The sequence below is a fragment of the Peromyscus leucopus genome, unplaced genomic scaffold (genome assembly GCF_004664715.2).
Source record: "Peromyscus leucopus breed LL Stock unplaced genomic scaffold, UCI_PerLeu_2.1 scaffold_1190, whole genome shotgun sequence".
Taxonomy (NCBI): Eukaryota; Metazoa; Chordata; class Mammalia; order Rodentia; family Cricetidae; genus Peromyscus; species Peromyscus leucopus.
In genome coordinates this window covers 1-55,673 of record NW_023504326.1, presented here as the reverse complement: position 1 = coordinate 55,673, position 55,673 = coordinate 1, and the positions used below count along the sequence as shown (strand labels likewise).

General features: G+C 39.7%; 1 protein-coding gene and 1 non-coding gene across 2 annotated transcripts; both read right to left on the bottom strand.

The window, feature by feature from the left end:
- Window positions 1–20,828: 20,828 nt before the first annotated feature.
- LOC114686884 (zinc finger protein 431-like) lies at window positions 20,829–38,038 on the bottom strand. The gene is made up of 3 exons (XM_028861553.2): window positions 37,953–38,038; window positions 21,092–21,218; window positions 20,829–20,890 (listed from the first exon to the last, which is right to left on the bottom strand). The coding sequence occupies exons 1-3, from the start codon at window positions 37,953–37,955 to the stop codon at window positions 20,829–20,831; spliced, it is 192 nt and encodes a 63-aa protein (XP_028717386.2). The 5' UTR covers window positions 37,956–38,038.
- Window positions 28,151–28,254, bottom strand: LOC114686889. The gene has a single exon (XR_003733630.1). It is a non-coding gene; the product is annotated as a U6 spliceosomal RNA (small nuclear RNA).
- Window positions 38,039–55,673: the final 17,635 nt, after the last annotated feature.

Here is a 55,673-nt window from a genome sequence, read left to right as displayed (position 1 = left end):
TAGTCCTGATAATAAACTAACTCATTTCACCTGTAATAAAAACAAAAACAAAGACAGCACTATATCATTTTTACATGCATATAAGAAATATTATTCAATTTCTCCTATATTCTATTATATTTCAATGAAAACATATTTACAACATAAAAGACAATATTTTATTGATTTAATGTATCAGCTGATCTTATTTGACCATCAATGAGACTGCTCTGTTAGAAATGTCTGTGTTGTACAAAGCTTTGACCTAATCTTGATCACCATATGAAGATGGACAAAAGTAGAACCCATAAAATTGTCTTCTATTGTCCACATTTCAATGATGGCTTACATCTCACACACACACAAACACACACACAAACACACACACACACACACACACACACACACATGCGCAAGCATGAACACACACCAAAAAAATTTTAATGTAAATCTCACTGCTCTTACATTATGTGGCATCACTGGATAATTCCCTTAGAAGACAATACTCCAAGATGAAGTGCCAAATGGATAAAAGATGAGGACATGAAGAAGCATGCAACTTCAAATAATGTATATATATGAAAAGTACATCAAATTATATTGTGAAATATACAGTTGATTACTGATTAACTTAAATTATTACATTTGTTTAAGATTGATGAAAATGTTTCTTTGGATATGTACATGAAGTATTTAATGTTTTTTATATTCTCTATTAAGTATTTTAACATTGTCATTAAAATGCTTTCACAAAAACGTCATCATTGGAAGTATATCATATACCCTGGGACTTGTACTCAGGAGATTTAAATACAAGGATCATGAATTCAAATGTATCCATGATTAATTATTGACATTCAAGCAGGCTGGATAGCAAACAACATTCCAAGGGCATTTGTGAAAAAAATATATGAAAAATAAAAACAGGAACAAAAATCCACCACCCTTTCACAGACTCACTTACTTGAAAAATATAATCACATACTGCCTGAGAGTTAAATGAAAATGAATCATTTAGAAGATGGCCATTCCATTGTATACATTGCAGCAGACAAATACCTCTCATTAAGTGAAAGCACAAAAGAAGATGAACAAATGCCACAGGAGGAATATAAGGACCACAAAATAAGCATCACAAATTGGATTTGCCACACATACCCACACTTCAATATCTACCTCAAATGTTGCCAATTAAAAGCCACAATGTGCGAAAAAACCAAAAAAAAAAAAAAAAAAAAGCCACAATGTGGTATTCATATTAGTCTTTAGTGAACTAAGTTAATAATTTACTTACTTCAGGGCTACAATAAAAAAATTCTTGAATCAGGTTTTCCTTGAAACTGAAAACAACTGTGATGAATAAAGTGTTAGCCAAATTTTTATATAAATAGGGTTTTTCTTTTGTATGATCTCCTTCCTATTTCCTGATATAAATATATTTTAAAAAGCTTTAGAATATTAACAGGGATAGAAACATGGCCAAGACTATCTCACTCTATTCTTTCCAAAGCTAAAAATTTGTTTCTTTATATTTTTAAAGCCATTGAACTGCAAAATTTTAAGTAATGCAGTTTTAAAATTCTTTGAGATTTTTATACATACATGTGTATTTTGATCATATTCTTCTTCATTTCTCCCAGATGGTTCCTGATCCACTCTCTTAATTCCAACAATAGTAAATCCATGCCTTTTGTTTTGTTTTAAATCATCTCTCTAGGGCAACATTGCATGCCCATATGCTCATGTGTTAGAGCCATCACTAATTTTGCTCAAACGACCTGGCATCAGCACTCTAAAGTAAACTGGCTCTTCCTCCTCCAAAAGCCATCAACTGCCACCAGCTTCTCAGGGGTTTCGGCCAGTGAGCCCCTTTCTCTTCCATACTAGAATATTGATGGCTTGACCTCAGAATTCATGAGTGCAGTAGGCCTATCATGCCCAGAAGATACTGTTTTATTTCAAGCTTTGTACTATGCTACAAGCATTTCAGAAATATTAAACTTGACATAAAATATGATTATGTTGAGAGGAATTCTGAAGAAAATGTTAATGTTCTTAATTTGACTGATTATAGTCACACATGAGTTATAATTAAATGAATCAAGGCAGTACTGTATCACGAATTTGACTGTTGTTTGTATACTTCAAAATGTTTGAGGTAATTTCTTCTCTCTACATAATTTCTAAAATGCAGAGCAAGAAGCTGAATGTAAAAAAAGACCACTGGAAACTGAAATGAGCCTACATCCATATTCTTGACATTTTACAGAGGAACATTGGGAGACTCTCCAGGCAGCCAGCTGTCCCTGTAATTTTAGATGTTTGGAAGTTGCTTGCAATGCATTTCCTATTTACTTAGATAATATTGTATCCTTCTGAGGTCTTTAATGTAGTTGAAGACTACATAGTTATAGTTTTAATTTTTCTTGGTTATAATAAAAGATAAATTAGATATGAAACCGTAGAATCACAAATATAGGATAAATAGAATATTTTCTTTGAATTTACCAAATATAGACTAGATAGTGCAACTGTGATTCTTGCTTGATAATTGTTCTATTATATGTAATTTTACTATGTTAAAGTTAAAAACTTACTTTTATTTAAACAGAAAAGGGGGAAAGCTGTAGGATAATGCTTTTGTACTGGTTTAATAAAACACTGATTGGCCAGTAGTCAGGCAGGAACTATAGGTGAGGCAAGCAAACTAAAGGAATTCTGGGAAAGGTTAGGGGTCACCAGTCACACAGAAGGAGAAAGATGTGAAGGTAGAACTGAGAAAAGGTACCAAGACATGTGGCTGAAGATAAATAAAAATTATGGGTTGATTTAAGTGTAATAGCTAGTCAGTAATAAGCCTGACCTAATGGCCAGGCAATTTTAATTAATATAAGCCTCTCTGTGTTTACTTGGGTTTGAGCAGCTGCTGAACCTCCAGACTGTGGGAACCTGGTAGGACCAGGAGAACTTTACCTATACCTAAAGGCTTCCATTGTGACCCCAGAGGCTCCTGGAAATGTCAACTTGGTTTCAAGACACTTGTGGGTGAGGTATATAGCAAGGATGTAATTGCTATACCATGTGACTTCAGCACATGAACATTCTCCTGTATCCTGGAGAGCCCTGGCATTCTATGTGATGTCACCAGTGTTGTGGCAATGCCAACTGTCATTGGAGCATTTGTGCAGTGTCTCATGTTTCACTTACAGACATGCTGACTAGACTGAACAGGATTCTTGGGAGACAGGATGGAGAGCACAGGCAGACCAAGGGGAGGCAGAAGGAAGATGGCTTTCAGTCTCCATGTCACACATCAAGAAATAAATGGTCCTGGAGAAAGCACAGTGAGTCCTGGGAAAGGGATGGGGAGGTTCCTGAAGTAGGAAGGCTTCAGCTGGTGCTTTCAGAAGTGGGTTTCAGGAGGTAAGAGCTTCTGAGAAGCAATGGGCCTATCCAGGTCCTCCGAGTTCTTCAAGAGCAGAAGAGGGCTGAGGATATTACATGGTTTAGTTTGACAGGGAGCTAGGGATGGTCAAAGCTGCAGCTGCTCTGTTGAGGCGCCTCTGTAGCTAGAGAGTTTTCTCTCTGGGTCCCGCCAAGCCCCAGCAGTCCAACAGCACACTTATAAAATAAGCACACAGATGCTTATATTATTTAAACTGTTTGGCCTAATGGCTCAGGCTTCATGCTATATACTTCTTTTATCTTAAATTAACCTATTTCTATTAGTCTATACTTTGCCATGTGGCTCATGGCTTACCAATACCTTACATCTCACTTGTCATGGTGGTGGCTGGCAGGTCTCTCTCCTCAGCCCTCAGCTTCAACCAGTTCTCTTCCCTTTGTCCCATCTATACTTCCTGACTGGATACTGGCCAATCAGTGTTTTATTTATTACCCAATCAAGCAACACACGTAACATACAGAGAATCCCACAGCACTTCCCATTTTCTTTTTTTCTAAAAGGAAGGTTTTAACTTTTGCACAGTAAAATTATAGATATCAAAACAATTATCAAGCAAGAATTATAGCTATAATGTCTAGTCTATTTATAATAACCAGTTTATTTGGCAAAATTAAAGAAGATATCCTATCTTATATTTGTGAGTCTAAGGTTTATATCTAACTTATCTTTTATCATAACTAAGGAAAATTGTTACTATCTACCTTCAACTACATCAAAGACCTCAGATGGATATAATATTACCTGAGAAACAGAATGATGCAAGCAACTTTCTGGAGTCTTACAGGGTAGACATAGACAGCTGGCAGCCTGGACAATCACCTAATGTTCCTTTGTAAAGTTGCGCCATCTGTCTTCAGCCCACAGGAATAGAGCATCTCAGTCATTTTTTTCAGTGTCCTGTAGAATATCTGGCAGTTTCCCCTGTGAAGCAGGAACCTGAAGGACCGTTTTGCCAAGCAAAATTCAGTGATCGCCTTCCTATGGGTCCTGCATGTCCAGTCAATCAAGCAGTCCAGGCAAGAACAGTTTCTTGCCCAAATGGCTATTTTTGCCAAGGTGAAGATAAACTCCATGTGGAGTGTCGTCAATGCTCATCCTCCTCACTGAAGTATATTGGTGCTGCCAGGAGCAGACATGTCTCAATATCCAGAAAGTATAAATTTTTAAAAACATTTTAAGTGGCCTAATCTGTAGGTCTTTGAAGTGTTTGAAGATTGCCTGTCTATCTGAAATATATCTATATATACCTAGAAAACTTGACTAACATACTACAAGTTTGACTATCATAGAAGACTAATTATTAATCTGTATTTCTTAATTATCCATGACAATCTAAATAAGTTACATAAACATAATATCTCAAATGACAATAGAAATATATATACAGTATAACAAAATTAAGTTTAAACTTGTATCAATAGACTAAAATCTATACCAATGTAAAACATTTTAAGCAAGTTGTTGGTCTTTAAAAGTAGGTTCATGAATCTACCCTTTTATCCTATCATCTCTATATCCTATACATCTATATCATATCCCGTTTTCTTTTTTAGAAAGAGATTTATAATCAACCATTTATAATCAACCTGTTTTAAATAAAAATATTGGTTTTTCTTTGTCCCACACCAAAGGGCTCTTCTGATATAGGACAAAAGACTCTTTTAACCATTTATTTTAGGAATATGTCTGGATTTAGAGAAAAAATGAGCCGATTCCATCTACAAAGCCAGCTTGGTATATTTGGGAATTTGGATGCAGCTTCTCTTACTACTTCTTGTTGGAGGGGGGTACTGTATCTTACGGGGACACAAAGAAAATTTTAAAATTATGGAGTAGTCCGTGAGGCTGTATTGTCTGAGCCAGTTGCCTTGACACCATTCTGGATGTTGGAGCATCTGGGCCATGGTGTCATTGGAGACCTTTCAGGGGGTCTTGGCTGGTCAAGCCTGATGAATCTTAATCTGGAACAAATCCATAGCCTCTGGCTTTCTGTGGAAACAAAAGCAGAGCCTCCTTTCCAAAGCAACATATCCTTACATCTGAATTTTGAAGTCAAGCTACCTTTAAAATATACATTTTGGCATAACTCAACAGCCTTTACAATCAAATATTCAGTTACGAATATCAAAGAGAACATAATCCAGATTCTCTGTGTGATAGACATCTTTACATGGCTTATTTTTTATATTAATATCTTTTTAAAGACTTTATTTTTAAAAACTATGTGTTTATATAACTGTATATGTTCCTTTTTCTCTCTCTTTCAAGCCTATGTACATTTTTACATACATTGTAAACTATTTCATCTCGATCAGTCTTTTTTGTTTGTTTGTTTATTTTTTGTTTTTTTTTCATTTTTTAAATTTACTTATTAAATTTAATTTTACATATCATCCATGGATTCCCTTGTTCTCCCCCTCCCACCCCACCCTACCCCACCCCACCCTGCCTTCCCCCAGCCCACCCCCATTCCCATTTCCTCCAGGGCAAAGCCTCCCCAAGGATCGAGTTCAACCTGGTAGATTCAGTCCAGGCAGGTCCAGTCCCCTCCTTCCAGGCTGAGCCAAATGTCCCTGTATAAGCCCCAGGTTCCAAACTGCCAGTTCATGCACTGAGGACAGGACCCGGTCCCACTGTCTGGATGCCTCCCAAGCATATCAAGCTAATCAAATGTCTTATTTATTTTGAGGGTCTGATCCAGTTGGGGGCTCCTCAGCTATTGGTTCATAGTTCATGTGTTTCCTTTTGTTTGTATATTTGTCCCTGTGCTTTTTCCAACCTTGGTCTCAACAATTCTCGCTCATACAAACCCTCCTCTTTCTCACCAATTGGACTCCCGAAGCTCCACCTGGGGCCTGGCCATGGATCTCTGCATTCGGTTCCCTCAGTCATTGGATGGGGTTTCTAGCAGGACAATTAGGATGTTTGGCCAGGTGGCCTTCAAATACTTCAGAGATCTATTCAGAGGGCCTGATCCAGTAGGGGGCCCCTCAGCCTTTGGTTCATATTTTATGTGTTTCCATTCATTTGGCTATTTGTCCCTGTGCTTTATCCTACCTTGGTTTCAACAATTCTCGCTCATATAAAACCTTCTCTTTTTCACTAATTGAACTCCCGGAGCTCTACCCGGGGCCTAGCCGTGGATCTCTGCATCCAGATTCCTCAGTCCTTGGATGGGGGTTCTGACATGACTATTAGGGTGTTTGGCCATCCCATCACCAAAGTAGGTCAGTCCCGGCTGTCTCTCTACCATTGCCAGCTGTCTATTGTGGGGGTATCTTTGTGGATTTCTGTGGGCCTCTCTAGCACTTTGTTTCTTCCTTTTCTCATGTGATCTTCATTTACCATGGTCTCCTATTCCTTGTTCTCCCTCTCTGTTCTTGATCCAGCTGGTATCTCCCACTCCCACAGGCTCTCTTTCCCTCCACCCTCGCCCTTCATTATTCCCACTCATGTCCAGGTTGTTCATGTATTTACTCATTGTCATTAACCAATAATTTTTTACCAGATAACAGGGCATATTACATGAAAACAGCCCAGGTCAGTCACTAGGAGGCAACTTAGGTCACCCACAGCACTTTCCAGAAATGCAGAACTGAAATGAGACCCTGTCATTTGGTTTTCACAAGGGGGGACATTCCTCCTTCCATGCTGTTGCTGCCTCTGATCTCATATGACCCCTGCCAAGTAAATGAAATTCAGACCCTTGACCCCACTCACTCATATCTCTGTGCTACTCCCTATGTGGCTCACATCATAACACCACTCCTTTCATGCTAACATATTCTGTCTAAGCTGAACAGCCACAGATCTTTGGATCTCCTGTCTCCTCACACTAGAGCTTCCTGTCTTTTTCTGTCTCATCTCATTGATATATGATTCATTTGTTCAGAAAGAAAATTTGCATGTTGGATTCTCTTAATTTTTGTCCATTTTGATTACTTTGGAATTAATAAGTTTTGTAATAAATAAGAAAAGTCAAACAATGGAGCATTTAGAAATAAAAAGTACATTTTTTTTACTTTCACAGCATAGAGGTAACTTCCCAGGAAATGTCTGGTTTGTCTTACTGGCTTCACAACAATTTTAGGACAGATTCCACCTCATACTTGTATAGAGTTCTGCATTTTTGGAAAGTGCTGTGGGTGACCTAAGTCACCTCCTAGTGACTGACCTGGGCCATTTTCACATAATATGCCCTGTAATCTGGTAAAAAGTTATTGGGTAATGACAATGGGTGAATACCATTCTCTGGTGCTACCAGTGTCTTATGTGGAGGAGTCTGGGTAGGTTTAGTGAGGAGACTATGATGTGTCAACTTGAATCAACTTGGGCTTTAGGTCTAGCCCTCTTCCATGGGCTCTTTGTCTTGTGTGGTCAAGCTCAGGTGTGCAGAGGTTGTTACTTATCTGTATGATCAATGAGTTGGGTGGTAAAAACTTCTTTGTTTGGGGATCATATTTAAGAATGATGGACACATATATAAATGAGAAGGTACTGTGCCTAATCTGGTTAGTACCACTTTGCATCAGTCAAAGAACAGGTGGAGCTGCCCATCAATCTGCATGACCACATAGCTAACTACAATAAAAGACAAAAATTGATGCAAGCCAAACGTTTTTCAGGTATTTGTAGAGGCAGAATTATTTATCTGCAAAGAAATCCTCGGGAGAAAAACAAAGTAATGGGGTACATGAAGGTGAGAAAGAGGCTACTGAGAAGCAGGAAAGGCTGCCTGAGGGTTTGTGTCCTTCTCTGTTCTGGGTAAATGGTGGCTGACCACTGATGACTTCACTGCATCCTGTTTTGTTTTTCTCCTCATCGACTGCTGCCATTTTCCTTGCACCTTTCCCTAACCTTGGTTGAGCTATCCTTGTCTTTGGAGCTTGGCCTGGACTTTATTCCCTGAGAAATTCTGCACTGTAGAGATGCTTGTGACTGCATCTCAGCCCAGCAGAAGTCCCACAGCTATGCTGAGGTGTGAGAAGAGGCTGTCTCAGTGCACCCTTTAGGCTCATCACACTCTAAAGCACCCACTCCATGTTGTGTCTGCAAAACTCAGAAACTGCTTTTATTCCAAACTTCTTCATACTGAGTTAAAATCGGCCTGATGGAGTATTGGCAGAAATGAGAATTCTCAGACATTGCCAGTAGTGTAAAATGGTGCATCCCTGTGAGAAGCTATGTACAATAATTCAGAAAGTTGAACTGCAGACTCCGGATGGACCATTGATTCAGAATGTAAATTAGGTGTCCACAGAGAATGTTGGGGACAACAGGGTTATAGCAGGACTCATCAGAATATCCCCAGGTAGAAACTATTCAGATGCCTTTAATTGATGAGGGAAAATGTACAATGTGGTCCATGGAATATTGTGAAGTATGGAATATTATATGCATAATTTGACCATGAGTTAGTCAGCCTTCTGTCACTCAAAGTAAACGCTGACACAATTATCTTACTTGGAGGAAAGGTTAACATAGACTCCTGATTTTAGAGATTTTCTAGTTTTCTGACTATTTGCTTTAGGCCTAAATTGAAGCAACCTGTGGTTTACAGAGCTTCTTTAGGAGGAAGCTGCCTCCCTTGGAGGAACTGAGAAGAAGTGAGAGAGAGAAGAGAGCAAGGGGCTGGTCCACTACCATACAGTAATCCTGTGCTGGTGAACTAAGCCTTCAATGATCAGAATGAAGAACTTGCTTGGATTACTGGTTTGGAACCCTGAGGTTCGCCTGTCTGTGTACAGGTTTACAAGGCAAGCACTACATTGACTGATCTGCCCACTAAGTTCTTCTCCCAGGTCACCAGGCATGCATGTGTTATACAGACACATAGGCAGGCAGAACAACTGCACATATAAAGTAAAAATAAAATGAAAAATCATCAGAACAGGGTAAAATTACACAACCTTCTCCACATCCCTGTGTTTAGAGTATCCTGTGTTTTCCTGCTTCTGGGCTAGAATAAGGGTAGAGAAAGTGTGTGTTAATGATAGGTCACTTTCTTCTCCATAGTATCCCAGGTGATCTTGTCTTACAATAGTATTATCTGGGAAACTAAACATGTATTCAATGTGTGTGCTTGTATGTGTGCATCCATGTACATGTGTATGTTCAAGTGTGTGTGTGTGTGTGTGTGTGTGTGTGTGTGTGCGCGCGCACGCGCGTGCATGCAGGCCTGTGGCTATATGTACAGGAGTGCAGGAAACTCTCTCCTAAAAACACAATGTTCTAATGAACAGGAACATCAAAGACTTGAGGAAGATCTTCAGTACCTGATGAAGCAGAAGGAGCTGCTCATCCGGCAAAGGGACTTGGCAGCAAAGCTGCAGCATCACTTCACTGTGTCCCAGATGAGGTAGGAGCCCAGGCTTCAAGAAGCAGGTGGATCCAAGTGCCTGTACATGGATCCACTGTACATGGATCTCTGTCCTCTTTGAGTTTCTGTTCAATTGGCAAAGCTTCCAGCCACAGTCAGGAAGAGAACACCTCAGAGTGTCACTGCTGACTCAGTCAATAGGAACTTCTGTCCAGGAAGCAATATGCTTTCTCCTTGGTCTTATGGAGATTGTGTCCTCTTCTTCCATACTGAGTCCTCTAGTATGCTCTGAGTATCTCATCTCTTAGATTAGATCTCTCCACAAATATGCCCATAGTAGCCAGAAACCTACAGGATCATCAATCATGAAGGAATGTGTGTCCTCCTGCAACTTTATTTTCCATCATGAATGTTATGTTTAAAAATAAGTGTCTATCCTTTGGCAGATTTGCATACAGCAGCCCAGTGCTGATTGCAGGCTCTCTGCAGTGTTTATCAGTTTCTCATGAGATTTACTCTGGTCATAAACAGAGTAGGAATTGACAAGTTAAGCCCATGCAGGGGTGTGAGCTGTGTATTGCTCAGACCCCTGTGTATCGCTCCACTAGAGGGCAGGCATAGAGTTTTCCAGGAGGTTCACATTCACCTGGCATCTAATCAGGTGAATTAAACATCTAAACAGGTACATCATTCCTGACCTGTGCCTCAGACCTTCGCATACTGATATTTCTCCAAAATGGTGTCTTTGGACTGTTGAAGAAATATGCTGTTTTTTTCTAATCCAGCACAGTGTGTATTTTCCAGTGTAATGTCTAGCAGATTTTAAAAGTTAAGGAAAAATCCTGCCCAGGTGCTCTCTGACCCTTTTCCCTTGGGGAAGCAGGGAATGAACTCACCTGAAAGGTAATGCTCGATTGTCTAGCTGAGTAGATCTAGTGAGGGCTCAAAAGCTGACATGGCAGGTCCCCACCAGGCTTGTGCCCCAGCTGTCTTCCTCCCCTAGGTTTGAAACCCTCCAGCAGGAACTGGAGCAGACCACAGCCCAGGATGAGAGCCTCCTGCAAATGGAACAGCTGAAGCAGAAACACTATGTCCCAGGCAAGTCAGCCACCATTGAGCCCCATCCCCAGCAGTCAGGGATCATGGGGTGTGTTTCCTTCCTTAACTTTTGTTTATTAGGGATAAATAGGCCCTGATTTTTTTGCCATGTGCACAGCAAAACTGTTTCTAAATCATATTTTCTTTGCTGATTTTACCTGACAGCACATGTTAAGAAAACTGAGAAGGCTGGAAGAAGCCAGAGACACCTTGAAGGCATGACATTCTATACTCCAGGTTCAAGCCCTCCTCAGAAAATGCCACCTCTTTTCAGCTGTGAACTCAATACTGGTGCAAATATCAACCTACCATCAGGTGATGCAGGCACAATCTGATCCACATCTGTTGGCTCACTATCCTTGGAGAAAAGTTTGTGTCAGAAACAAGTCTAATATACAGAGAACACAACACAAATTGCTAAAAACCCTGACTCCATGTGTGATGAAAAAGCTTACAAGGAAGATGGTGTTAATGTCACACTGCCATCCAGACAGACCACACCAAAAACAAGATTCTCTCTAGTGTAGTGCAGAAGCTGATGCCATGTCATGTGCAAGTGTTGCTGAAGATTATTTACTATAGAGAATAAGCCAGTTCCTTACTGCTTTTGCTCTTCCATAATGTAATTCCAAAGGAAACTGAAATTTCCTTAATATTTTTGTTTTATATCTTGGGATATTTATTCTTTGCTTTTTGGTTTTCTTCATTTTTGTTTAAGGTTGGGTTAATTTTGTTATATTTTTTTCTTGTCATTGTTTTAATAGTTTGCTAAGGCTATACACTGTATATAATGACTGCTGTTTTGAAAACCCCCATTGAATAAAATGAATATATTTTTATGAATAAAATAAAATTCAACTTTTCACTCTAAGACTCTTCTTTAGTACACGAGGTTTCACACTGCTGTAAACCCAGAACTCACAGGCTTGGATGTATCCCAGTAAGTTCCAGGAAGCTCAGGCTGCACAAGGATTTCCCAGCCATGGGCCTCAGGGCTACACAGGGGGATGGCAACTTGGATGTTGGTGTATAGCCTACCTCATGGGTACCAACTACATAATAGAAAAATTAGACATATTGTATCCTTGAGGTTATATATTTAGCTACCAGTAAAATGTTGTACACTGTACACACATGTTCACGGAATCTTCATGTACACCAAATTAAAGCGAAACACAAGTATATTGCTCCAGGCCTCTCAGGAAATGAGAACATTCCCTAAACTTGTATAAAGGAAATCAGGAAGTAAAAAGTAATCTGCCTCTGGTTTTTTTTTTTTAAATACAACATGAGTAATAACTGAAAAGCAGGGTTGATCTCCTGCAAGAGAATTTAGGATAATTTTGTGGTGCTTTTCTTTATACTTAGGGGTGTTTTGCCACCACATACATGCAATTCCCATGGAAGCCAGGTGAGGACAGAGTCCATCTAGAATTTAAGTTAAAGAGATTTGTTAGCTGTCCTGTGGGGCTTCTGAGACAGCAATAAATGCTCTTAATGGGTGAGCCATCTCCCCAGTCCCTGCAATTGACCTTTGTCCTCCCATCCATGTGTGCTGTATTAGGTGGATTGGATCACTCCCAACCAAAGACTGTAGTTCCTTGGAACCGGTAGGGACAGGCATGCTAATTGTCTTAGGCTGCCACACATCCATTCAGGGCTCTCATAGGCTCAGGATCCTGCCCAAGTCTCACTGACTCTCAGATTGGAACAGATTTGCTAGATCTCTTCTAGGTTGACAACACCTATTAAGCCTGTCTGATGAAATGCAGAATAGAGAAGACCCTCCAGAGGGGGGGTAGAGGTAGGATTAGGAATCCCTCTTGCTGGTCCAGATAAGCAATGATGGAAGGAACTTCATGACTAGATGGAGTCGATGGAGCCTGCATCAGGGGCCACATGTCTCTGGTGCAGAGTGATTCTGTGCAAAACTGAAAAAGGAGAGGAGTGGTTGAAGCTGCTCTGTTACCACAGCAGTTCTCAGATTATATTGAGAAAGTTCTTCCAGAAACTTATTTACTCTGGTGAAGCTCCTCTGGGATAGCTCTGACTTCAGAGACTGAGAGTCAGGCAGAGATTTGATCTGTAAAGGAAGTTATCCTGTGGGTCTCTAGACTGGAGCTGTCACATCAGGTGTAAAAATAATCTACTCTCTGATCTTCATGTGGATGGTAGGGTGTGTGTGTGTGTGTGTGTGTGTGTGTGTGTGTGTGTGTGTGTGTGTGTTTGTGTATGTATGCCAGGTCTTGGACCACAGAAGCTCAGACATCTTGTTTTTCATTCCTCACTTAAGCTAGAACCTCTCCATCTCATATAATTACTCATTTAGTTAGTAATTGTTTGTTCCATTTGAGAAATTTCAGACTTGTGTTATTTTACTTTCTTGCCCAGAAGCTATAGAAACCTTGTAGGCCAGCATCAAAGCATCACCTAAAAAACAGGTTAAGGGAATGTGACCATGTGGAATTTATAACTGAGATATGGTTGTTGTGAGGCCCAAACTTCTCTAAAAGTCATATACCTCTTTGGTGCATTGGTTAGGGTTCTTTAAGGTGACAACTTACAGAATGAACTTTTACATATACTAGAGACTACTTTATAGAATGACTTACAGGCTCTAGTCCAGCTAATTGAACCTTGGCTGGCTATGATGACAAAGTCCAAGAATCCAGTAGTTGTTCAGTCCACTACGCTTGAAGTCTCAGCCCATCAGTAGTATAGTCTGGAATCCCAAAGTACTTGGCTCCAATGCCAGTGAAGGAATGGACTTGCTAGCAAGGTGAGAGCAAGTAGCTAAAGAACAAAAGCTCCCTTCTTCCATCTCTGTATATCAACTAACTACCAGCACAAGGCCTGGCTGAGATTACAGGTGGAGTTTTGGGGCTCAAGATATCTGAGTTAAAGGTGTTTTTTCCCCTCAATATCCAGATTAAAGAATGTCTTCCTAATGCAAACATCAGGATTACTCGTGGATCTTCTCTCTTAAAATTAAACAAAAATACCTCACAGGCATGCCCCACCAATTTTGAGTTTTAGTTAATTCCAGATGTATCAAATTTGGCAACCAAAAATACTTATCACAACTCTACACATTGTCAACTTGATACACAATTGTATATTTCTATTGTTCTTTTAATTTTATGATTGAATTTAATTTTACACATCAGCCATGGATTCCCCTGTCCTCCCTTCTCCCACCCCAACCCCGTGTCCCCCCAATTCACACCCCATTTCCATCTCTTACAGGACAAGGACTCCCCTAGGGATTCAGCTCAGCTTGGTAGATTCAGTTGAGGTAGATCCAGTCCCCTCCTCCCTTTACTCAGGCTGAGCAAAGTGTCCTTGTATAGGCCCCAGGCTACAAAAAGCCAGCTCATGCACTAAGGCAGGTCCTGGTACCATTGCCTGGGGGTCTCCCAAACAGTCGACTGTCTCACTTATTCAGAGGGACTGATTCAATTGGGGGCTCCTCAGCAATTAATTCATTGTTCATGTGTTTCCACTAGTTTGGCTATTTGTCCCTGTGCTTTTTCCAATCATGGTCTCAACATCTCTCTTCATACAATCCCTCCTCTTTCTTGCCGATTAGACTCGCGGAGCTCCACCTGGGGCCTGGGCCATGCTCCATCAGTCATTGGATGAGAGTTCTACCAAAACAGTTAGGGTGTTTGGCCATCTGAGAACCAGAGTAGTTCACTTTGGGCTTTCTCTTGAACATTGTCAGTAGATTATTATAGAGGTATCTTTGCTTTTTCCTATTCCCATGGGGTCTTCATCTATCATAGTCTCTCTTTCCTTGTTCTTCTTCTCTGTTTTTGATCCAGCTGGGATCTCTCGTTTCGCAAGTTATCTTTCCCCCAACCCTTGACCTTCATTTCCCTCCCTCATGTCCAGTTTGCTCCTGTAGATCTCTTCCATTTCTCTGTCATTGGGTGATCTCTGTGTCTTTCTTAGGGTCCTCTTTACTAGGTAGCCTCCCTGGAGTTGTAAGTAGCAGTCTAGTCATCCTTTGCTTTACATCCAGTATCCACCTGTGAGTGATTACATTCCAAGTTTGTCTTTCTGAGTCTGGGTTACATCACTCAGGATGCCTTTTTTCGGGATCCATCCATTTGCCTGCAAACCTCATTATGTCATTTTTTTTTCTGTTGAGTAGTACACCATTGCATATATATACAACATTTTATTTATACATTCTTCATTAGAAGGGCATTAGATTGTTCCCCAGTTCTGGATATGACAAATAATGCTGCTATGAACATAGCTGAGCATGTGGTGTGATTGAGCATTTCTTAGGTATATGCCCAAGAGTAGTATAGCTGGGTCTTTGGAGAGATTGATTTCCAATTTTCTAAAACAGCACCATATTGATGTCCAAAGTGGCTGTACAAGCTTGCATTCTCACCAATAGTGGAGGAGAGTTCCCCTTGCTCCACATCCTCTCCAGCATAAGGTGTCTGCAGTGTTTTTGACCTTGACCTTAGCCATTCTGACAGGTGTAATGTGGTATCTCAGAGTCATTTTGATTTTCATTTCCCTGCTGATTAGGAATGTTGAGCAATTCCTTAAATGTCTTTCAACCATGTGAACTTCTGTTGAGAATTCTCTGTTTAGCTCTGTAGCCCATGTCTTTTTTTTTTCAATTTTGATATCTTTTTTTATATTTTTTTTATTTTACAATACTATTCAGTTCTACATAATAGCCACAGAATCCCTTGTTCTCTCCCTTCCTGCCCCCCTCCCCTTCCCCCAAGCCCACCCCCATTCTCACCTCCTCCAGAGCAAGGTCTCCCCCAAGGACTGGGATCGACCTGATAGACTCAGTCCAGGCAGGTCCAGTCCCCTCCTCCCAGATTGAGCCAAGCGTCCCTGCATAAGTCCCAGGTTTCAAACAGCTAACTCATGCAATGAGCCCAGGACCTGGTACCACTGCCTAGATGCCTCCCAAACAGATCAAGCCAATTGACTGTCTCACCTATTCAGAGGGCCTGATCCAGTTGGGGGCCCCTCAGCCTTTGGTTCATAGTTCATGTGTTTCCATTCATTTGGTTATTTGTCCCTGTACTTTATCCAACCTTGGTTTCAACAATTCTCGCTCAATAAACCCTCCTCTTTCTCACTAATTAGACTCCCAACGCTCCACCTGGGGCCTAGCCGTGGATGTCTGCATCCAGATTCCTCAGTCCTTGGATGGGGTTTATGGCACAACTATTAGGGTGTTTGGCCATCCCATCACCAGAGTAGGTCAGTCCCGGCTGTCTCTTGACCATTGCCAGCAGTCTGTTGGGCATTTTGATGTCTAATTTCTTGAGTTCTTTATATATTCTGGATATCAGCCCTCTCTGAGATGTGGGGTTGGTGAAGATCTTTTCCCATTCTGTAGGCTGTTGCTTTGTCTTGTTGACCGTATCCTTGGCTCTACAAAAGCTTCTCACTTTCAAGAGGTCCCATCGATTAATTGTTTCTCTCAGTATCTATGCTACTGGTGTTATATTTAAGAAGAGATCTCCTGTGCCAATGCATTCAAAACTAAATCCTACTTTCTCTACTATCAGGTTCAGAGTAACTGGATTTATGTTGATGTCTTAGATCCATTTGGACTTAAGTTTTGTACATGGTGAAAGATATGGATCTATTTGCAGCCTTCTACATGTTGACATCCAGTTATGGCAGCACCATTTGTTGAAGATGCTTTCTTTATTCCATTGTACAGTTTTGGCTTCTTTATCAAAGATTATATGTTCATAAGTGTACAGGGAAATGTCAGGATCTTCATTCAATTCCATTGATCCACATGTCTGTTTTTATGCCAGTACCAAGCTGTTTTTATTATTTTAGCTGGATAGCAGAGTTTGAGGTCAGGAATCGAGATGCCTCTAGAGGTTGTTTTACTGTACAAGATTCTTTTGGCTATCCTGAGTTTTTTGTTTTTTCCATATGAAGTTGAGTATTGTTCTTTCCAGGTCTGTGTAGAATTGTGTTGGTATTTTTATGGGGATTGCATTGAATCTGTAGATTGCCTTTTGTAAGATTGCCATTTTTACTCTATTAATCCTGCCTATCCATGAGCATGGGAGATCTTTCCATTTTCTGACATCTTCTTCAATTTCTTTTTTCAGACACTTAAAGTTCTTGTTCTTGCTTATTTAGAGTTACCCCAAGGTATTTTATATTACTTGTGGCTATTGTAAAGGGTGTATCTCTGATTTCTTTCTCAGCCTGTTTGTCAATTGTATAAAGGATGGCTACTGATTTTTTTTTATTTAATATTGTATCCTGTTACATTGATGAAGGTGTTTATAAGCTGTATGAGTTTTTGGTGAAATTTTTGGGGTCACTCATGTATACTATCATGTCATCTGCAAATAGGTAAAGCTTGACTTCATTTCCAATTTGTATCCCCTTGATCTCTTTATGTTTTCTTATTGCTCTGGCTAAAACTTCAAGTACTATATTGAATAAGTATGGGGAGAATGGACATCCTTGCATTGTTCCTGATTTTAGTGGAATAGCTTTGAGTTTCTCTAAATTTGATTTGATGTTGATATTGGCTTGCTGAAAATTTCATTTATTATGTTTAGGTATGTTTCCTGTATTCCTGTTCTCTCCAAGACCTTTATCATGAAGGGTGTTGGATTTTGTCAAATGCCTTTTCAGCATCCACTGAGTGGGTTGTTGAAGTTTCCCACTATTAATGTGTGGTATTTCATATTTGATTTAAGCATTAGTAATGTTTCTTTTACATTTGTGGGTGCCCTTGTGTTTGGGACATAAATGTTCAGAATTGAAACTTCATCTTGGTGGATCTTTCCTGTGATGAGTATGTAATGTCCTTCTTGATCTCTTTTCATTGATTTTAGTTTGAAGCCTATTTTGCTGGATATTAGGATGGACCTGCAGGATATTAGGACAAGCAGGATATTAGGACCTGCTTGCTTCTTAAGACCATTTGATTGGAAAGATTTTTCCCAGCCTTTTATTCTTAGATAATGTCTATGTTTGAATCTGAGGTGTTTCTTGTATGCAGCAGAAAGATGGGTCCTGCTTTTGTATCCATACTGTTAGCCTGTGTCTTCTTATAGGTGAATTAAGACCATTGATATTAAGGAATATTAATGACCAGTGCTTGTTCATTCCTGTTATTTTTTGGTGGTAGTGTGTGTGCTTCTTTTCTTTGGGGTTTACTGCTGTGGTGTTATCTATTGCCTGTGTTTTTGTTTTTGTTTTTGTTTTCTCTCCAGTTTTTATAATTTCATGCCTGCGAAGTTGACTGTGTCATACAAAGACTTTACCACATTGATTGCATTCATAGAGTTTTTCTCCAGTATGTGTTCTTTCATGTACTTGAAGATAACTGTCGTCAGCAAAGGTTTTCCAACACTGATTACATTCATAGGGGTTTTTCTACAGTATGTGTTCTTTTATGCTTTTGAAGATAACTATGACATAAAAAGGCTTTACCACACTGATTACATTCGTAGGGTTTCTCTCCAGTATGTGTTCTTTCGTGACTTTGAAGATGACTGCTTTGTGCAAAGACTTTACCACACTGATTACATTCATAGGGTTTCTCTCCAGTATGTGTTCTTTTATGACTTTGAAGATGACTCTTTTGTGCAAAGACTTTACCACACTGATTACATTCATAGGGTTTCTCTCCAGTATGTGTTCTTTTATGCCTTTGAAGATGACCTTGACATAAAAAGGCTTTACCACACTGATTACATTCATAGGGTTTCTCTCCAGTATGTGTTCTTTTATGACTTTGAAGATAACTCTGACATGAAAAGGCCTTACCACACTGATTACATTCATAGGGTTTCTCTCCAGTATGTGTTCTTTTGTGCCTTTGAAGATGACTGTATTGTGCAAAGACTTTACCACACTGATTACATTCATAGGGTTTCTCTCCAGTATGTGTTCTTTTATGAATTTGAAGATATCTCCGAAATGAAAAGGCTTTACCACACTGATTACATTCGTAGGGTTTCTCTCCAGTATGTGTTCTTGTATGACTTTGAAGATAACTCTGACATGAAAAGGCTTTACTGCACTGACTACATTCATAGGATTTCTCTCCAGTATGTGTTCTTTTATGCCTGTGAAGATAACTCTGACATGAAAAGGCTTTGCCACACTGATTACATTCATAGGGTTTCTCTCTAATATGTGTTCTTTTATGACTGTGGAAATAATTCTGACATGAAAAGGCTTTGCCACACTGATTACATTCATAGGGTTTCTCTCCAGTATGTGTTCTTTTATGGCTTTGAAGATAACTCTGACATGAAAAGGCTTTACCACACTGATTACATTTATATGGTTTTTCTCCAGTATGTGTTCTTTTGTGCCTTTGAAGATGACTGTGATGCATAAAGGCTTTACCACAGTCATTACATTCATAGGTTTTCTCTCTAGGATGTGTTCTTTTATGACTTTGAAGACAACTCTGACAGGAAAAGGCTTTACCACACTGTTTACATTCATAGGATTTCTCTCCAGAATGTGTTCTTTTGTGCCTTTGAGGATGACTGTGATGCATAAAGGCTTTGCCACACTGATTACATTCATAGGTTTTCTCTCCAGTATGTGTTCTTTCATGTACTTGAAGATAATTGTCTTCTGCAAAGGATTTACCACGTTGATTACATTTATATTGTTTTTCTCCAGTATGTCTTCTTTCTTGCCTTTGTGGATGACTGGGACATTCAAAGGCTTTAACATTTTGATTACATTCATATGGTGTATGTCCAGTATGTGTTCTTTCATGCTTTAGGAGAACACATTGAGTACATTCAGAAGCTTTTTCGGTAGTATGACTTCTTTCATACCTGCATGGAAAATTAGTATATGTAAAAGATTTACCACATTCATTACAATGTTGAATCTTGAATCTGTATATCTATATGTATTTATTTTTCAATTTGGTCTAAATGTAAAGAGGAAGAAGATCTTAAGATTTTAGCCCATTATTTACACTTATGTTTTTCCCCTTCATTAAGGACTGTTTTGCATATTTGAAGATTCCTGTGGTGGTAAGATCCTTTATTATCTGGCTCATATTGATGGCATCTCTTTTCTCTATGAGATTTCACACCATTGAAGAGAAATCGATGAATTCAGACCTTTATTTCACTTCTTTCATTAACAAATTTTCCTAAACTGTGAGTCCTGCTATATTTCCAGAGTGAACTAGGGCAAACACAAGCATTTACACAATCCTGGTACTCACTGCAGTGTGGTTGTTGCTGGATTACCAATGAAGCTGAAAAATCATTTTTTGTAACTTGCATCACCTTCAACAAGTGTATTCAACATGGGGATTATTACATATATTTTAATTATTGTAAGATGGAGAAATGTATATTGTTTCTTTCTATGTCCCTATGTATATATTTTCAAAGTGACATATGATATACCTATTAATGGAAGAATAAGAACTAAAAGATTTCAACATTTAATTTACAGTTGGACTTTCTGTTCTTCATCAACATGTGGTATGGGGATTAAGTTTCCTCCACAACAACCACCTCTTAACCCTTGACTCTAACTACTATTTTCACTAAATTTAGCTGACAGAATGAATACATGAGTAACAGTATTTTACTATGAACTGTTTGCTTATGAGAAGTTTTTGAACTTAATCTTATTACATAATTAATGAGCATAACTTTTGTAATATAAATAGTAGGAAACTAAATGGATAGTCAGTTCTACATTATAGCTCTGATGGAGCTATGTGATTCAAATGGTGATATCTGTTAAGGCATTGACTCCTAGTCTTCATTCTTGAAAGAATGACATAAAAACACAATTCACTTGTCATTGAGGTATATGGTATTGAAATCATTTAATAATCATCAATGTACTTTAAACTGTAATTATTTATACTGATGCAATTATTTAAAAGTTACAGATACATTAAAATATATCCAGAGGAACATTTGTATCAGGTTGCAATGAAAATTACCTTCCATGTCTTCGAAAACTTTGACAGTGCTCTTCAATATTATCTTCCCATGTGTAGCCTAGAATATTATACCAGGAAATGTATGAAATATTATTGGAAATTGTGCAAAATTAAAGTAACTCCCTTCAATTGTCTTTAAAACTATGCTTAATATCTTCACCTCATTCTTCCTCAGACTCAATCAAATTACAGAAGAGTATCTATAACCATGAACTAGTTGTCCCTTATTTTAAAATGTGAAGGAAATTTACAGTATTACCTATAACAGTGAGGTTTCTGTAAGTTTCCACCATCACATCTTTGTAGAGATTCTTCTGAGAAGGATCCAGCAAAGCCCACTCTTCCTGAGTGAAGTTGACATGTACATCATTATAGGTCACTGCATCCTAAAATTTGCCATATGTAAATGTGTCATGCCCATGCATACAACAAGATATAAGATACTAACATCATTGTAAATGCATGCTTCTTTAACAATATACTCACATAATTCTGGTGTTTCAAACACTTATTCTATGATACAATTATAATAATAATATCATTTAGCCACTTTAGAATGAAACTGAATAGGGAATTTACCTCTATCATTTCTGAATGCTTTGAATGGGATATCAGCTTATAAGAGAATACATATTACCAGATAGAGTGACAAGATAACCCATCATCAGTACTGATTACATGTTAGAGAAACTGTATGAATAGTTACTAACTACAAAAAAAGATGAGCAAGCTCGATGTATTGGCTCATGCCTTTACTCCCAGCATGAAGATAAAAGAGGCAGGTATATCAGCCTCTGAGTTGAAAACTAGCCTATACTATGCAAACAGTTCTAGGAGAGCAAGAAGTAAAAATTAAGAACCTGTCTCCTCTGCAAAAATCAATCAAACAAACAATAATGATAGGAAGAACTCAGAGGTTTTTTAAATGAAGTTTCTACAAAGAAATACATAATCACTTCAGTTCTGGATTCATTTTCCAGATACCTGAATTGCTTCAGTTTAAATGGTAACCTTAGTAAATCTTACCAAAAGGAACTATGCATTTAAACAGCTACAAATAGACAGATGAAACCATTAGCAACATAAATATTGATCATAAATAATCAACACAGTACAAGAGAGACAGCTCAGAAGTTAAGAGTTTTTGTTGATCTTGCATATAAGTGGGCCCAATTGCCAGTACTTACATGGGAGAGTCCGAGGCATGTAAATCTGGATGGATATATTTAACCTTTTGGCAAAAGTCATCATTCCCTTGTCCTTTGCAGGAACAAAATCACTTTTGGTGTACCACATTATGTTCTATCTTGTTTCTTGTTGTGATTGAGTTATCTACCCAAAAGCACCACAGGTAATGAATGGGTTTATTTGGCTGATTCTGCCAGGTCACAATCCATCATTTCGGGATCTTAGAATAGAAGTTCAAGCTAGCAAATCGAGACAAAAATCATTTAAATAAACTTTTGTTTAGTAGCTTTCTCTGTTACTTGGTCATTGTGTCATGCTCAGCTAGCTCTCTTATCCAGCCCAGGCCAACTTTCTTAGGGATATTGTACACTCACTGGGAGGGCCTTCATACATCAATCAGCAATCAACAAAATCTCTCAAAGACATAGCACCCAGCCATTCTGATGGGTCACATCCTCAACTGAGGTTCCACAGACAACTATAGGCTCTGTATGTTGACAGCTGGAAGGAACTAGCACACAAAGATAATAATATATGAGAAGGTTTTAAAAACCAAAAGCCAATTTATCAACAATGTCAATAACTTAAATAGCAACAATGCAAACATTGATGATAGTAACAACTGGAAAACACATGTATGTCAAGAAGTGAGGAGAAACAAGCTTCTAAGACCAAAAAGAGTAAACTAATGCTGTTTCTCCTCAGAAAGTCTCCAAACCAATAAACTCAAGGAACTCATACCATAATATAGTAATTTTTCAAAAAATAAAAATAGGGGGAGGTCCATCATTTTGCAGAAAAAAATATAACCAAATTATAACTAATAAAGAATTGACAAAACCTAGATGGTACAACTGAATAAAGGAGACACAAAGAGAGACCTACATAGTTAACATGGTCTCTTGAACAAGAACTGTAAGATTATAAAGAAAATCAAAATAAAAAAATCACTGACCAACACTCACACTGGGCACCCCAGTTCTCTCCTTAGCCAGTAATAGAAAATAGGCTGGGTGAGAAGGACTGTTCTAGCAACATTGGATGGGTTCACTTGAAGTCTGATATTTCTACTTTGTAGGAAAAGCTTTTGAGTATTGAAATTATCTCATTATCTTTTAATAAAGGAAAGAATGTCTGTTAGGATCATTTCATAATCCTTTTGTTTCCTACGATTGATGACTAGATGGATGTAAGTCTGCATCAGAGTGTGAAAATGCAAAATTTTCAAATCAAGTGCTGGATAAGAGATTTTTAAATCAATGTTGTATGATTTGTATTATATACCTAAAGCAACCTGTTTTCCTCTAATTGTTTTATAAGTCATAAGCATTTTTGAAAACAAGTATATCCTCATTTTTATTTATATGTTTTATGTGTGACAGAGGTTTTCTAAGTGTGTACAAGTGATACACCAAAGAGTGTGTTGGATCCCTGGATCTGTAATATCAGGTGGTTATGAGCCTCTCAACTTGAGTGTTGGCTTCTGAACTAAGGTCAACCCCAAGAAGAATATTTGCTCAATGTCATGCACAGTCCACAGAGTAATTTTTATCCAATAAGCTAAATCTTTTACAGATTAAATAACAACAGAAACAAAAATAAAGAAAGAAGTAAATAAATGAACCCTGGGAACTTGGTGAGTCAGTATTAAGATTTTGGGTATGAGTCCAGGTAGGCTACCCATAGACCTTCCCCAATCTCTATTTCCCAATATCCAATACTCAGGGCTGTCCCTAGGGCTGCAACAGAACTTCAGCTGCAGCTTCTCCTCCACCTGTTCATAACTCTTGTGAAATCCAAAGACTATCCTCAGCTGCCCTGCCCTTCCCACCTCATGTCTATGTCAAAGCACCCAACTGGGGCAGCACCCTTGATCTACTAATTGTCATATCTTCCAGAAGGCTGTCCACAGATCTACCACATTATCTCTCATGCCAGACCTGATTTTAATATTTGCCCCTATTACTGCAGTAGACCACCAGAGGCAGCTTCCCCTCTCTACTCTCTATGTCTCCTATAGATCCCAAAGATAATCTCCCCCTCATCTCCCCTTCCTCTAGTTTCCAACACCAGCAAGCATTCTCCCTTGAACACATGATTCAGTAAGTCCAGGAAAAAAGGAAACATTCAGCAAACATATACTCTGAAACTCAGGAGAAGAAACAGAAACCCAGGAACAAAACTCCCATCTAACCAAGATAAAGTCAGAAACCAGCACCTTGACCTATAATCACCCAAACCTGATGCCTAACATAAGGACATGATTAATAACAGCCAGGGCAATATGTTACCACCATAGCCCAGCTATCCTACCACAGCAGGCCCTGAAGAATCTAACATAGTTGAAATACGGGGGAAAAACCTTAAAACCAAATATATGGAGATGATAGAGGCCCTTAAAAAGAAAATGAATGAATACCTTAAGTAAAGTCATGAAAGGATAAACAAACAAACAATTGGAGGAAATCAATAAATCCTCCAAGAAAGCTAAGAAAATACAAACAATTGGAGTAAACCAATAAACAATGTAAATTATGCCAAGATAAAAACAAACTAATCATTAAAGGAAACAAAATTGTTTAAGACCTGAAAATGAGGCCGGGTGGTGGTGGCGCACACCTTTAATGCCAACACTAGGGAGGCAGAGCCAGGTGGATCTCTGAGTTCGAGGCCAGCCTGGGCTACCAAGTGAGTTCCAGGAGAGGTGCAAAGCTACACAGAGAAACCCTCTTGAAAAACCAAAACAAACAAACAAACAAAAAAACCTGAAAATGAAAACTGAAACAGTAAGAAAAACAGAAATTGAGGGAATTCCAGAAATAAAAAATTTAGGACTACAAACAGGAAGTACAGAGCCAAGGTTCACCAATATAATAGCGAGTTGGAAGAGAGGATCTCAGGCACTGGGGATATAATAGAAGAAATGGATACATCAGTCAAAGTAAAAGTGAAATATAAAAATTTCTTGTATATAGGAGGGCTACTGATCATTTTGAGTTAATCTTGTATGCTGCCACATTAATGAAGGAGTTTATCAGCTTTAGGAGTTCCCTGGTAGAATTTTTGGGGTCACTTATGTATACTATCATATCGTCTGCAAATAATGAAAGTTTGACTACTTTCTTTCCAATTTGTATCCCCTTGATCTCCTTTTGTTGTCTTATTGCTCTAGCTAGAACTTAAAGTACAATATTAAATAAGTATGGGGAGAGTGGACAGCCTTGTCTTTTTCCTGATTTTAGTGGAATCGTGTTGAGTTTCTCTCCATTTACTTTGATGTTGGCTGTCAGCTTGTTGTAAATTGCCTTTATTATGTTTAGGTATGTTTGTTGTATTCCTGACCTCTCTAGAACCTTTATCATGAAGGGGTGTTGGATTTTGTCAAAGGCTTTTTCAGCATCCATTGAGATGATCATGTGGCTTTTTTTCTTTCAGTTTATTTATATGGTATATTACATTGACAGATTTTTGTATGTTGAACCATCCTTGCATCTCTAGGATGAAGCCTACTTGGTCATGGTGGATAACTTTTTTAGTGTGTCCTGGATTCAGTTAGCCAGTATTTTATTGAGTATTTTTGCATCAATGTTCATGAGGGAGATTGGTCTGTAATTCTCTTTTTTGTTGTATCTTTGTGTGGCTTGGGTATCAGGGTAATGGTAGCCTCAAAAAAAGAATTTGGTAATGTTACTTCTATTTTTGTGGTGTGGAACAATTTGAAGAGTATTGGTATTAGCTCTTCTTTTAAAATATGGTAGAATTCTGTGCTGAAACCATCTGGTCCGGGGCTTTTGTTGTTGTTGTTGTTGTTGTTGGGAGGCTTTTGGTGATAATTTCTATTTTCTTATGGGTAATTGGTCTATTTAAACAGTTTGTCTGCTCTTGATTTAACTTTGGTATGGGGTACCTATCCAGAAAATCATCCATTTCTTTCAGATTTTCCAATTTTGTGGAGTACAGGTTTTTGAAGTATGACCTGATGATTCTCTGGATTTCCTCATTGTATGTTGTTATGTCCCCCTTTCATTTCTGATTTCATTAATTTAGATGCTCTCTCTCTCTCTCTCTCTGCCAGCGGCGGATCTGCATGAGGGGGGTAATCCCATCATTAGTCTCCCCGTCCTCTGGAAGGACGGGGGGAGGAGGGGGATTCACGCTTGATTTCCTTAAGAGGGTAAAGGGGGGAAAGGGTTGGAGGGCAGAAGGCGAATTTGAGAAGGGAGAGGGGGAGGTCTAGTTCCCAGCGTTGCTGGGGCAGATGAAGCAGTGAGAAACGGCTTCACCCAGACAGGTGGGTCTCTAGCTAAACTCTCCGAGACCGAAATATAAGGCACTTGATCTGGGTGCCCGTGTGGTCCTTGGTCAAAGATCTGAGCCTTCACCTGTGAAATGATGTCAGTGTTAAAAGTCCCATCCCCTGGCCAGCCGACCCCAAAGGCTAGCCATTCTGAGGAACAGATGATCCACTTCTTTTTCTTGATGTCCAGAGAGGCATTGTGAGCCTGAGCGAGGACATCCTTCCAGTTATCTAAAGTCAAACTTAGGGGGTTGTTGCCCATATGGAGAGAGAAAGGTAGAGGCAAAAGACAGACTAGAAAAAAAACAAACACAAAGAGGACAAGGACAGGCACAAATCCGAAAGCACAAAACCAAAAGCACAAATTCAAATGGGAGTGGCTGTGAACAGCCTCGCTCCCCCAGGAAGGAGAGACTCATCTCCTTCTTCAGATCACTCCGGAGGAGACCTCCAGAGTGGGGACCTGGGGACTCTTGAGCAAATCTGCTCTCCCACACAAGTCCCAGACACAAGTCCTGCACACTTTTGCAGGCACCGAATACAAATGCCAAATCAACCAGACAAAAGACAAGACACAATAACATAAAACATAGATCAAGCTCGTTTTTACCTCCAACTGGCAGAGTGGGCATTCAGGGGACACCCCAATGTCAGTGGAACCTCCAATGTTGGACCCCAAAATTTAGGGTCTCAAGTGTGCGCCCAAAAAAGCCAGACTCCAGTCCAGTTGATGCAATAGCAGGAGGATTTATTAAGCTTCTATATAGAAGGGCAAACCTGCTCCTAAGAGCAAGAGCTGCTTCTTACTGCAGCCCCATAAGGGCTTATAAAGGAAAAACCCACAAAACCTACAAGATTACAATTCCCATACAATTTCGTTTCACAAGATCATGGTCTGGGAACAGAGTGATCAGAGGGGGTACAGTTACGTCAACAGGTACCTTTTCCCTGAAACTGGTACATTTTTTTCCTGAAATCTCAAGGTGGGGTATCAAGGCGGGAGTGGAGTTTACACAAAGGTCACAGTGGTCCTCCCTGGAACACCTGCAACTATCTAAGTCACAGTTGAGAACATCTCTTAACAAATCTCTTTACATTGTTATATGGTTGCAGGGGAGATTGAACAATGGCTAAGTCAGGTTGCCCTTGGAACTAGATTTTTAGTTTCTCATTTTCTGGTGCTTGAAGTTTCTCTTTTCCTGAAGCTTGGGGGTGTAAGCCTGAAGGGCTAGGGTCTTTCAATCTTGTCAGATTTTCCCTGTGATAAATATGTAGTGTCCTTCCTGATCTCTTTCCGTTGATTTTAGTTTGAAGTCTATTTTATTAGATATTAGGATAGCTATACCAGCTTGCTTCTTAAATCCATTTGATTGGAAAGTCTTTTTCCAGCCTTTTATTCAGAGGTGGTGTCTGACTTTGAAGTTGAGGTGTGTTTCTTGTATGCAGCAATTAGATGGATCTTATTTTTATATCCATTCTGTTAATCTGTGTCTTTTATAGGTGAATTGAGACCATTGATATTGATGGATATTAATGACCAGTTATTTTTAATTCCTGTTATTTTTTGGTGGTAGTGTTGTAGGTTTCCCTTCTTTGTTATTTGTTAGTATGGGAATATCTATTGCCTGTGTTTTCAAGGGTGTACCTAACATCCATAGGTTGAATTATTTCTTCAAGTTCTTTCTGTAGGGCTGAATTTGTGGAGAAATATTGTTTAAATTTGGTTTTATCATGGAATATTTTGTTTACTCCATCTATGTTGATTGGGAATTTTGCTGGGTATAATAGCCTTGGTTGGAATCCATGGTCTCTTAGTATCTGCATAACAGCTGTAAAAATATGGAATGCTTCATGAATTTGCATGTTATCCTTGCAAAGGGACCATGCTAATCTCTGTATTGTTTCAATTTTAGTATACATACTGCCGAAGCGAGAACTACATTAAATTTTTTTCTGGTGAATGTGCATGCTTGTGTGTGTGTGTGTGTGTGTGTGTGTGTGTGTGTGTGTGTGTGTTTGTGTAATGTAAGTCATGATGGAAATGTGGAGAATAGAAGACAATTTTATGGGGTCTACTTTTGTTCATCCACATATGGTGATCAAGATTAGGTCATAGCTTTGCACAATACAGACATTTCTATCAGAGCAGTCTCATTGATGCTCAAATAAGATTAATTGATACACTAAATCAGTAAAATATTGTCTTTTCATGTTGTAAATAGGTTTTCATTGAAATATAGTGGAATATAGGAGAAATTGAATAATAAATCTTATTTGCATATAAAAATGATATACTGCTGTCTTTGTTTTTGTTTTTGTTTTTATTGCAGGTGAAATGAGTTAGTTTACTACCAGGGCTAAACATCTGTTCATAACACTTTCTCAGAACAAATGAATGTCAGAATAGATTTTGTGAGTAAACATGGTTGCTCCTAATCCTGATGTCCTGAGTTCAATCTGTAGGAAACCCATGTTACTACTACAAATTTTTCTCCTATTTCTACACTAGTGGTATGGCATATGCACACTCACATACCAGCACATACATAAATAATTTTAATACCCAATCAATTGCCATTGAAGTCACTGGATTCCAAATGATTCCCTGGATTTCATCTCTAGAACTTTCATAGGATAAGTAGATAACAGACATGTATAAGCTGTCCTCTCACTGTCACATACACATCATGGAAAAAGGATATACACATAAACACAGTTCAAACATTTTAAAATAGATGAAATAAAAAAAGCAAAGAAGTTAACCCAATTATTGAGGACATATGAAATGATTTCCTAGTTTAAATTATTATTATAGAATTTCAAGAATTACTATGGTTCATCAAAACATATACAAATGAAAAAGGTCCTGATAAAGAAATCATAGAAACATCACCCTTTACAATGGCCACAAATAATATAAAATCCATTGGGGTAACTCTAACTAAGTAAGTGAAAGACCTGTATGATAAGAACTTTAAGTCTCTGAAGAAAGAAATTGAAGAAGATATCAGAAAATGGAAAGATCTCCCATGCTCATGGATAGGTAGAATCAACATAGTAAAAATGGCAATCTTACCAAAAGCAATATGGAGATTTAATGCAAACCCCATCAAAATCCCAACACAATTCTTCACAGACCTGGAAAGAACAATACTTAATTTTATATGGAAAAACAAAAAGCCTAGAATAGCTAAAAAAAAAAAAAAATCCTGTATAATAAAGCAACCTCTGGAGGCATCAAGCTCTATTACAGAGCTATAGTAATAAAAACAGCTTGGTACTGTCATAAAATCTGCCATTGGACCAGTGGAATTGAATTGAAGACCCTGACCCTAATCCATACAGCTATGAACATGATTTTTGATAAAGAAGCCAAAACCATACCATGGAAATAAATCTTCAACAAATGGTGCTGGCATAACTGGATGTCCACATGCAGAAGATTGCAAATAGATCCATATCTGTCACCATGCACAAAGCTTAAGTCTAAATGGATCAAAGACCTCAACTTAAATCCAGTTACACTGAACTTGATAGAAGAGAAAGTAGGAAGTAGTCTGGAACAAATTGGCAGAAGAGACCACTTCCTAAATATAATACTAGTAGCACAGACACTGAGAGCAACAATTACTAAATGAGACCTCCTGAAACTGAGAAGCTTTTGTAGAGCAAACGACATGGTCAATAAGACCAAACAACAGCTTACAGAATGGGAAAAGTTCTTCACCAACCCCACATCTGCCAGAGGGCTGATCTCCAAAATATATAAAGAACTCAAAAAGCTAGACTTCAAAATACTGAACAATCCAATTAAAAAATGGGCTACAGAGCTTAACAGAGAATTCTCAAGAGAAGAATCTCAAATGGCTAAAAGGCATTTAAGGAATTGCTCAACATCCTTAGTCATCAGGGAAACGCAAATTAAAACAACTCTGAGATACCATCTTACACTGTCAGAATAGCTAAGATCAAAAACACTGAAGACAGCTTATGTTGGAGAGGATATGGAGAAAGTGGAACATTCTCCCACTGATGGTGGAAATGTAAACTTGTACAGCCACTCTGGAAATCAGTATGGTATTTTTTCAGAAAATTGGGAATAAGTCTTCCTCAAGACCCAGTTATACCACTCTGGGCATATGCCCAAGGAATGCTTAATCTTACCACAAGGACACATGCTCAACTATGTTCATATCAGCATTATTCATAATAGCAAGAACCTGGAAACAACCTAGATGCCTCTCAACAGAAGAATGGATAAAGAAAATATGGCACATATACACAATGGAGTACTAATCAGCAGTAAAAAACAATGATATCATGAAATTTGCAGGCAAATGGATGGAACTAGAAAATATCATCTTGAGTGAAGTAACCCAGACTCAGAAGGACAAACAGAATGTACTCACTTATAAGTGGATACTAAATGTGAAGTAAGGCATGGTCAGACTGCAACCCACAACTCAAGAGAGGCTAGCTAACAGGGAAAGACCCTAGGAGGGACACATGGATGACCCTGTGAAGGAGAAGTGGATGAGATCTACATGAGTGAACTGGGTGTGGAGGGGTAGCAGAGGGTGAGGAGTGGGGGATGAGAACATAGGGAAATGGGAGGGTCAAGCTGGAACAAGGACAGAGTAGAAGGTGAGGGAGGAAGATACCATGATAGATGAGGACATCATGGAAATAGGAAGAGGCAGGGTACTTGGGAGGCTCTCAGAAATCCACAAGGTTGACCCTGCCTTGGTCTGCTGGCAGTGGTCCAGAGGGTACCTGGGCCAGTTTACTCTGGTGACTAACCTAGCAAATAGCCTAGCTGTCATCATAGAGCCTTTGTCCAGTGACTGATGGAGGCAGATGCAGAGATCTATGGCCAGGCACCAGGCTGAGCTCCAGGAATCCAATTGATGAGAGAGAGGAGAGATACTGCAGGTGAGGCACATCGAGAAAATAATGGGAGGACATACAGAGATGACTGTCCACACTAGTGGAAGCCCATGAACTGTGGACTGGTAGCTGTGGAGCCCTCGTGGGACTGGACTAGGCCCTCTGGATATGGAAGATGGTTGTTTGGCTGGAACTGTTTGGAGGGCACCCAGGCAGGGGGATTGGGATCTGTCCCTGTTGCATGGGCAGGCTTCTGGAATCCGTTGCCTGTGGTGTGACACTTTGCACAGCCTTGGTGCAGTGGGAAGGTGCTTGGACCTGCCTAGACTCAGTGTGCTGAGCTCTGCTGACTTCCCATGGGAGACCACAATTTGGGGGATGTGGGGATGCGGGGTGGCTTGGGAAAGAGGGCTGGAGGATAGGAGGAGGGAGGAAGGGAGATCTGTGGATAGTATGTGGAGTGAGTAGAAAATTTCTTAATAAAGAAAAATGAAAAAAAAGAGACATTTTAGGTTTGGTCAGTTTTGGTGACAGATTTTTTTAAGCTCTTTGTAATTAAGTTTTAATTAAAATGTTAAAAAAGAAATTCACTTCCTGGTTAAGAATTCAAATCATTGCATTTTGTAGAACACTCTGTAAGGAGAAATAAAAATAAAAAAAAAAAAAAATTCTTGATGCAAAACAACCAGGAATTCTTGGACATTATGCAGAGACAAAACCTATGAATTATGGAATAGAAAAAAAGAAAAAGAAAAAAGAACAGCTCAAATATCCAGAAAATATTTTCAATAAAATCATATAATAAATTTTCCTTAGTTAATGTAGGTGCTGATAAAGGTACAAAGATGCATGCAAAAACACTCAAGAAATTGGGTCAGAAAAGAAAGTCCCCTTGTCACATAATAACCAAATGAGTAAACATACAGAACAAAGGAAGTTCCCTTGTCACACAATAACCAAATGAGTAAGCACACAAAACAAGGAAAGAACAGTAAAAGCTGCAAAGGAAAAAGACCAAGTAACATTTGAAGGCAGACCTATGAGAATTACACCTCACTTTTCAATGGAGATTCTAAAAGCCATAAGGGCTTGGGCACACGTGATGCAGGCTCTAAGAAACCACAGATGCCATCCCAGATTATTACATTCAGAAATTTTTCATCACTATAAATGGAGAAAATAAGATACAATTTATACAAAATCTATGTACAAATCCAGTCCCCCATAAGGTACTAGAAGGAAAAATTCAATCCAAGGAAGCTACCTACAAACATGAAAACACAGTAAATGAGTAATATAACATCAGCAAAACCAAAAGAGAAACACACACAAACACACACACACACACACACAGACAAACTAACATACTGCCATACACATACTATCATCACCACCAATAACAACAATAACAACAACAAAATAAAGGCATTAATAATCATTATTCCTGATATCTCTCAATATCAATGGTTTCAATTTTCCAATGAAGACACAAATTAACAGTATGGATTCAGAAACAATATCCATCCTTCCACTGCATACAAGAAACACACTTCAACATCAAGGATAGAGATTACCAAAAGGTGAATGCTGGGAAAGACATTTAAAGCAACTGAAACTAAAAAGCAGTCTTCTGTAGATGTTTTATTATCTAACCAAAATAGACTTCAAACAAAAATTAATCAAAAGCAATGGGGAAGAATGCTCCTTAGTCATCAAAGGAAAACTCCAATATGACATTTCAATTATTAATATCTATGCCCCAAACACAAGGTCGCTCACTTTTGTAAAATACTTTCTAAAGGTTAAATGAGACACTGACTCTCACACAGTGTTTGGTAAGGGTAGATTTCAATACCCCACCCTCAACAATGGACAGGTCATTCAGACAGAAACCAAATGGAGAAATATTGGAGCTAATAGATTTTATAAATCACATGAACATAACACACTACAGAACATTCCACCCAAAGAAAAAGTATTTACCTTCTTCTCAGCACCATATGGAATTTTTTCCAAAGTTGATGACACACTGGGACATAATTCAAGTCTCAACAGATATAAGAAAATTAAAATAACTCCTTGCATCCTATCAGACCACAATGGATTACAGCTGGATATTAAAAAATAACTTAAAAACTCATGAAAACTGAACAGCACTCTACTAAAGAAAATGGGTCAAGACAGAAATAAAGAAGGAAATTAAAGTTTCTAGAATTCAATGAAAATGATTACACAAGATATCCAAACATGGAGGACACAATGAAAGTGGTGATATGAGGAAAATGTATATACAACTGAGTGTCTATGTAAAAAAAGGAAAAGACTTCATATTTGCAACTTAACAGCATACATAAAAGCACTAGAACAAAAACAATAGATATATCCAAGAGGAATAGACAGGAAGAAAGTATCAAATAAGGGCTAAAATTCAGTAAATAGAAACAAAGAAAAAGACAAGGAGTCAATGAAACACAGTCAGTTTTTTTGAGGAAATCAATAAGACAGACAAACACTTATCCAAACTATCTTAGAGAAAATTAATCCTAATTAATTTTGGATTATTAAGAAACGGCTACTTGGGACAATAAAAAATCACCTATACCTCATTCACTGATTACATATTGGTAATCCCAAATGTAGACAAAACTGGAAAATTTTTGTTGTTGGTGGTGGTTTTTTGAGGCAGGATTTCTCTGGGCAGTTTTGGTGCCTGTCCAGGATCTGGCTCTGTAAATGAGGCTGGCCTCAAACTCACAGAGTTCTGCCTAGATCTGCCTCCCGAGTTCTAGGATTAAAGGCGTGTGAAACTACCACCATGCCCAACTCTGATTTGTATTGATTCATCCGGAAATTGTTTTCCAAAATGCAATGAAGTATCCCAGTTTAACCTCTGCAGAGGTACTCAGGTTCAGGACAATATTTCTTTTTTTTTTTTTTTTTTTTGGTTTTTGTTTGTTTTTTGACACAGGGTTTCTCTGTGTAGCTTTGTGCCTGTCCTGGAACACACACCATAGGTCAGGCTGGCCTTGAACACACAGAGATTACCTGGCTCTGCCTCCCGAGTGCTGGGATTAAAGACATGCACCACCCCCACCCAGCTGACAACATCTCTTAAAGTCAATTTTGGTGTCAATCACTGGTCCGTGTCAAATTATTCACAGAAAGGAATATACCAAGTATGATAGCAGAGCCAGGAAGATATCCTTGAATTTGGTCTTCATAGTGAATATGATAGAAAGACCTTTATCAATAATACACACACACACACATACACACACACACACACACACACACACACACACACACACACTCATAAATAAAGTTAAATATAATTTTGCTCTGTTGTTTGAAACAAGATCTTATTACAAAGATCCAACTAGCCTAATACTCACATTGTATAGTTCAATGAACAATATATATTGAATATATGGAATAGATAAAACAAATATAAAATAATTTACATTGAATATATAAAACAAATTCCATTTAACTTTTCACTCTATACCATTGGCTCATTACTGAAAACATGACAGTTTTCTATACAAGAGGGAGTTTCAAAACAATTGTCTAATCCTGACTTGTCTAATCAAAATCTATAGGAAAAGCAGTAATTTATAATTTCAATAAGCTCCAAAATTCTGATATTAAAAAATATAACAAGATTTTTAAATACAAAATAACAAATGCCTCAAAACAACACTTATGAATATGTTTGCCTTATAACATTTCCAGTTGTACCAAGGAGCTTACCTATGAGGATCACCAATGCTGTCTCAGGAACATTCAAGACTCTAGCAGTATCTGAAGTCTCAGAAGGCATTGGGGCCCCCATAGAATGTTCAGTAAAGCAGCTGGGCACCAGAATATATAAGGAAGGCATCGGGACTCAAAGAAGGATCTGGAGAGTGGCATTAAGACTAAGGAATCAGAAGGCCACCTGGTGGCAGGAAGGTCCTGAAAAGGGTTAGTTAGGTGGATTGTTGTCTCACTTTCCCTGTATCGGGTTCTCATGTATATGACCATTGCAAGCTCTTCCCTGCACTGTTCCCAGCATCCTGCTAACTCCTAACAACTACAACAGCAGCACTATAACCTCCAAGTCTCTGGGTTAAATCATCAGCCTTGATTGACTCCTTGTCCAGCTAGATCCAGGTCCTGGAGGTTTCCAGGGACTAGTTCCAGGGCTATAAGTGATCAGGCCAGGTGACTCCAGGAATAGCTCCTCCAGCTCCACAGCTATTTGAGATAAGCAAGACAAGAGCTGGGTTGGTGCACAGGACCAGTGAGCTTTCAAAGCCCCACCTACCTGCCTCCCTGGGCCAAGCCTGCAAATCACCTACTAAACACACCTTCTCCCTCAGGCAAACTGAGCAGAAATTCCTCCAGACCTCTCCTCACAAACACAGCACTCTCCAGATGCCCCAGGCAAGAACCTCACAGACACACCCACACAAGAGATCAAAGACATTCTCCCTCCTTGGAAATACCCTTCCAGACATTATTTTTAGCCTGACTCAGAGGACCTTGGAATTCTGTGAGGACCTCAGTTTGGGAGAAAGTGTCAGAATGGGGAGAGCTTGGCAGCTAAATTGGAGAGCTGCTTTAAGATCAGGGACAGTGAAGACAACAGGGCAGTCCATCCACTGTACCCACAGGGCCCAGGAAAGAAGAACTGGACCTCCAGAGCTGGAATCATACAGAAGCTGGGAACCCAGAGTCACGTCTGGCAAGGTAGAATGACCCTGAGCCCTGCAAGAAGATCTCAGGTGAAGGAGAAAATATGACCAGTACACATACTAACAAGGTTCAGGGGAAGGATCTAATGAAACCCTCTCCATAGGAAAAGTGCTACAGGAAACTAAGGACTATTGAGGGGGAAAATTGTGGGTTATCCAAAATGAAGTGGCCTGCACTGAAATCATATGAATAGAAGAAATACCATGGACTCAGCAGCTCATATTTATTTCTGGGCATAGACACATAAATAAAAAAAGTGAAACAACCAGTTTGAGACAGTATTTGAGGGCATGTAGCAGGTTTTCTTTTGAGCCACCAATCAGCTCCCAAATCATGAAACAAAGATGTCTTAGCCATTTTGAATGCTTCCTGTCACATGGATAATGGCACAAGATGTTGATTCTGCCCTATCCACCCACCCAGCACCATGCACACCTGATAACCCTCTGCAGCTCAGAAAGTCCTTTTGTGTCCTGGGATGAAATTTCACTAGAAAACACCATTTCAGCTGGTGGTAGCAGATAGGTAGAAGAATCTAATCATGTATTGCTGAAAAATGATCCACACCACCATCATTCTACCAGTTTCTAAATTATTTGTAGCATTTATAAGAGAAAGGTGAAAGAGGAGTGCAATGTTCAGAACTTCTAGAAATCAGACCTTCAGTTTTCCAATCTGTCTTCTCACTGCACATCAAAAGCTTGCCTGTGTGTGCACACTGAACAATGATACTACAAACATCATATCCTGCCATGCCAGGGCTGCAGAGTTTTCCCCTCCCAAGGAAATCCATCCACAGAGAAGCTCAGAGGACAAGGACAACTCCCACAGTCAGCATATGGACCAACAGAACCATAGTCTGGCTCACATTTCATCTAATTTCCATTAAAAATGACAGATAAACAGTCCTTGTCTGAACACTCTACATCTACCATGATATAGCTTGTGTGTTTCCCCCTGCAGTGTACACAGTAGACTGTTTCTCCTCTTTTGGTCTGAAGGGAGAAGCCATGCTCCACACACAAATCCTTTCCCTGTTCTGCAATGCACAGTCCACTGTGTGACTCAAACAGGTAATTTTAGAACTCTGCGATGCTACAGATGTGTCATCCAGGAATTTAGGGTGGTTAATCAGGAGGATAACAAGGGCAATGTCCTGTGGGACTACAGACAGGGTTCAAGTCCACCTCAATCAACATAGAAGTTGTTGACTCAAAAACACTTTTCAAAAAGACTTGATTTTCTGCTTGTTGTAAATCAGGGTTGTCTTCTTTGTTATGGGAATGTAGCTGGTTAACACTGCAGAACAAATATTTACATCTTATCATACTAATCTCTAACTGGCATGGTTAGCATATACTTATCTTTGGGATATTTGTGATGCAGCCCTTCCTTTCCTAAATTCTACTTTGTAAATTAATGTCTCTTAAGAATTGGTAAGCCCTTATACCATCATTTACTACCATCAATTCTACTTTTCTCCACCACAGTATGGCAGAGGAGTGCTATTTTGCACAGGAGATACTGTTTACAAGGTCCACACAAATAACTCCAGATGGATCCCAAGCCTAAATGTGAAAAGTTCAAAGTGCAGTAATTCTAGGAGATATATTAGATACAGGACCAGGTCTCTCTGCATTCAGCAAATTTGTGTTCCATAGCGAAAATGCTTATGCACTAAGGGTGCCGGCATTACACAGTGATGTCAACAAGGTTATTTCCAAGCTCAGTCCCACTCCCAATGATCTGCACACAAGAAGCCTAGAGAGTGAAGTGACACAGGCTGCCAGCCAGCCCAGGAATTGCAAAGACAGCGCAAGACCACACAGAAACACACTGGAGAAGGCAAGACGAGCAGAACCACGCTGGACCATGAAGTACCATGCAAGAACATGTGGAACTCTACATCCGGACACTGGCTCCCACCCAGTCAGGGGAGGACCCACCAAACTGGCTCCCATGACTGAAATGACCGCTCCTCCCAGTCTGGGGACAGCAGCCCTTCACTCACCATGTTGTGGTTTTCCAGACTGCCCAACCTCTCTGCTCAGCTTCCTGCAGGAGCACACACAGCACAGCACACAAAACCACTGCCCCAGCTCCTCTTCAAAGCCAAGCCTGAAGCTGGTGACAGGAAGGATCCTGCACCTCTTCTGACTGGCTGAATGCCTGGAGGGCCTGATTGGCTAGTGCGGCCTGAGTGACAAGAGCACCTCCTATAGGGTTACAATGTGCTTAAAGACACAGCACAATGGTTCCTGACCTTGCCTTCCACCTCAGGCCAAGACCTTTTCAGAACTGGGAGAGATTTACATTTCAATACCACATGTCCCTGGCTCTAAAAGCAGAAATAGATTAATAATTAATCTTCTATGATAGTCAAACTTATAGTCATGTTAAGTTTTCTAGGTATACATAGATATATTTCAGATAGATAGGTAGTCTTCAAATACTTCAAAGACCTGCAGAATATGGCATTTAAAATGTTTTTAAAAATTTAGACTTTCTGGACAATGAGACATGTCAGCTCCTGGCAGCACCGATTTACTTCAGAGAGGAGGATGGGCATCAAAGACACTCTATATGGAGTTTATCTTCACCTTGGCAAAAATAGCCATTTGGGAAAGAAACTGTTGTACCTGGACTGCTTGATTGACTGGACATGCAGGACCCATAGGAAGGTGACCACTGAACTTTGCTTGGCAAAATGGTCCTTCAGGTTCCTGCTTCACAGAGGAAACTGCCAGACATTCTACAGGACACAGAGAGAAGTGGCTGAGAGACTCTAGGCCTGTGGGCTGAAGACATATGCCTCAACTTTACAGGGGAACTTTGGGTGACTGTCCAGGCTGCCAGCTATCTCTGTCTACCCTGTAAGACTCTTGAAAGTTGCTTGCATCCTTCTCCCATTTCTCAGGTAATTTTATATCCTGAGGTCTTTGATGGAGTTGAAGACTTACTTAGTTATGATAAGAGATAAGTTAGATATAAATCCTTGAACTCACAAATATAAGATAGATAGGATATCTTCTAAATTTTGCCAAATACAAATAGACTAGTTATTATAAACAGACTAGATATTGTAACTGTAATTCTTGCTTGATAATTGTTTTGTTATCTGTAATTTTACTAATGTTAAAGTTAAAACCTTCCTTTTTAAAAAAAAGAAAAGGGGAAGTGCTATGGATATCACTCTGTGTAAATAAAATGCTGATTGGACAGTAGCCCGGCAGGAAGTATAGGCAGGACAAGCAGAGAAGAGAATTCTGGGAAGTGGAAGGTGGAGGCAGAGAGATGCTGCCAGCCGCCACCATAAGAAGTGAGATGTAAGGTACTGGTAAGCCACAAGCCAAGTGGCAAAGTATAGACTAATAAAAATGGGTTAATTTAAGATAGAAGAACTAAATAACAAGAAGCCTGCCACAGCCATACATTTTGTAAGCAATACAATTCTCTGTGTGTTTACTTGTTTGTCCTGACCATAGGCCAAACAGAACAAGGAAAACTCCAGCTACAACCAGCTACATTCCATAACATGGGAGACAACCCTGATTTACAACCTATAGAAAGGTCCATCCTTCCATTAAAAAACTGGCCTCGGGGGCTGGAGAGATGGCTCAGAGGTTAAGAGCACTGAATGCTCTTCCAGAGGTCCCGAGTTCAATTCCCAGCACCCACATGGTGGCTCACAACCATCTGCAATGAGATCTGGCACCTTCTTCTGTATACATAATAAATAAATCTTTAAAAAAAAAACTGGCCTCTACTATGCTGCTCAAGAGACCATTACAGGTTCACAACCAACTTTATGTCCTGTTATGCCATGGAGGTATATTAATTCTAGAACAGGGGCATCTCCAGTCTTTTTGAAAAGCAGTCTTGAGTAAAGGACTTGTATGCTGAGGTGGACTTGAACCCTGTCTGTAGCCCCGGAGAGCATTGCCTTTATTATCCCCAACTAATCACCCTAAATTTTTGGATTACATATCTGTACCACCACAGAGTTCTAAAATTACCAGTTTGAGTCACATAGTGGACTGTCTACTACACAACAGGGAAAGGATTTGTGTGTGGAGCATGGCTTCTTCCTACAGACCAAAGGAGGAGGAAGAGTGCCCTTGGCCTGCAGGCAGGGGCTGGGCCAATAGACAGGGGGTGAGGTCACCTGTGACCTTCCATCTTTCCCCTCTGCCTGGGAGAACAGGGCCTACAGGAAGGGGTGGGGCCACCTGTGTCCTTCCTTCTCTCTCCTCAGCCTGGTAGGGTTGGGCCTGCAGACAGAGGACAGGGCCTGCAGACAGAGGGCAGGGCCTGCAGATGGGGGCAGATCCTGTAGACAGTTGGCAGGGCCACTGTGTACACTGCAGGGGGCATTAGACCAGGGAATATCTTGATCACAGACTGCAGTTAAAGGCAATGAGCCTTATGGGTCTCCATTAGAAAGAAGGACTGATGGGGCATGGTGAGTGACTTTCTCTGTAATTTCTCTGCATGTATTAATTCCTTCCATGTGAATGAAGACAGACACTATTGGCTGGTGTACAGTTTAGGAAGGATAGCTCGAAGTACTAAGTATTCAGTTTCCAATTAGCAAACTCTCCTGTGCAGATATGTGCAATCCTGGTTGATACAGAGAAGTCAGCTGAGAAGTTTGAGATACAGGCCACTGGCTGTAACTCCATGTATTAGCTTATACTGGCTAATATTTTACATGGGACAAAGTCATACAGTCTCTTATAAATGGTATTCACTCTACCATGGAGGTGCTGTCTCCATTTCAAAGTCAGTATAGCTACATGTAATTTAAATTATTTTTATCATTTAAAAAATCAAATATTGGTATCATTTATTAATATTCAGATTCTTTTAATGAATTATTGAAAGTTTTTTCTATTTTTCTACGTTTCCCAGTTTAGGAATTTTATTCCATTTTTTTTTCTTAACTACTGCTTGTTTGTGTATTTATTTATGTAAGTTTATAGCAGTGCTTTTCAATTTTGGAGGTCATGGCTCTCTTTGAGGGATTAAATGACCCTATCACAGGACTGGCCTAAGAAGGTGCAGATATGTATATTATAATTCATAACAGAAACAAAAATATAGTTAAGAAGTAAGAGTGAAAATAATTTTATAGTTGGGGTGTCACAACATCATGAGAAACTGTATTAAAGAGTCACAGCATTAGGAAGGTTGTGAACCATTGATTCAGGTCAACATGTCCTGTAGCTCAGGCTTGACTCACACAATATAATTGAGAATTGCTTTAAACACCTAATCCTGCCTCCACCTCCCAGTGCTAGAAAGACAGTCCTGCAAATCCTTCCAGGCTGGGCCTTGACAGCTGGTCTGTGGGAAGGAAAAATAGAGCAGTGAATGAATGTCCTCCAACTTCTCTAGATTTTATTGTGAATTTAGAATTAAAGTAGAACTTGTGTAAGAATTGAGTTCACTGACCAACTGTAAAGCAGGTATAGTCACCGCAGAGAGAGGCATGAGCAAGAAAGGGTGAAAGCTTTCCTGCTGTGATAGTAGTTGACCTTAGCAACGAGTAGTGAGGTAGTCAATGTTACAGGATCAATGTATGTCCTGACTGGTCATTTCTTGGGGCCACATACCACGCAATCAAGAATCTGGATAAGAACTGAATTTTCATGAAATCAAATTATAGTAGTTACACCAGTTGAACCTAAGCAGTAGGACTGGATAGAATGGTGTGGTCCTGCCTAAAATGACTGTGATTTCTAGGTTTAAGATATGTACCCCCAAAGCCGGGTGGTGGTGGCGCACGCCTTTAATTCCAGCACTCGGGAGTCAGAGGCAGGCGGATCTCTGTGAGTTCCAGGCCAGCCTGGGCTACCAAGTGAGTCCCAGGAAAGGCACCAAAACTATACAGAGAAACCCTGTCTCGAAAAACCAAAAAAAAAAAAAAAAAAAAAAAAAGACATGCACCCCAAGAGAAATGATGTGAGTAGTACTTGGTGTGATCTAATACAAATCACTAGTCTCTGGGGAACATGGCCATGAAGCCTATTTCAACTTTTTAACAGAATTATTTGGGATTATATTTACATTATTATCACTATCTCTTCCTTGCCTCCAAGCCCTCCCATAGACCCTTCATTGTGTACTCATCCATGACCTCTTTTTGTTTAACAACAGTTACTGCTTGAATGTTACCTGTGTTGGGTTGCAGGACTTCCCAACTATGAAGCAAAGAGTTGGCTGCACTGGACATTGAGTGTGTCATGAGCTGTGCAACCATAGGATCCTGTGCCTTGAAAGAGGAACAGGAAGTGCTGTGGGAGACTGGATGATTTTAATAAACTACAACTTTTCTAGATTTGTGTCTAGTGTGGAAGGACCCACCTGGGAGGGTTTTTTCTCTCTGAGTCTTTTGATGTCTGCACACCCAGTAGGGTAACTGCTAATGTCCTGAAGCCTAGCTGAGTGATCCAGCTAATGAGGGGCTCTGGGAAGGCTTAGCAATCAGGAGCACCAGCAGGAGGTAGTTTACAGGTTCTTTCCAGGATTCTCCTCTGCCTCTGCTGTAATGAGTTGTGAGGAAGTCCACAAGCTATGTCTTGGTGAATGTTGAGTGCTCAGAGCAGGTCTGCTGAGCTGTCATTTATGCTGGGACTTGGATGGACCATTAGTCAAAGTGTGGTTTTGTTGGTCCATGTGGTGACCTGGGCAGTAAGTAGAAAGATGGTAGAAAGATGGTAATGTGGACCATCTTTCAGCAATACATGTTTAGAATGCTTCTACCTTTCTGCTACCATCAGCCACAATGGTGTGATTTAGTTCTGAGGGACAAAGGGAGTTTCTTTTCTGCAGAGATTTCTAAGGAGTGCATGGTATTGGGTAGATGCACAGGGAAGAATCCACATCTTGTGCCACAATCCATATGATAGGAAGCATTCATAACTAATAAGAAGTCTCTGTGTCATAATTTGGGAGCTGGTTGGTGGCTCAAAAGAAAGCTGGCTACACGCCCACACTTACTCCATCTGAAACTGGTTGTTATCTTTTGCTATTACTATTGCATATATATTTATATGTCTGTGCACATAAATATATATGAGCTACTGAGTCCATTTGCTGTTTCTTCTATTTATATGATTACAGGGCAGACCACTTTGTTTTGAATAACCAACTAGGGAACTTGTTGCTGGAGGGTTTCTCTCCAGGTTCCCCAAGCCCTGCAGTCCCACAATCCACTTATAAAATAATCACTCAGACACTTATATCACTTATAAACTGTATGGCCGTGGCAGGCTTCTTGCTAACTATTCTTTTATCTTAAATTAACCCATTTTTATAAATCTATACCTTGCCACATGGCTGGTGGCTTACCAGAGTCTTTACATGCTACTTGTCCTGGCAGTGGCTGCAGTGTCTCTCCCCTCAGCCTTCCGCTTCCCAGAATTCCCCTCTCTCCTTGTCCCACCTACTTCCTGCCTGGCCACCTACTTCCTGCCTGGTCACTGGCCATCAGTGTTTTATTTATATAGAACAATATCCACAGCAGGGACTCATCCCTGGGAAAAACAATTCTCCCCCTCAATAGTCTGTAGTTTCCTGTAGTATTTGGTCTAGGGAGAGGGTCTCATTAGATCCCCTCACACCTTCTGTGTTAGTATGTGTACTGGCCATGATTTCTCTTCCACATGAGATCTTCTTGCAGGGTTCAGGGTCTGTCTACTTTGTTAGCTGTGGCTTTGAATTCCCACCTCCTGTATGAATGTAGCTCTGGAGGTCCAGGTCTCCTCTTCCAGAGCCCTGTGGTTGTAGTGGATGGGCTGCCATGCTGTCTCCTCGGGCCTTGATCTTAAAGCAGCTCTCCAGTTTAGCTTCCAATCACTCCACACTGGACCTCTTTCCTCAAATCTGAGGTCACCACAGGATTCCCAGGTTCTCCAAGTCAGGCTAAAAATGATGTCTGGAAGGGCATTTCCAGAGATAGTGAATATTTGTGAGCATGTTTTATGGGTGTGTCTGTGAAGGACTTGCCTGGAGGTGCATCTGATGATTGCTGTTGGGTTTGCCTCAGGGAGAGGATCTTTTTCCCAAGTGATTGGCAGGCTTGGCCCAGGGAGCCAGGGAGGCAGGGATGCACAAGCTCACAGGCCCTGTGCACCAACCCAGTTCTTGCCTTGCCTATCACAAATATCTGTGAAGCTGAATGGGGTGTTCATGGAGTGTCACCTGCCCTGATCATTTGCAGCCCTCGAACTAGTCCCTGGAAACTCCTGGAAACTGGATCTAGCTGAAAAAGGAGTCCAACCAAAGCTTCTGATGAAACCCAGATAGGTGGAGGTCATAGTGCTGCTGCTGTATCTGTTAGGGATAGCAGGATGCTGAAAACAGCACAGGAACAGCTGGCCATGGTCATATAGGTGAGAACCTGATGAAGGAAAAGTGAGGCAGGTATCCAACTAGTCTTATTCAGGACTTCTTGCCACCAGGTTACCTTCTGAGTCTTTAGTCCCAAAGCACTCTACAGACCTTCTTTGAGTCCAAAAGCCTTCCAAATACTTCCTGGTGCCCAGCTGCTTTACAGAGCTTTCCAGGGTGGCCCCAATGCCTTCTGAGACTTCAGGTACTGCAAGAGTCTTGGAATGTTCCAGAGACAGCATGGGTGATATTCATAGGTAAGCTCCTTGGTAAAACTGGAAATGTTATAAGCTAAACACACTCATAACTATATTTTGAAGCATTATTAATTTTGTATTTAAAAATCTAGTTATATTTGCTATTATCAAAATTATGGAGCTTGTTGATATTATAAATTGCTGCTCTTCCTATAGATTGTGGTTAGACAAGTCAGGGTTAGACAATTGTTTGGAAGCTCCCTCTTATATGGGAAACTGTCATGTTTTGAATAATGAGTCAATGATATAGAATAAAATGTTTATTGGAATTTTTTGTTTGTTTGTTTTTTGAGAGGGTTTCTCTGTGAAACAGTCCTGGATATCCTGGAACTCACTCTGTAGACCAGGCTGGCCTTGAACTCACAGAGATCTGCCTGCCTCTGCCTCCTGAGTGCCTGGATTAAAGACATGTACCATCACCACATGGCAAATTTGTCTAATGTTCAATATATATTATTTTATATTTGTTTTATATATTCCATATTTTCAATACGTATTATTCATTAAACTATACAGTGTGAGTTTTAGACTAGCTGGAATTTTCTAATGGGACCTTGTCTCAAACAACAAAGTAAGATTATATTCAACTATATTTGTGTGTGTGTGTGTGTGTGTGTGTGTGTGTGTGCACATGAGCACTATGTAGACCATATTCAAAGAGATCTACCTGACTCTGCTAACATACTCAAATATATTCATTTATGAAAATGATTTTTCAGGGATCAATGGCTCACACCTAAAATGAATTTGAGATATTGTCCTTAACCTGAGGACCTCTGCAGTGGTTAAGCTGGGACCCTTGAGTGCATATTGGAAAATGTTTTCAGGGTGAGTCAATACAAATCAGAGTTGGAATTTTATTTTGAGACAGGGTTTCTCTATGTATCTCTAGCTGTTACTGAATTCAGAATGTAGGCAAGATTGGCCCCAAACTCGAAGAACTCTGCCTCTGCTGTACAGGTATTGGAATAAAAGTTATTTGCCACATTGTCCAATTTTAATTTTATTATCTATTTACTTATGACAGTTTGTATGTATGTGCTCATTTATTTGTGGAAAGGTGTGCATATGTGTCATGGTTTGGGTGTTAAAGTCAGAGAACAATTTGGAGTGCTGGTCCTTTCCCCTCAGCATGTTTGAGATGGGGTCTCTAGTTTGCTATCACATGTAAATAGGCTTGCAGGATTTCTCTTGTCTGCCTTTCTCTCTTGCCTTAAAAACCACTGGATTATAGGCATGCACTCTTGAAACTGTATTTGTAATACACAAGTAAAGGGATGGTTGCAAAGTGAGCACTTCATGTGTTGAACCATTTTCACAGCCCTAAAGTTTATGAAACAGAGAATTTTGGAGTGAGTCTGTTTTGAGACAGAGTCTCACATTCTAACCTTGTCTGGCCTGGAACTCACTATGTAGTAGATGGGCTAGGCCTGGAACTTGAAGAGGTCCACCTGCCTCTGCCTCATGTGATGATACCTGGGTAAAAAGTAATTTTTATTATGGATTTAGCACAGATATTAGTAGAAATAAGTTTGGGAAAGTGTAGTCTTGTGAGGGAGAGCCACACTTAATTGATAGAAAGCCATGTGACAGTGTGTGCCTTTCTAAGATCCATTTCAATGGGTTCTTAGGGAGTTTCTCTCTCTGTGTCTCTCTTCTCGGTGTCTTTCTGTCTCCTTCTCTTTGGAAACAAGATCATAGTTCTGTTCCTGAGGATGTTTGGGTGTGATTCTGTTTTAATGAGGTAAAAGCATGGGTCAGAAGAGTTCTGCACTGTGCCTTACTCTACATGAGGTTCATATTTCTGCCCTGCAATCCTCAGACAATTGCTGCTCACATCTGGGAAAGGAGTAAGTCCTTATTCAAAAGGTTTTACATACTTTGGCCTTAAATATGGCTCATTTGTATTTGAGATATCACTTTAAAAAGGAAAATTTTCTATCTACACAGCAAATTTTATTAATTTTGTGTGACAGTTAATATTGATTTTTCAATTTGATAAGATCTAAAATCAGCCAAGGGAGACTCCTCCAGGCCCATATTTGAGGACTTATCTAGATCATGTTTTTCTCTGGGGTGTGGTTATGAGAGATTATCTTGTATAGGAAGTTCATTGAGATGAGAAATCTTTTGTCCCTTCCAGGAGTGATAGTACCATTTCATCCCATTGTCTTGTTACTGGATTATGTAATAAGAACCAACATTTACCATTCTCTGACTCCTGACTATGGATACAAGGTGATCAGGTTAATAGGAGAATTAACATACAATAGATTGAAGGAATAGAAACTACCCTTGCTTGCTATCTGGCTAGAGCCCAGATATTTGGGAGTTTGCTGAGATTTTTCTACCTTGGTGTCTTGACTGCCAATCCAAGATTGAAGGGCTCATGGAGAGCTGATGACCATGTCAGAGATTCAAAACACCTGCAGAAAGGGCCTGAGAGGACACTGCTTACAGCAGACACCCGAACCTGTGGTAGATTCTAGAACCATAGGATAAATAAGGAGAGTTGCCAGTGTGGAATAGTATTGGCACTGTAGGAAAGTTGTGTGTACTAGGGATGGCAAAGTCTAAAACACGGAGCTTCCCTAGTCCATGAGATCCCAGAATATCATTAACAGGCTCAGAATTTGCACAATGTGATACAGGAAGCTGTTCAAAAAGGAAAGAACAGAAGTATTGCTTCCTGATTTGTTTTCCTTAAATGTGATTGATTATTTGCTATGCTCCTGTTCTTCCCTTTTTGAAAACAGTGGGATGTTATTTATTTTTTTTCACAGAATATACATTTAAGAGACTGTAGACTTTTTAAATGTTGGAATTTTTAAAGGCTATGGGATTTAAGAATTTGAAAGTGTTTATGTTATGATTAACATGAGACTCTGGGGAACATGGATGGAAACATTTTGTTTGATAGGGATGTATTGTAAAATTATGAGTCAAATGAATATTTCCCCCAAAGTTACTTTGGGTCAGGTTATTTTATCCACTTAACAGAAAAGAGACTACTCTACCACCTGTTTGCTGCTCAAAATGAAAAGAACCCAGATTGTCAATTCATGGACATCTACCAGACCTTTAACTTGAAATACATTTTTAATGGTGATCTATGAGACACAACTTTGAGTCTTTTTCTGTGTCACTAATGTATAATTCCTTAATGCTTTCATCCCTGTAACCATGTACATAAAAGCTCCAAAAAGTGGACTTAGTAGATTGTCTTCATATATATCAACATACTGATTCATACTTAGTTTACAAGGAAGAAGTTAGAATGGAAATTCATACTTAGTTTACAAGGAATAATGGAGTGGAAAGGAAAGTGATGGAATGAAGAGAAAAGAGAGGAAAGTGGTGTAATATCTTTTAAATAAAATGTATAGCAATATATTTTAAATAAAAAGTGGGGCTAGAGAGATGGTTCAGCAATTAGTAGTATTGGGGGTTGTTACAGAAGACCAAAGTTCTATTCCCAGAACCCACATGGTAGCTAACCATTTGCTGTAACTCCAATCCTGGGCATCTCCTGTTTTTTTTTTTTTTTTTCTGGACTCTGTAGATACTGTTCACAGACACATGTAGGCAAAACTCTCACATAACTAAAATTAAAAACCAGTTAAAGCCGGGTGGTGGTGCCTCCCAGCACTCAGGAGGCAGAGCCAGGAGGATCTCTGTGAGTTCGAGACCAGCCCGGGCTACAGCGTGAGTTCCCAGAGAGGCACAAAGCTACACAGAGAAACCCTGTCTTGAAAAAAAAAAAGTTAAAAACAGAAAAAATAAAAAATAAATTTCTCTTCAGTGGTTTCAAAGTCCCAAGACAGACAGCAGACAGAGATAGTTAGAATGAACTCCTTTTTGTCCTGAATGGAAGGAGCCGTGGTCTCTCAGAGCCGCAAAGAAAACAGCCTTGTTCTGAGCTGAAAAAGCTCAGCAGAGCATCCAATTAAGAGCATGACCACAGTGCTATAGTGATTTTCTTAAGTTTTCTGTTTTTGTTCTCTTCTTTTCTATCTGTGAGAATTGTTACATGGTATGTTGTGCCAGATCTGACCCCAGAGAGACACGAGGACAAGCATACCGAATGCAAAGCAAGGTTTATTCTGTTTAAGTTTACAGCTGTGGCAGGGAAGCTCTTCCAATGCACTCACTCATAGCAGTGAGGCTGGAGGAGCTTGCCTTTCTTTGTGAGGCTAGTTCTTAAAGGCACAGACCACATAATTCATTCCCACAACCTCCTGTCCTTGGTTAGTATCAGTTTCCTTTTTCAGTCTTTCATGTTATCTTTATCTTTTTTTGTTCAGCAACCATGTTAGGAGTTTTAGAGTGTCTCGGGTTTGAAAGTTGGATGTTATGTCCAAGTGGCCACTCTGAATATCTGACTCTGTGTTTTTAAGTTCCTGTAGCTGATATTACACTGGAACTTGAAAGGGGTCTAAGTTCTTATCTATACTTAGGAATCCTGGTTTAAGCTTCTCTTTGTCTGTAGGGCATAGAGTTGGGGGGAGGTTACTGAGTTTCACAGGTACAGATATCTTTTAGTTCAAACATCAAGATTAACAGATATCATAGGCTCCAAAGCAATCTACTTTCATAGTGTCTTTTCTGTGATTTTCAGCTAAGACCTTGTGGTACACTCTCTGTGAGTTTGAGAACACTATGTTGTATACAGTGAGTTCCAGGACAGCCAAGTTGATCACACAGAAAAACCCTGTCTTTAAAAACTAAAAGAAAAAAATAATATTAATTATACTACTTAAGTAATTATAATAAACTAGGTCATGGGAGACCATGGGAAAAAAATCACTGAAGACCTTAGAGAGGCATGGCTTGCCCTCATGCTTCTTGGCCCCAAACACCTAGGTTTTTCTCTCTGTTGAAATACTTTCATCTGCATCTACTCCACAGAATTTGTCATTCTCCATGGAAGCATCTATGTTGTTTTAGTCAACCACCAAAGAGAAAGAGAATGTGAGGGTCCTTAAGGGTCCTTAAGGCTTCTGAATAACCCCTGTGCTGAACCTCCATTTGAAATGCCCAGCTGGCTCTGCTGGGTGTAGCAGGTTAATTCAATCACATACCATATCTATACTAAAGTCCTTCATGATGCTGGTCTGAATGAATGCATGGGAAGAGAAGCTTCAGTTTGTTCTGCCTCTGAGAGCCAATAGTGCTCTTTATCTTGGCTCTGCTATACAACAGGGAATGCGGTTTGTGATCCTTGGCATCCAGTCTCTGTGTGTGGTAGCAAGCATAGGGGGTTGTTGGTGTTTTGGAATCTGAAATATTATCAGGAAGATGAAATTTTAAAATAAAGTTTCCTGAGAGGATCCACATATAAGGGAAAGAGAGATGACATAGTCTCAGGTAAACATATAAATGGAGATGAGATGTGTTGACTGTTGTTACAGAAATGCTTCATTTGCAGTAGCCCCGAATGTTTAATTTACCCCTTAGTTTTGACATGACTTTCTTTTTCTTTTTCTCAAGTGGCTGTGGAAGTAAACACTTTTGAATGCATGTCACCTATATGTGTTTCCCACTTTTCACAGTTCTCTCACCATTTTAGATTTTCTAGATAAATTCTCTCAATTAATACATAATGTATATTTTTTTATATTACACACAAACATGGATACTCACTTCCTACTTAGAATGTAATTGGGTCATTTAAATCAGTTAGGAAGGAGACATGTTATATGACCCTTCTGCCCAGGAATCAATTGCTCATTATATAAAATCAAAGAAAGAGGCAAAAAGAAACAGGAAGGAATGTATGCCCTGAAAAAATTAATGTTTAAAGTAGAATTGCTATAAAAGACATACTGTGTCATATACTAAGATGAAGTATTTAAATGTGATACAAACTTCCAAATGGAATTTGTCAGTCATAAGGTGGTGGGGAATTATCCTAACAAGAGTCTTTTGTTCTTTTTACTTTTCTGTTTTTGACTAGATTTAAAGAATCTATTCCATCGTTTCTCTTTGTTAGCTACTCACCTCCTTGTCAACCTGCACTCCCCTTCAGTTGTGCTGACACCTGCTACCAATCTCTCCCATAGGGGCTGAGGCTGATTTTCTTGCCCTGGCTGAGCAGAGTCACATTTGCCTTCATCACTTAGACTTCACTGTCTTCTCTTTAGCACTAGGAACAGCTCTGAGGAAATTTACAGAGGAATGTGAAAATTGAATCAGAATTAATGTAGAAACTGAAGTTTCTCTTCAGGTATCATCTTTACTCCCTGTGACACAGGAGGAATGTTCCAACATTCTGTACATGCACTCTAGCTGTTAAAGGCAGAGATGCTGAAGCAGGCCTAAGTTCTATGCCTTTACATTTGTGTTGCTTACTCATGCCTGAAATGAGTCCTTCATAGCTCAAAACTCATCCAAGATGAACAACGTCCTTTATGAAGGCACAACTTCTAATTCTTTCCTAAAGAGACCACCTACTAAGAGAAAAGCGGTCAAATGAATGAGCCTATGGGGGCAATTCAGTGGGAAGCCCACACACTCAAAAAGAAGTAAGCCATGCCTTTCACTGGCCCTTTCATTTGATAGATTGTGGAAATCTATCCACAAAGAAAGAGGAAGTGCCACTCATGTAGGTCATGTCCACTCAAACTGTGTTTTATACAAGTACATACATGTAGATAAGAATATTTCTAGGGTTGGGAGAGGCAGGAGGAGGGAAGAGGAGGATCTTTGATTGGTATGTAAAATGAAAAAAATTCCTAATTATAACCAATATTTCTATTGTGCTAGATTTATATTTGTGCCTAGAATCATTATTCTTCCATATAGTTTCTGAACTCTCCTACTCTCCCATCACCCATAAGATATGTAAAAATTACAAACCTTAAAAATATACTATGCTATCACTAAGTATTTGTTGATGAAAGGATTGGTTTCAACAGCTTTATCTTTCTGTGAAGTACCGTGCTCCAAACTGTTTCTGGGAAAGAAGCAGTTGAAAACAGCAGTTCACATCTGAAAATACAGATTGTTTTCATTATGAAACCAGTTTGCAGTCTCCTGAAGGGTTTAGTAATGTTAGATGTTCACTCGATTCTGGATATGACTGTGGAGCATAGCTTACTCCTTTAAAAGAATGTATCAAATCAGGTTATGTTAGAATAGTAACAGTAGTTATCTGAAAGCCTGAGATTCTGGTAAGTTGAGGCTGGGCACCTCAGCAGACAGAGTAGTCCCACAGTGGCTGTCTCACATTGGAGAGACCCACAACCCAGTGGTTGCTCAGAGCATGAATCTGGCTACCTGAGCAGTCTGAATGTGGTACTAGAACTTTAGAAGTTTCCTGGAGAGGTGATAGTCTCTAGTCAATGGACAGATACTGCAAAGATGTTTCTGGTATCAGCAGAGCAATCCTCTGCAGCAGCAACAGGTTAAATCAATTCATCAGCAAGAGGAACGGCCAGGCAGGCACAAGGTTAACAGCCTGCATCCTACTCTGCCCTTTTTAATCTAGGCTGCTAACAGAAGGTTTCACCCACACTTATGGGGTGGGTTCTTTCCACATAAATTAAGGCAACCAGGTCAAGTTTTTAGTTCGGTTCCCTACTGAGGCAATTCTAATTTGTGGCAAATTGACATTAAAACCAATCTTCACATTCCACCATTGCTCACTGGCCACCTTAAAATCCATATGCTTATGCAGACATAAACATACACACATCACAGCAAGGAAACAAAAAAAGGAAGAAAAAAGAATATATTTAGAAAATGATATTCAAATTAAATTGTAAATACAATATAATCTTTTGTCCCTCAAGCCTCATATTTAGTTCACAGTATAATACAATCCTCTTTTAAATGTCCTATATTCCAATATCCTAAAAATCCAAATCCAAATCCTTTAAAAGTCTCATATAAAGTATCAGGGACTATGGGGGTCCAGCCCCTCGATAGTCCCCTCCCAGGGTTTGGGAAGAATCTACAACCAGCTGATAATTAATCTTTGATGAAAAGAAATGAATCTATGTACATGAAACTCCTTAGTCCATACACTTTATTATTCTGGGTCAGTTCTCTCTCTACACAGCTTATACTCTGCTCTCATTTTAGCTCCTTTCTTGCCTGATTTCTCTCTACATTTATCTGCTGTCCCCTCTAGGTTCTATCTTAATTCCTTCATCTTAGTTCTGCCCTTCTAGGTTCTCATTCATCTGGTTCTTTCCCATACCATCTCCTCTCCCATCTCCTCTTCTCTCATCTGTTTTTCCTCATCTTGTTCTTTCCCATCTGGCTCTTCCATCTCGTTCCTCTAGTACTCTCTTCTAGCCCTTCAATCTAGTTCTTCCCCATCTCAGTTTGTTCCTCTCAAGCTCTTACCCATCTAGTTCTTCCATTCTCTTTTCTCTTCTCTGTCCCCCTGTGCCTGGAAGTCCCAGTAAATATACACTTACAAGCAGTAATCCCTTGGCAGAGCAAAGCAGGCTTCCAGGGTCAAATGGAGGGGTGATAAGAATCACATAGAGAGGCAGTAATACTTAATTATCATTTGCAGCCCAAAAGGGAAGTGACTAATGGGGAAATGAATTAACTAAAGGCTAAATTCGGGTAATATCTAAGAAGAGAAATTTTATGTGCTCCACTATAGTCTTAAACGTGATTGGTGGAAAATGTTAAGACTCTATAAGTTGCTAGGTCAATGGGAGAAAATAAAACTGTCTTCTTTTTTCCTGTGGTTCTTATCTATTCAAGTTACCTGCCGTTTTTTCTGGAGGGTAGGGAAAGTGTGCTCGGTCGCTAGGCAACCTGTGTACAGCTAGATGCCTCTGGTGACAGTAAAAGGGAGATAGGTAAGATTTGGGAAAGGAGGTAGTTAAGCTTAATTGGCACATCCACCAGGTCTTCTCAAACAGGTAGTCTGGACACTTAAGTCTGTTCTTAGAGAGTACAGAGGTATCTCTGATAAGGTACTTTCCTCCATCTGGGGATGGACCTGGCCAGATGCTGCCAATTATGATAATTACAGGGAGGCTTGAACTAGGGTTCTGGCTGTGCATAGCTGTCAGCACAGAAGGTTATCTAAATATTCCTTTAGTAGAGGGGAAATGGTGCCCACAAATGATAGAAAATCTACAATAGCACACAAGAAACTCATAGCAGAAAACAACTGATAATCAAAAGCCAAATATCACCAAGGCTCCCTGAGCCTCAGCTTGACCTCTGGAAGGCCCTTGGCTTCTTGCAGGTGTTAACTTTGTCATAATCAGCTGAAATCCTACTTTGTATATTTTTGTGGCTTGCAGCAATAAAGAAACAGTGTACATACATCCAGCACATTATGTTAATAGTGTCTATTATAATTCCAATCCTGAAAAAATAAATGCATAGCAAATAGGCAATCAAACCAAGCTAAAAAGACATCCAGCAGAAAAAACTCAAAACCTGGTGTTCTAATGAATTTGGAATGTAATATTATGAACTCAGAAATAGACTGGCTAGTAAATTTCTTTGGAGAATAATTGTTTTAGTGTCTCATAACTTATCTTTGATAATATGGATTCATAACATTTGACTGATAATAGTATCTCATTCAATATTGGATTAAATTATAAATAGAAATAAGAAAACAACACTGTCTCTTTAATGTATGCATACTTATTTTATTAACAAATAGAAAAAGACCATTTATGTTGAATATAATAATTTTATATTTTTTAAAGCTGAAGGGCACTCACTCTAGGCCAGTCTCAGATTCATGATCCTCCTGCCTCAGCTTCCCAAGTTGCTAGGTTTAGAAACATGCACCACTATTCCCCGATAAAATGTATTTCTCAAACTGGGAGGTGAGATCTATGTATTTGCTTGTATAAGGTATATGAAATTGGAGTTTATATAGCTACTGCCAGGTTGCTCTCTCTAGAAGCATCTGCAGAGCTCAAAATGTAACATAGGTCTATTTTCCAGTTTCCTGTCTCAAACCTTGCACTTGTGTCTTTCACACGGTCCTACCGATATTGAGTGGAAGTTGGCAAGAACAAAGCTCTGGATGAGATACTTTGATGAAGGTGGAACTTTCTGCCTCCTTTCAACATTATCCCAGACCCAAAATATTTCTCTATCTTGCCAACTGATTCAACAACACGTGCATTCCCCAAAGTGACCCTGATGGAAGACAGAGGAGGCACAACTTGAGAAGCCCCACAGTGACACTAAAACAAAATCTGTTTCCCTGGACACAAACTGTTTTCCTCCTTTCCCTTCTGCATGACAGCTCTTATCTTAAAGATCATGAAATCACTCAAACGTATGCTTTTGTCATTTCTCAGCCATGAGCCACTAAGTCATTTGACATGCCGAATATTTACCAAATCACTTGGAGAGGTGAATGATAAGAGCACAGTCCGACTGATGCAAGCTCCCTGTCCATGCTGAGTCACAGGAACGCCAAGCTGATGACCTGATACAATGTCAACATTGTTAGATACCACTTCCTCACTGGGACTAAACACAGCCAGTTCTGCGGAATAGAAGTCAACTCTAATCTAGCTGTCTGTGGAATTGACTTGACTAGGGTCCCTGTCACATACAAGCAGCTGTGTGATTTTGAGAAAGTGACTCTCTGGTTGTCATTTTAATTTTCTCCTCTTTGCAATAAAGCAGCGCTATCTGGTGACCTCCCAGATGGCCAAATGGGTTTTCTGCTCCAGGTAAGAGGATGTGAGGCTAGGTCAGATAAGATGAGGCAAGGTGAGACAGAACAAGAACTATGGGATGGTAGGTGTGCAGCTCTGGCCACAAGGCCTCCCTCTGTAACTTATGAGCAGACCATGGAGGCCTGAGCACCCACTTGTCCTGTGCTGAGCTGGAAGCCTGCGATGTGCAGACCCCAGTGTTGAGAGGCTCCACAACCTTTGTCTCTTGAGACACTGCAGACCATTCCCACCAAAGCCACATCCCACCAGAAAAGGCCAGCCTCCAAATAGAGCCACATGCAACACATCCAATCATAAATGGCATATGAGGCTTAAGCCCGCCCCTGAAGCACTCTGGCCCAATGAGCATCTGGACAGAGACTCTAAACCTCCCCATTCCACCTTGTTCTTCCGGCC

Excerpts from the sequence above, each read along its gene's own strand:
- LOC114686884 (XM_028861553.2), bottom strand. Across the intron at positions 20,891-21,091 it reads CAGAAACCTCACTGTTATAG|GCTACACATGGGAAGATAAT; the intron begins GTAATACTGTAA and ends ATAATATTCTAG.